Source organism: Loxodonta africana, chromosome 7 (assembly GCF_030014295.1).
Source record: "Loxodonta africana isolate mLoxAfr1 chromosome 7, mLoxAfr1.hap2, whole genome shotgun sequence".
In the NCBI taxonomy this organism is placed as follows: Eukaryota; Metazoa; Chordata; class Mammalia; order Proboscidea; family Elephantidae; genus Loxodonta; species Loxodonta africana.
In genome coordinates this window covers 80,747,534-80,817,041 of record NC_087348.1, presented here as the reverse complement: position 1 = coordinate 80,817,041, position 69,508 = coordinate 80,747,534, and the positions used below count along the sequence as shown (strand labels likewise).

At 37.7% G+C, this 69,508-nt stretch overlaps 2 protein-coding genes and 2 pseudogenes across 3 annotated transcripts; all 4 read left to right on the top strand.

Annotated features, from left to right (window-relative positions):
- The first annotated feature begins 8,916 nt into the window (after nucleotides 1-8,916).
- LOC100655132 (olfactory receptor 52N2-like) lies at nucleotides 8,917-13,285 on the top strand (annotated as a pseudogene).
- Nucleotides 13,286-26,598: 13,313 nt separating this feature from the next.
- LOC135231991 (olfactory receptor 52N2-like) lies at nucleotides 26,599-28,634 on the top strand. Its single transcript, XM_064289235.1, has one exon. The coding sequence runs from the start codon at nucleotides 27,361-27,363 to the stop codon at nucleotides 28,318-28,320; it is 960 nt and encodes a 319-aa protein (XP_064145305.1). The 5' UTR covers nucleotides 26,599-27,360; the 3' UTR covers nucleotides 28,321-28,634.
- Nucleotides 28,635-34,768: 6,134 nt separating this feature from the next.
- Nucleotides 34,769-41,310, top strand: LOC135231990 (olfactory receptor 52N2-like). Of its 2 annotated transcripts, XM_064289234.1 has the most exons (2): nucleotides 34,769-34,791; nucleotides 40,086-41,310. In XM_064289234.1, exons 1-2 carry the CDS (start codon nucleotides 34,769-34,771, stop codon nucleotides 41,017-41,019), a joined length of 957 nt encoding a protein of 318 aa, XP_064145304.1. In that variant the 3' UTR covers nucleotides 41,020-41,310. The 2 variants fall into 2 exon arrangements, with proteins under 2 accessions (XP_064145304.1, XP_064145303.1); XM_064289233.1 differs by lacking the exon at nucleotides 34,769-34,791 and having other exon boundaries at nucleotides 40,063-41,310.
- Nucleotides 41,311-49,529: 8,219 nt separating this feature from the next.
- On the top strand, nucleotides 49,530-50,627 carry LOC135231989 (olfactory receptor 52E8-like; annotated as a pseudogene).
- The last annotated feature ends 18,881 nt before the right edge of the window (nucleotides 50,628-69,508 follow it).

Below are 69,508 nucleotides of genomic sequence, written 5' to 3'. Positions count from 1 at the left end.
AAGCAAGTGTGTTTGATTAATATAGTCTTTTTTTTTTTTGTACTTTAGGTGAAAGTTTTATAGAACAGTTCATACACAAATTGTTTTTGACATTGGTTGCCAACCCCACAATGTATCAACACTCTCCCCTCATTCTTCCAGGATTCCCTGTTTCCATTTGGCCTGTTTTTCTGTGCCTTCCTGCCTTCTTGTCTTTGACTTCAGGCTGGTTTGCCGATTAATCTCATATGCATGATTGAACTATGAAGCACGTTCCTCATGTGTGTTATTTTTGGCCCTTTAGGCCGGCCTAGTTTTTGACTGAATGATGAACCTCAGGAGTGACTTCAGTACTGAATTAAAAGGGTGTCCGGGGACTAAACTCTCAGGGTTTCCCCAGGCTCTGTCAGACCAGCACGCCTGGTCTTTTGTGTGTGTGTGTGTGTGCGTGTGCGTGTGAATTTGAATTTTGTTCTACAATGTTCTCCTGCTCTGTCCAGGGCCCTCTATTGTGATCCCTGCAAGAGTAGTCAATAGTGGGAACCAGACACCATCGGGTTGTTCTGGGTTCAGTCTGTTGGAGACTGTGGCAGTTTGGCCCATTAGTCCTTTTTCCCTTGTGTCTTTGGTTTTCTTCATTCTCCTTTGCTCCAGCCAGGGTGGGACTAGTAGATGTATTTTAGATGACAGCTTGGAAGCTTTTAAGACCCCAGATGATACTCATCACAGTTGGTTGTAGACAATGTTATGCCAACCGAGCAAGATGTCTTCTGAGACCATGGTCCCCAGCCCTCAACCCAGTAGCTCCATACCTTAGAACATTTGGATGTGTCTGAGAAGCTTCTGTGACTCTGCTCTGGTCAAGTTGTGCTGACTTCTCTGTATTGTGTACTGTCTTACCCTTTACCAAAGTTACCACTTGTTCACTATCTAGTGAGTATTTTTCCCTCCCTACCTGCCCCCCTCCCATAACCATCAACAATTTTATCTTTCTGTGTGGAAACATTTTCATGTGTAGTGGTATTATACAGTATTTTTCCTTTTCTGATTGACTCATTTCACTCAGCATAATGCTTTCCTGATTTATCCATTTTGTGAGATGTTTCACAGATTCATCATTGTGCTTTATCATTGCCTAGTATTCCATCGTGTGTATATACCATACTTTGTTTATCCATTTATCTGTTCATGGGCACTTAGGTTGTTTCCATCCTTTTGCTCTTGTGAATAATGCTGCACTGAACATGGGTGTGCATATTTACATTTGTGTGACAGCCTTTATTTCTCTAGGACACATTCCTAGGAGTGGAATTGCTCAGTCATATGGTATTTCTTTTCTAGTTTTTTAAGGACGTTCCATATCGTTTTCCAAAATTGTTTTAACATTTTATATTCCCACCAGCAGTGCATAAGAGTTCCAATGTTCCTGCAACCTCCGCAACATTTGTTATTTTCTGTTTCTTTGATTCGTGCCAGCCTTGTTGGGGTGAGATGACATCTCACCATAGTTTTGATTTGCATTTCTCTAATTGCTAGTGATCAGGAGCACTTCCTTATGTGTCTGTTAGCTGCCTGAATGTCATCTTTGATGAAGTGCCTGTTCATATGTTTTGCCCATTTTTTAATTGGGATTATCTGTCTTTTTGTTGTAGAGGTGTTGGATTTTTACATAGATTTTAGAGATAAGAACTTTGTCAGTCATGTCATAGACAAAAATTTTTTCCTCGTCTGTAGGTTCTCTATTTACTCTTTTGAAGAAGTCTTTTGATGAGCATAAGTGCTTAATTTTTAGACAAACCCATTTATATTGCTTATCTTCTGGTGTTTCTGTATAATTAATTATGATATGTATCTTGTTTCTGGAATATATACGGGCCCTAGTGTTGACCTTATTATTTTCTTCCATGATTTTTGTAGTTTCTGGTTTTATATTTAGGTCTTTGATCCATTTTGTATTAGTTTTTGTGTATGGCATGAGGTAAGGGCCCTGCTTCATTTTTTTGGAAATGAACATCTGGTTTTTCCAACAGCATTTGTTAAAAAGACTGTCTTTTCCCTATTTAATGGACTTTGCACCATTGTCAAAGATCAGGTGGCCATAGGTAGATGAGTTTATATCTGGGTTCTCAATTCTGTTCCATTGGCCAATATATCTGTCATTGTATCAGCACTAGGCTGTTTTGACTACCATAGCTGTATAGTAGGTTCTGAGGTCAGGTTTCGAGAAGCTATTCTTCTTCAATAATGCTTTACTTATCCAGGGCCTTCTTCCTTTTCATAAAAAGTTAATGATTAGTTTTTCCGTCTCCTTGAAGAATGCTGTTGGTATTTGGATTGGAATTGCTTTGTGTTTGTAGATTGCTTGGGGTAGAATTGACATTTTCACAATGTTGAGTCTACTTATCCATGATCACGATTTGTTCTTCCGTTTATGTAGATCTCTTTTTATTTACTTACTATAGTTTTTAATTAGAAACACAAAGATGCAAAAAAAAAACTTCAGGCAAGTATATTGCCATTCAAATTTTCATAACTTAGGGAAATTTCTAGCATAGCCTAGGTCTTGGAGCACATATCTTCTCTTTGCAAGTTTACTATTTATTTTATTTAGATATTACTTTACCCAATGCTATTACCTGGGTTTTTCATTTATGTATGTAGCTGTCTGCTCTCAAGTGAGATTTCTCATTATTGATGATTCTCACCTTTCCTGTGGTGTAGAGCTTGTTTTGTTTTGTGTGGTGTGCTTTGGCAAGTGGATTGGCTCACCACAAGAAAAAAATCCAGATTTTCTGGGTTCCTGCTCACTGTAGCTGCCTGTTCTAGGAGAAAGATGGGCTACTGCACCAGATTTCTCCTTACTGTTTTCACTTTCCCATAGACTGCATTCACTTCCACCAACTACCTACTGCTAACAGTTGTAGTAGAGTCATTCTTATGGTAACCCCTAAATATCATGGAGGAGTACCTGGGGGCACAAACGGTTAAGTGCTTGACAACTTACTGGAAGGTTAGCAGTTCAAACCCACTGAAAGATGTCTCAAAAGAAAGACCTGGAAATTTGCTCCTGAAAGGTCACAGCCTTGAAAGCCCATTGGAGCACACTTCTGGAGCCAACAAACTAGTGAGTGTTAGTAATTCTGGTCACAATGTTTTCTGTTTCCTTCCAAGAAATCTTTTCATATTGGGACAGTTTCATTTCATCCTTCCATGTTTCTTGGCAGAAGAATGAACAAATCTGTTTTGGAAGATGTACAGCCAGAAGGTTCCTTAGAAGGGAGGATGGGGAGATTTTGTCTCAAGTACTTTGGACATGTTATCAGGAGGGACCAGTCCTTGGAGAAGGGCATCATGCTTGGTAAAGTAGACGGTCAGTGAAAAAGAGGAAGATCCTCAACAAGATGGATTGACGCAGTGGCTACAACAACGGGCTCAAGCATAGCAACGATTGTGAGGATGCTGCAGGATTAGGCATTACTTCACTGTGTTGTGCGTAGTGTCGCTATGCGTTAGAACTGACTCAATGACACCTGACAACAACGATGTTTCCTGACATTTGATTAGGAGCTAGTAAAGTAATGTCACTTAAAGAACGTTAGATTTCTTCTGAGACAGAGGTGAGCAGGAAGGGATAAACAAGGCATTTAATACTGCATTATTTCACATGAACAATAAAACCCTGCTTTATTACACAAAATATATTTGAATGAATTTCCATGGTAGAAGATTCTGAAACTGTTTATTCTTAATATTTTTCAGAAAGCTTTGAAACCCATTCATGCCATGTGGATAATGCTAGGTCAAAAGTTATAAAGCTGGAATTGAAGTCCTCTGGGAAGTTAGATATAATCCCATGTTTATAATTCAGTAGATGCCTCTTCCCTACAGGGAAAAGATTTTAAAGTTTGAGGTTTATATCTATATTTTCCTCCTGCTCAAATATAATCTAAACATGGACAAAACTAAAATTGAACTCCTCTCCTAACAGAGACCTATGAGACATTTGTCTGTGAAGCCCCAAACAATTTTTTCTCCTTTTGCTTGGAAACTACCCAGAGAACCGGGTAATTGTTGTTATTTAAGGTAACTAACGCATTGCAATTGTCTCTGGCTAAGATCAGTCATGAACGTGGTGATATCTGGCAACACGGTGAGTTTGGATGATATAGAAGGAAAAAGAAAGGGAAAAAAAATTTCATAAGATGAATAAGCAATCCTGCTACTAAATAGGGAGGATTTGAATCAACATGGTTGAATAAGGAACACTCTGAATAATCTTGCTTTTTAGACTTCTGAAACCAAAGAGAATTTCAAACTGCCTTTAGGAAAGGGAAAAATAAGTGGGAAAAATTAAACATTGTTTAGGCACTGGAAGGAGCCTTGGTGGCACAGTGGTTAACTGCTTGGCTGGTAACCAACAGGTTGGTGGTTCAAACCCACCATTCACTCCATGGAACAAAGATGTAGCAGTCTACTTCAGTAAAGATTACATCCTTGGAGATCCTATGGGGCAGTTCTACTCTATTTTATAGGGTTACTATGAGTTTTTTTTTTTTTTTTTGAGTTGGAATTGACTTGATGGCAATGGGTTTTAGCCACTGGAGGAAGGAGACTCCATGATGTTAACGTGACAACAGGGACCAAAGAGATAATTTTACAGACAAGCACTTTGCTGTACAATATTAGAGTAAATGTTTCTACTCTCCATAGATGGAGAATGTTTCCTTAGAAAGTAGTAAGATCTCTGTTGCTGAAAATTAATTAGTGAAAGAATTCGAAGGAATTCCAGTGTAGCCCTACTTCCTGACAAGAAAGCTCATGACACATGCCATTCTCCCATTGCTTGGATACATCTGATGACAGTAATCTCATTATCTTACTAGGAATTTCTAACTGCATGAATAGATTCAATATTACTTGAAACTGAATCTACTTTTCTGTAACTTTTTGTCTTCATCATATACTTGCCCTTAGGGCATGCAAAATGACACAAGAGGCAATTGCTTACATCTACTCCATATATTCTGCTGGTTCGTGCTGTTGAGTCAATTCTGACTCATAGTGACTACATATGACCGAGTAGAGCTGTTCCATATGGTTTCCTAGGCTGTAATCTTTATGGAAGCGGATTGCCACATCTCTCCTAAGAAGCTGCTGGTGGGTTGGAACTGCTGACCCTTCTGTTAGCAGCCGAGCGCTTAACCACTGTGTTACCAGGGCTCCCCATATACTCTAGCCAATTGTATAATCTACAAGTTCATTCAAAGCTATATTTAAGCCCCAGATGTCATAAAATCATGTTTTCCTTCTTCCAGATGCACTCTTAGTTTTTAATATGTACATTAACTTATTAACATATTTATGAACAAACAGAACAAAAAAAATGGTCTGAAATGTATTCACCTCTTTAATCATTCATTCATTCTACACATTTTTATTGTGCCAGTAACTACTTTATGTGCAAGAAATACACCAGTGAAGAAAATAGACAAAAATCACTGTGCATATAAATTTTACATTCATAGGGAACAACAGACAATACTAATTGCTGTGGAGTAAAGAAAAACTGGAAAGTAAGATGTGTAATGTCAATATTGGCAAGAGTGGTGCACTTTTAAATTTGGAGGCAAAGAAAAACTTCACTTTTATCTTGACACTGAATAGAGAGACCTGAAGTCATCAAAACACGCATCATCGTAATGCCTGGGGATACACTTACCAGACAATGAAGTACAAAGGCTAGTGCAAAGGCCCTAAGTTGTACACATGCTTGTTGAGTTTGAGAAACCTCGGGTAGGTATGGATAGGCTAAGACAGTCAGAGTTAAAGTAGCGGGACACATAATCAGAGATAAAAAAGCGTCCTAATCATATAAGGTTTTGCCAACAATAATAAGGACTTTGGTTTTTGCTCTGAGATGAAAGAACACTAGAGGTTTTGAGGAACGGCTAGACATGTTTTTAATTAAATTACATGTATTTTATTAGCAAAATAATGAAAATAAAAGCTACCAAAATTAATTGTGATAGTATTATATATGTTGATTATTACATTCCAGGCTGTGCCGAAAATTTCCATGGTTTACTCAAGTTAATGGTTAAAGTATTTTAGAGCGAAGCAAATTGAAGTTTAGAGCTACTGCGCTCACAGGGCTGGTAATTGACCAAGAATTTAACCTCAGCGTGTTTCATTCCAAATAAAACACAAAACTAACCCATTGCTGTCAAGTCAATTCCAACTTATAGAGACACCCGAATTTTTATTCCTTATTCCAGGTGAAAAGAATGCTGTCTGCTCAAAATTTCTGTATCTGGAATTACAACATTTCCCTTCTCCCTGAGGTACAGCTAGTTCAGCACAAAAGTTTCCCCCACTGAAATCTATGGAAAGGAGGGAGGTATTTCCTTAGGAGGTTGTTAGAGGGGATACAGCATGTGCTGTGTTCCTGTGTCCTTTCTGTCTTTGTCTCTTTTTCTTGCCCTGATTCTCTTATGTCCTCTGAGTAGAGAAAATGATAGCTTTATGAGCAGCATCACATCTTAGGAGAGGAAGAGGCTGGCCTTCCCAAAATACCACATAAATCTGTGCTCTGTGGAACCTCACAAACATATTCTATTTGGTTAACGCATCATCATAAAGAGCTCCTGATTAAAAGGGGAGGGGGAAAGAAAGAAAGAGAGATAGAGAGAATGAAAGAGACAGAGAGAGAAAGAAAGAAAAGAAAGAAAGAAAATTATCATTTTAGAAACCGTAAAAATAAGACTACCAAGACTGGATATGGCATAGATGCAAGGCTCTTTTCAGAGGTAAAATAAACTTACAATCATGGTCATGTTGTTGAATGAAAGTAAGTCAATTATTTAGCCCAAGATGTTCTACAAAACAATAATGAAGAAATAATGGAAAGGAAAAAGAAAATTGTGTCAGCAAAATGTTTACTAAATACCTAAAAAAGAGGAAAAGACGAGAGCCGATGATTTTTTAAAGCAATTTTTGGCATGAAAAAGGGCAAAACTCAAGATAAAATGCAGGCCAATGGTATTCAACCTTTGGCTATCAAGCAGAGGCAAAGTTGGCACTTTTCAGAACCTCTCCATGCTTCAACTAGAAGTATTTGCTTTTGTCTTTTTTATACATTGAGAATGTTTATACGACGTCATTTTAAAAATCTTTTGTGATTAAAACCAATGGTTAAAAAATAACACCTATAGAAAACTCTAGGATAAACCCTTTCAAAAAAGAGAAAATAGAAGCACCAAAATGAAAACTGCAGTACAGACTGCTTATGGCTTATATTAAAATATAACAGAAGGTGATTTATAATAATTTGTGAAAACGTAATAAAATGTACAGTGCTTTGGGAAAATGAATAACTCAAGTTAATAGTCTAAAACCAGCAATAACTAAGGAAGAAATTTAAAAAACATAAAGTAAAGAAGAATTTTCTACAAAAATAAATATAAGTCCCTAGAGTCTTATGATTTTAATCAGGAAAGATTTTTCAATTTAGATCTGTGTTCCAAAACATAGAAGAAGGGTGGAAAGCTAACAGTTCTCAAAAAACAAACCAAGAAATTAATAAGGGTTGCATCTTTTCCAATATAATTTGTCATAGTCATTTGGGGGCTAGAAATAATACACCAAAAGAAAACATAAAATATAATTATAGATTTTGTACTGATCCACATAGAAATTTGATAAGAATCATTAGAAAGCATGAGAATTAATTAAGAGTTTAACAATGTTATTGGTTAAATGTAAATACTACAAAAATTTTTCGTGTTTACCAGCAATGAACAATTCGAGATTGAATGCAAATGCACTAGCAACACTTTATAAGTTGTATCTTAGTATATAACTATCTGGTCTTCTGTTTTTGATAGTTCTGATGTGAAAAATCTAGACTTGCCAGGTTTTAGACTTGTAGGTAGATTAGGCTGAGTCCCATAATATATTTGTGTAATACGTAGGTGCTCAAATACTTCATTGACTCTAGTCCATTGGGCACATATAAAAAACTTCTTGGAAGAAGGAAAATTATATGCGTGCGGTGGGAGGGGAGAAGAGAATCACTATTATTTAAACAGGGTTGATAATTTGGAAATTGTTGAGGGGGAAAAAAGCAAGTATTAGTCACTGGGCTGGGAATAAGAGCAGGTGCATATAGACAAAAGAAACTGGGTGGCACATGCTGTTTGTCAACAGCTATTAACCTGAAGTTTGGTGGTTTCAACTCACTTTAGAGGCTCTGAGGAAGAAAGGCCTGGGGAACTGCTTCACCAAAAATTAAAACCAAGAAAACCCTACGAAGCAGTTCTACTTTGTATCACATGATTACATACGTCAGAATGGACTCAATAGCAATGGGTTTGTTGGGGTTTTTTTTGTTGTTGTTTTTAGACGTTGCCTTTTTTTTTTTTTTTTTGCTTGTTTTTTGTTCTTTTTTTAGACATACATGTAGACAGAGTTCACAGTATAAAATCAAGCCAGGCTAAGGCTTTGTTACTATGCTTTCATTCTGTTAGATCCTTCGGTGGCACAAACAGCTTGTGCTCATCTGCTGACCCAGGGGGTTGAGGGTTCAAACCCACCCAGCAGTGCCACTGAAGAAACGCCGGAAAACCTGCTTTCATAAAGACCACAGTCAGGAAAACACTATGAAGCAATTCTAACCTGTAACATGTGGGGCCAGCGTGAGTTGGAATTGGCTGCATGGTAATTGGTTTTTTTATTCTCTTGATTCGGTAACAGGATCAGGACACTCAGTAGAATCAAAGAATATTAGTCTGGATACAAAGAGATGAATTTTGTTCTTAAATCCGTTATTTATATTGTGCAAAATACTTGTTCATCTTTTGTCTCTGGCTGAAAATAACAAAGTTGCTCTCTTCTTCTATAAAACAGTGCAGAGAGTAGTGTGCCCTCCAGTTGATCACCATGCATGGAGCCAACACCTCCAGTATGACACCAAAGTACTTCATTCTCAATGGAATTCCTGGGCTGGAAGCTGCACACATCTGGATCTCCCTGCCATTCTGCTTCATGTACATCATTGCTGTAGTGGGAAACTGTGGGCTCATCTACCTCATCAGCCATGAGGAGCCCCTGCATCGGCCCATGTATTACTTTCTAGCCCTGTTGTCCTTTACAGATGTTAGTGGGTGCACTTCCTTTGTCCCCAATATGTTATGCATCTTTTGGTTCAGTCTCAAAGAGATTGACTTTAATGCTTGCCTTGTACAGATGTTTTTCATACATATGCTGACAGGCATGGAGTCTGGGGTGCTTATGCTCATGGCTCTGGACAGCTATGTGGCCATTTGCTACCCTCTACGCTATTCCACCATCCTCACCCACACTGTAACTATCAAGGTTGGGCTTGCCACCTTCATGTGAAGTGTGTTGCTCATGATCCCATTCACTCTTCTGATTAAGCGTCTTCCCTACTGCAAGGGCAACCTTATCCATCACACTTACTGTGACCATATGTCCGTGGCCAAATTATCCTGTGGCAATGTTAAGATTAATGCTATCTATGGTCTCATAGCTGCCATATTGATTGGGGGATTTGACATGTTCTGTATCTCTCTGTCTTACATCATGATCATTCGTGCTGTACTGAATCTGTCATCTGCAGATGCTCGCCACAAAGCCTTCAGCACCTGTACATCACACATATGTGCTATTGTCATTACCTATGTTCCAGCTTTCTTTAACTTCTTCACTCACCGCTTTGGGGGAGGCACCATACCTCACCACATCCACATCTTTATTGCCGGCCTCTATCTATTGCTGCCTCCCACCTTGAATCCAGTTGTCTATGGAGTGAAGACAAAGCAGATCCGTGAAGGAGTGATCAAACTGTTCTTTAGAGAGAAAGATATTTTGGCTGTGAGATAAATATATGATATAGAATTCTGCATTTAGCATGAAGATGAAGAAAAAAGTTATAAATGAAGACAGCAAATGCAAAATTCAACAAAAATGATCTCTCTACAGAATAAAATATCTGAATTTTCTGCCATTAAATGCACTAAATAATCTCAGTAATTTTAATCTAAGACCTCTGATTTGATAGAAAAAACATGAAATAGAGAAGAAAAAGTACACTTTTCACACATAAATTAACTTTAGTGAGAATTTGTGGAACAAACACACAGGATGAAATAGGATATTCGACTTCAAGTAAAACTCTTGGTGATTAATGCACTTTGGTCTAGGTACTGTGGGTAAGTATATAGGAAAGGATAAAGAATGTCAGATAGCCTAGAAAGGTTCCAGAAAGTTGTTGAAAGGTCATAAGTAAATTGTTCTATTCACTGCAAGGAAGCATGAAACTCTTCCAAAGAGTGCCTGTGCTAAATTTCAGGATGTTAGGACATCCTTCCTATTCCATATTTATATATGGCTTGTATCCCCGTTGAGCCCCACTGCCATCAAGTCAACTCCAACTCATAACGACCCTGTATAACTTTACTGAAAAAAATCCCCTTGCCTGAACATTTATCTCTGATATCCTGGTGCCTCACTATTTCAACTCATAGGGCTATACCAGTGTGTACAGAAATGAAACTTGAGTAGGTAGGGCACGGGTCAATGGAGTTCAACACAATCTGGAAAGTACTCCTTGGAATTAATATGAGGCAGAATTTTCAAAAAGAGTGGGTACCATCTGCCAGCTGTTTGAGGACAGCATATATAAGTAGTTGAAAGGAGACTAAAGAAAATCTATGTAACTTGCCAAGCAAGAATGTTTTGACTTCACTGCTTTACCTATATTTTTTTGTAGAGGGGTGATGGAGAAAGGAGTAGCTGATTTAGATTTCTGGAACTAGCTGAGGAATAAGAAAAGGGAGGTGGAATGACAAATGTGGTATTCAGAAATAGTAAGGTTGAATGGAAAATCAGAAAGAAAAAGAGCCTAGCCCGAGAGGTAACTGGAGTAATAAATAGAATGGGAACAGGAACAGGATGCAAATAGATGCACAGAGAGAGAGATTAATTATATTCGTAAAAGTTAAATCTCTCATCTTTTAATGTAAAGGGTATATTTTGATATTATGTATATAGGGTGAGATGACCGTGAAATATATTAATCAATTACGTATTTTTACAGTGTAATTTTCACATATTTAGAAGCAAAATCTGACATTTTAAAAAATTCTACCATTATAAAAGTGCCCACATCTGACATAAATTGTGAGGTGCTGAGTAGCTTGCCATTAATAAATTTATTATATCTTGGGATTATGTTTTTGGTTTTGGAAATTTTGTTCATCAGAGTATTTTCATTGCAACCATACCAAAAGAGTATCAAAGTGATTAAGGAATTACTTTTCCTAAAATGTCATTTATTAAACATTTAGAATTTGTCAGGAACTATAATGTTTTATATATTTTATTTCATTGAAATTTTACATCAAAACTATGGGATAAGTTTAATTATCTCCATTTTATAGAAGAGGAATATGAGCTATATGAACAGCAAACCCAAAAAACCAAACCAAACCCAGTGCCGTCGAGTCGATTCTGAGTCATAGCAACTCTGTAGGACAGAGTAGAACTGCCTCATAGAGTTTCCAAGGAGCACCTGGTGGATTCGAACTGCCAACCCTTTGGTTAGCAGCCATAGCACTTAACCACTACGCCACCAGGGTTTCCATATGAACAGTAAGACTAGGTAAATCTCAGAACACTAAGATTGAATATTAATAAAAAATAGCAATATGTAATTAGGTGGGAATTGGGGGCAGCAGGTGTAACAACAGTGTCTACTGAGAGTTATGTTTTATGTTTTACTGAACTAGCAATGTTTAGGCAAAATTAAAAGTGGAATCTTATCTCTCTTTTTCCCTGATTTCTGCTTCTCAGTATCAATAAATGAAAAATTTAACTTTCCTTGTGTGAAAAAGCACCATAGATGTGGATTATCTCTAAAGAAAGCTTAAAGCTAATTTGAAAGCTGTTTTAGAGAAAAACTGAAAAATGAACAATACCCCACAAGGATGGCTTAATTATTTTGTGGAATGACTAAAGATGAGAAGTTTGAATTTAAGACTTTTATATCTGGCATATATTTGAAGAACAATCAGTAGTTGGAAAATATGGCCTTGGTGATAAAAACAAAGCTGGAGATCACGTGATAGAATTTTGCAAGACCAACGGCTTTTTGCAAATACCTTTTTTCAACAACATGAACAGCGACTATACATGTTGATCTCACCAGATGGAATACACAGGAACCAAATCGACTACCTTTGTGGAACGAGACTATGGAAAGCTCAATATCATCAGTCAGAACAATGTCAACGGCCACTCGTGGAACAGATCATCAATTTCTCATACGAAAGTTCAAGTTGAAGCTGAAGAAACTAGAATCAGTCCATTAGAGTAAAAGTATGACCCTGAGTGTATCCTACCTGAATTTAGAGACCATCTCAAGAATAGATTTGAACCTTTGAACACTAAAGACTGAAGATCAGACATGTGGGATGACATCAAGGACATCATACATGAAGAAAGCAAAAGATCATTGAAAAGACAAGAATGAAAGAAAAGACCAAAAGGGATGTCAGAAGAGAATCTGAAACTTACTCTTGAATGTCAAGTAGTTAAATCAAATGGGAGAAACGATGACTTAAAAGAGCTGAACAGAAGATTTCGAAAGGCAGCTCTAGCAGACAGTTAAGTATTATAATGACATGTCCAAAGAGCTGGAATTAGAAAACCAAAAGGGAAGAACACACTTGGCATTTCTCAAGCTGAAAGAACTGAAGAAAAAATTCAAGCCCTGAGCTCCAATAGTGAAGTAATCAATGTGCAAAATACTGGAAGATGCAGGAAGCATCAAAAGAAGATGGAAGGAATACACAGAGTCACTGTACTAAAAAGAATTGGCAGACATTAAGTCATTTAAAGAGGTAGCATATGATCAAGAACTGATGGTACTGAAGGAAGAAGTCCAAGCTGCTCTGAAGACACTGGTGAAAAACAAGGCTCCAGGAATTGATGGACTACCAACTGAGATGTTTCAATAAAGGGATAAAGCGCTGGAAGTGCTCACTTGATATGACAAGATATTTGGAAGAGAGCTACTTGGCCAACTGACTGGAAGAGATCATATTTATGCCTATTCCCAAGAAAGGTGATCCAAGGACATGTAGAAATTATTGGGAAATATCATTAATATCACATGAAAGTAAATTTTTTCTGAAGATCATTCAAAAGTGATTGCAGCAGTACACCGACAGGGAACTGCCAGAAATTGAAGCCAGATTCAGAAGAACACGTGGATTAAGGGATATCATTGCTGATGTTAGATGAATACTGGCTGAAAGTAGAGAATACCAGGAAGATGTTTACCTGTGTTTTATTGACTATGCAAAGGCATTTGACTGTGTGGATCATAACAAATTATGGATAACATTGTAAAGAACGGGAATTCCGGAACACTCAATTGTACTCATGAGGAAACTATGCATAGATCAAGAGAAGTAGTTCAAACAGAGCGAGAGAATACAACAGGGTTTAAAGTCAGGAAAGGTGTGTGTCAGGGTTGTGTCCTTTCACAATATTTATTCAGTCACGATGCTGAGCAAATAATCTGAGAAGCTAGATTATACGAAGAAGAACAAGACATCAGGATTGGAAGAAGACTCATTAACAACCCGTATTATGCAGGTGACACAACTTTGCTTGCTGAAAATGAAGAGGACTTGAAGCACTTACTGATGAAGATCAAAGACTATAGCCTTCAGCATGGATTACAGCTCAACATAAAGAACAAATCAGCCACATGAGGATAAATGGAGAAAAGATTGAAGTCATCAAGTATTTCATTTTACTTGAATCCACAATCAACAACCGTGGAAGCAGCCATCAGGAAATCAAATGATGCATTGCATTGGGCAAATCTGCTGAAGAGGATCCCCTTTAAAGTGTTAAAAAGCAAAGATGACACTTTAAGGACTAAGGTGGGCCTGACCCAAGCCATGGTGTTTTCAATTGCCTCATATGCATGTGAAAGCTGGACAATGAATAAGGAAGAATGAAGAAGAGCTGATGCCATTGAGTTGTGTTGGTGCAAAATATTGAATATACCAGGGACTGCCAAAAGAAAGAACAAATCTGTCTTGGAAGAAGTACAGCCAGAATGCTCCTTAGAAGTGAGGATCACCAGACTTCATCTCACATACTTTGGACATGTTATCAGGAGGGACCAGTCCCTGGAGAAGGACATCATGCTTGGTAAAGTGGAGGGTCAGTGAAAAAGAGAAAGACCCTCAAAGAGATGGATTGACACGATGGCTGCACCAGTGCGGTCAAGCATAACAATGATAATGACCATGACACAGGACTGGCCAGTGTTTCATTCTGCGGTACATAGGGTCGCTATGAATCTGAATCAACTGGACAGCACCTAACAACAACAACGCATTTGACATAAGAAGTCACAGGTATTTTACTGAAGAGAAAAGATGTTTGATATTGGTCTGTGTTAAAAATTTTTATAGAGACAAGAGTTTAAATAGCTCCCCTGGGTCAAGAACTGAACAAAAATTAGTCCCAAGGCCATTACAAGAAACGAGAACTATTTGAAGAACTGAAACTAGACAAGTTTTTCATATCAGCATGAGTTAGCCAGTTAGCCATATTATCAGTAGGAGCTGGCAACATTCATCCACCCAAGACAAGTCAGTTTAGCATTCAGTGAACAACTTCCACAAAACAAAAGGAAAATTAGATGTTAGTAACCAATCAAAGCAAAGAGCAAGACACTTATCTAAGCTTTTAAAGGGCATTGTAATAGCATAAACTCAAGCCTGTCATTATTTTCAGTTTGGTTGCACCCTGTTGGAAACAGTTCCTCACTCAATACATCCTGTTAACTTTAATTGATTCATTGATCAAATTTTTCTTTTTGACATCTGCGATTTCCCCCTGATTCCTTTGGAATGATTAATCTCTGCAGAAACCAGAAAATTGAGCAGGCAGTTTGCATCCATAAAGACTACAGCTTTGGAAACCCTATGGGGCAGTTCTACTTTGTACAGATGATGGTATCTATGAGAAAGAAGAAATAATAATTTTAAGGGAAGGAAAAGGGGAGATGTTGGGGGAGGGGTAAAATTATTCTTCTCTTCTTATTACTTCAAGTATAGGGACTTCATTTAGATTAACATCCTTAGCTGCTCATCCTAACCCTTGTTCCACTGAATAGGAGAGATGTTTCTTATCTTCAGTTGGAACACTGCCCCTCGCACCAGTCAATCTCCCTGTCTGAACAAACCACACATTCTGATCTTCCCACATTCATGCCATTAGAGGCCAGCACCTCGTGGAGAGGCTTGCATTTGTCTACGAAAGAAACAGGTAAAGCTTTATTCTCCCAGATGTATGTCATAAAATTGTTGATATTTTGCATCAACTTCCTTCCTTCTGCATGTCTCAGCTCTGAACTGCAGAAGAAAGGATAGGTGTATTATGAAGAGGCCCTCAAAACTCCCCACAAGTATTAAGGTAAAACAAGGAAAAGATAGATAAATGAATGAGATAAGGGAGAGAGAAAAAGCAAGAACACAGTTGCATAATTAATTGACATAAGTACAGTGAACTTGTATCATAGTACAAATTACAACTGTCAGAAAAGGCTTTCAGAGGAATTTAGTACTTAAGCTGATATTGAAAGATGAGTTGGTGTTATTTAGGTAGAAGAAAGATGGAAGACAAAAATTATTTTAGGGAGAGGAAATGGCCTGTACTGAGGACTGGAGGAAGAACATGCTACATTAAGGTACGGAGAACCAGTTCTTGCTGGGTTTATATGTCATTTTTCAACTCTATTGTAGAAATACCATTTTTACTATAGTACAGAAAATTGAAAAAATAGTGTTTCAAAGTAGACAATGGGAAAATATGGGTAAACATGTGGAATATACATCAAGTTAAACCTTGGCCTCATATCATATACTTCTGATATACATGGTTAAATAAAACAATGAAATTCATGAAAACCGAAAATTAAAAAAAAAAAAACTCAAGAATGGGTCAAGTTCTGTCAATGCTGATCTTAATACAAACATTTATAAGCAAAAGTGATAAATTATAGGGTCCCACCAAGACCTACTGCACCCCATCACCTCTCTTTCTAAAAAGTTACCTAAACGATTCTGATGCAGTTGAAGATAACTCGTTAGGGGCCATGGACCCCAAGTTAAGAACCCCCGATCTATATTTAATCAACAGTTCATGCCAATTTTCATTTTCCGAAATTTTTATATCTAAAAGGAAAGGGTTTATGCAGAGAGACACATATTTTTGGAATACAGTTGCACTGATTTAGTTATTATCAAAATAATTTTATATGCATTCTATTGTGTTTTTTAAACAAAGTCAAGCTTCTATATTCAAATGAAAGTAGCCTTTCCAACTAGTCACTTTGAACACAACTGGATTATTGCCAGTAGGCCAGAATCTATGAGAAATTTTTAAGTAATTATAAGGTCAGTGACCATGAAGAAACTCCTACTCAGTATTAATGGGAAGACATACACACTTTAAGGGGGCAGGGAAGGAGTAGGGTGTACTCCTTTCTAGTAACATTAATAATGCTAAAAAACTAAAGGATAACAAAAAAAGTGATATATACTTTAGAAAATACTTATATGGGAAACTCCTGGAAGTATACAAGCCAGAACTTATTCTTTAATAACATTTACCTCTGAGGAGTGAGGTGAGAAGTCAGTGTATAGGGTGCTAAAACTTTATTTTCTACTTTATATCATTTCCCACATAAGGGTTTAAGTATCAAAAGATTTTGCTTTGTGTTTTATTTTTCAATAAAAAGGAAGAAAGATAATACCAACTCTGTACCATAAAATAAAATCTAAAGTATAATACTAACTTGAAAAAATGTTTGCAAACTGTGACTGAAAATGGGCTCAAATATTTAGTATTAAAAAGTGCCTTGAAATTCAGTAAAATAAACAGTAAAACCCCCACCGAAAATGGGCAAGGAGGTGAATGAATAATCACAGGATGAGAAAATAATTGACCAAAAACATTAAAAAAAATTGTGATTATGAAATCACTACTAACGAAGTTAATGCGAATTCAAGACCAAACACCAGAAGACAGTATGAGGTGACGAGTACATACAGTAATGAGGACTTACAGAGCGACAGTCCACTCCCTGATGGAGGTAAAATTCAGAACAAATGTTCTGGAGATGATTTGTCCCAGGATTTATCAATATAACTAAAATTGCCCATGCCTTTTGACCCCATAAACTTTGATCCTACTTCCAGTTATCTGAAGAGAGGAAATAAACAGAATGGATAAGGATATTAATGAAAAAAAATTTTTGATAGAAAAAATAATAAATAATTCAAATATTCAATAATGAAATGCTTCATTAAATTTAGTACAGCAATAGCATGGAAGGGCTCTCTGGGTGGTATAGTTAATGTGTTTTGCTGCTAATATAAAGGTGGGAGGTTCAAGCCCATCCACAGAAGCCTTGGAAGAAAGGTCTGGCAATCTACTTCTGAAAAATCAGCTGCTGAAAACCCTATGGAGCAAAGTTTTACTCTGACACATATGGGTGGACATGAGTCAGAGTCAACTTGATGGCAGCTGGTCAGTAAATATAATGGTATGAAAAAATATTCACAAAATAATATTAGGGAGAGAATGTAATAGTGAACAAAACCCCATACAGTCTGAAATTTGTTTAAAAAAACCCCAAAATATTATACATAATAGCTATAAAATCACTACAGGAAATGCTCAACACTTTTTACTATAACGATTCCTCTGTGTTGGGATTGAGAGTGATTTACCAACTCTTTGTTACACGTTCCTGCAGTTTTCAGATTTTCCTCACTGAGACCTATTTCTTTCATAATTAGAGGAAAAACATTTAAAAAATGCTTGTTGGCTTGGTGGCTATGTTGGGAAAATGCATTAAATGTTGATGCATTTTTTCTTTCTATACTTCAAAGCCTCTAAATACCGATCTGTTACTCAAAGTTCATTCCATTTCTAACAGATTCCTCTGAAACTTCTAATTGAAAAAACCTCAATAAGCCTGGGGCCATCTTGCTGGCAATTCCCCAAGGAAAATGAAAACCCTATGTAAGGAGACATCAACCCAGGTTTTGAAGAACCCCCAAAGATTCTCAGCCATGCATAGGGATTTAATTGTGCCTAGCACAGAGGTGAGTTTAGGCAAGTTCAAAATAATACCTATCTTAGGAAAATGCAAATTGCTCGCTAAGAATACAACAGCTTAAAATATGGGGACAGTTAACAAGAGGCAATGTTAGCAAAAGGCAACATAGTTCTCGTTTCCTTCTACTTCTTCCCACTCATTTCATCATGGCACATACACAAAAGACTGGGGACCCTGTATATTTTGATTCTCAATTTGTCTGGTGTAGGACTATGAAATAATTATTTCTCCACGTGGTGACATTTCTGGAGAGAGATTGTGAGACTTCCATTATGGGAAGGGATCATTTATTTGAGATAGTTCGGCTTAGGAACCAGAGACCATCAAACTCTAAAACTTGTAGTTCCTTTGTATGTCCTCCCTTCCATGGCAGCTTCTGTGAACTCTGGGCGGTAGGATCAGCCATATCTCCAGAAGCAATTTCCAGAACGTTTAGGTTGCAGGAATATATTCCATGTGTCTTTATAGCCATGGGATCCATGCTATCGCACTGCAAGTGTCTATTTAGTTCTGGATGGCAGGGGTGTTTGGCATTAACTCTGTCCTGCATGGGCCATTTCAGAGGTTAAGGACCATTTTCTCATTAATTTTTTATTGTGGTAAGTACATAGGGAACAAAACATTTTCCTTTTCACAAACCTTCACATGTACAGTTCAGTCCCATTAAATATGTTCATCCTATCATTTTCTTTTTTCATGTAACAGAAATACTTTAACCACTAGGAACCTTCAATTTTCCTCATAACACATGAGTCTTATCACTCAAATCACATGGGTAGAGGATCACTTTATTCTCACCTGTCCTTATTAGGAGCTTAACTTCCAGTTTTAACAGAGCTAAAAATTAGCACTTTTGTCCTACCTTAAATTTGACACTGCATATGAAATTTGCCAATAATTACTCACATAACTTGCTCAAGATCATACATTGTTGATGCTCATTAACATATATGGGAATGAATAGATGTTTGAATTAGTAAACCTGTGGTATATTTGGTGTGTTTGCTACTCCTGAATCCGTAAATGCCTTAAAATACCACTCAACCCTTTCTGCCGCCTCAACAAGAAAGAGCATGCAAAGACGTGATAGTATCTATTGTAGTGATAGCTTGTCCATTTAGAACAGAAGAGATATTATCTAAATTAAATAAGAAAAGGCAGTCAGTGTTCCTTAGGACTCCAAGAACTTTCTGGCTATAATTCTGGTATTGAGGATGGGTTGTTGTTAGTTGCCACTGAATCTGTTCTGACTCATGGCAACCTCACATATAACAGATAATGTTGACAGATTTTATCTGTGACATCTTTATGGGCATTGATATGTTTGAATCCGTTGAAGATGGATAGAGAACTTAAAAAAAAAAAAGCAAGGTAGGGAAACCAGAAGGAAATGATGCTGTATCTGACAAAATAAAAAAATTTAATAGAATCTTTACTAAGATGTCATAAAACTTGCTAATGATGTAGAAATGTAATTTTTTTTCTTCTTTTCAAGAATGTCCTATGCATGATATAAGATAAACAGAGTTTGAGTACTAAAAATACCAAATCTTTATTAAATCAAACATGCATTACTTTCAGTTATTTTACTGAGCATCGAGAATGTATGATCTTTGTGTCTGTGTGGATGTTTGGGTGGTATTACACAATTTGTCCTTTCTGTGATTGCCGTATTTCACTTGACACGATGCCCTCCAGATTCATCTATGTTGTAAGATGTTTCACAGATTCATCATTGCCCTTTATCTCTGAGTAGTATGTCATTGTGTGTATGTACCATAGTTTGTTTATCCATTCATCTATTGATGGGCCAGGTTGTTTCCATCTTTTTGCTATTGTGAATACTGCTGCAATGAACATGGGTATGCATATGTTTATTCATGTTATGGCTCTTATTTCTCTAGAATATATTCCTAGGTGTGGGATTGCTGGATCATATGGTGTGTCTATTTCTAGCTTTTTAAGGAAGTACCATATCATTTTCCACAGTGATTGTACCATTTTACATTCTCACCAGTACTGCATAAATTCCCAATCTTCCTGCAATCTCTTCAATATTTGTTATTTTTTTTTTATTCGTGCCAGTAATGTTGGGGTGTGATGGTATCTCACAGTGGTTTTGATTTGCATTTCTCTAATTGCTAATTGTTAGAGGTCTTGAGTATTTCCTCATGTGGCTGTTAGCCACCTGAATGTCTTCTTTGGTAAAATATCTGTTCATATGCTTTGCCCGTTTTTAAGTTGGTTTGTCTTTTGGTTGTTCAGGTGTTGAAGTATTTTATAGATTTTAAAGATTAGACTCTTGTCAGATATGTCATAGCCAAATTTGTTTTCACGGTCTATAGGTTCTTTTTTTTACTCTTTTGGTGAATCTTTTGATGAGCATAAGTGTTTAATTTTGGGGACCTCCCAGTTATTTAGTTTCCCTTCTGGTGTTTGTGCATTGTTAAAAAAAAAAAAATTAGTTATGGCTTATATACTGTTTATGCCATGTACTAAGGCCCTAGCATTGTCCCTATTTTTTCTTCCATGATCTATATCATTTTAGATTTTATATTCAGGTCTTTGATACATATTGAGTTTGTTTTTGCATACGATGTGAGGTAAGGATCTTGTTTCATTTTTTTACAGATGGACATCCAGCACCATTTGTTAAACAGACTGTCTTTTGCCCATTTAACAGACTTTGGGCCTTTGTCATATATCAACTGCCCATAGATGGATGGGTTTAGGTCTGGGTTCTCAGTTCCGTTCCCTTTGTGGATATGTCTGTTGTTGTACCAGTACCAGACTGTTTTGACAACTGTGGCTGTAAAATAGGTTCTAAGATCAGGTGCTGTGAGGCCTCCTACTTTGTTTTTCTTCTTCAATAATACTTTATTCATCTGGGACCTCTTCCCTTTCCATGCAAGTTGATTTTTTTCTCCATTTCGTTAAAGAAGGCCATTAATATTTGGACCAGGATTGCATTGTATCTGTAAATTGCTTCGGGTAGAATTGACATTTTTCACAATGTTGAGTCTTCCTATCCACGAGCATGGCATGTTTTTCCACTTATGTAGGTCTCTTTTGGTTTCTTGCAGCAGTGTTTTGTAGTTTTGTTTGTATAGGTCTTTTATGTCTCTTGTTAGATTTATTCCTAAGTACTTTATTTCTTGGGGGGTCTACTGTAAATGGTACTGATTTGCTGATTTCCTTTTTACAGTTCTTATTGTCGTTGTAGAGGAATCCTACTGATTTTTTGTATGTTAGTATTATATCCTTCTAATTGCTGAAATCTTCTATTAGTTCCAGTAGCTTTCCTGTGGATGCTTTGGGGTTTTCTGTGTATAAGATCATGTCTGCAAATGCAGATAGTTTAACCTCTTCATTAGCAATTTGGATGCTCTTTATTTCTTTTTCTTGCCTTATCTAAGACTTATAGCACAAGGTTGAATAAGAGTAGTGGTAGAGGGCGTCCTTGTCTGGTACCTGTTCTCAAGGGAAATGTTTTCAGTCTCTCTCCATTGAGAATGATGTTAGCTATTGGTTTCGTATAAAAAAAAAAAAATGGTTTTGTATAAATGCCATTAATTCTGTCAAGGGATTTCCTGTCTATTCCTAGTTTGCTGGGAGTTTTTATCAGGAATGGGTGTTGGACTTTTTCAAATGCCTTTTCTGTGTTGAGATGGTCGTGTGATTCTTTTGTTTTATCTATGTGGTGGATTACACTGATTGATTTGGTAGTCTTGAACTATCCCTGCATACTCAATTGGTCAGAATGTATTAATCTTTGATATGCTGTTGAATTCTACTGGCTAGAATTTTGCTGAAAATTTTTGTATCTATGTTCAGGAGGGATATTGGTCTGTAGTTACATTTTTTGGGGGTGTCTTTTCCTGGTTTTGGTGACAGGGTTATGGTGGCTTCAAAGAATGAACTTGGGAGTATTTCTTCCTTTTCTATGCTCTGAAATAGTTTGAGTAGCATTGGTGTAAGCTCTTATCTGAAAGATTGATAGAATTCTCCCGTGAAGCCATCTGGACCAGAGCTTTTTTGTTGTTGGTGTTGGGAGTTTTTTATTTCCTCTTAAATCTCATTATTTGTTATGGGTCTGTTTAGTTTTTCCACCTCAGTTTATATTAGTTTAGGTAGGTAGTGTGTTTCTAGAAACTTTTTCATTTCCGCTAGGTTTTCATGTTTGTTAGAGTACAATCTTTCATAATATTCTGTTATGATCCTTTTTATCTCAGTTGGATCTGTTGTGATATCACCCATCTCATTTCTTATTCATGTTATTTGCTTCTTCTCCAGTTTTTCTTTTTCATTGGTCAATGGTTTGTTGATTTTTTTTGTTTTCAAAGAACCAACCTTTGGTCTTGTTGATTCAACTGTTTTTCTGATCTCTATTTCATTTATTTCTGCTCAATAGTCTTTATTTTGTCCTTTCTTCTGGTGGTCGTGGGCATCTTTCACTGTTCTCTTTGTATTTGTTCGAGTTGTAGGATTAATGTTTTGATTTTGGCCCTTTCTTTTTTTTTTGATGTGTACATTTACTGCTACAAATTGACCTTTAAGGACTGCTTTTGCTGCCCCGTATGTTTTGGTAAGACGTGTATGCATTCTTATTTGATTCTGTGAATTTCTTTACTCCATCCTTGATTTCTTTTATTACCCAGTAGTTTTTAAGCAAGGTGTTGTTTAGTTTCCATGTATTTGCATTTTTTCTCTGCTATTTCTGTTATTGAGTTCTACTTTTATCGTATTATGATCAGAGAAGATACTTTGCATTATTTCAGTGTTTTGGATTTTGTTAAGGCTTGCTTTGTGGCCTAAAATGTGGTCTATTCTGGAGACTGTTCCGTGTATGTTGGAAATAAATGTATACTTTGCTGTTGTTGGGTGGGGTGTTCTGTATATGTCTATGAGGCTGTGTTGGTTGATTGTGGCATTTAGATCTTCTGTATCTTTATTGAGTTTCTTTCTAGATATTCTTTCCTTCACTGAAAGTGATGTGTTGAAGTCTCCTACTATTATTGTGGAGCTGTCTATTTCTCTTTTCAATGCTGTTAGAGTATGTTTTATGTATTTTGGAGTCCTGTCATTGGATGCATATATATTTATCATGGTTATGTCCTCCTGTGGTATTGACCCTTTAATTATTATATGGTGTCCTTCCATATTCTTTTTAGTGTATTTTGCATTAAAGTCTATTTTACTGGAGATTAATATTGCCACTCCTCTTTTTTGGTTATTGTTTGCTTGGTATATAATTTTTCCATCCTTTGGGTTTCAGTTTTTTTATGTCTCTGTGTCTAAAGTGTGTCTTCTGTAGATAGCATATACATACATCAAGATTTTTTATCGATTCTCCTACTCTCTGTCTCTTTACTGGTACATTTAGGCCATTTATATTCAGTGTAATTTTTGATAGGTATGAGTTTACTGCTGTCATTTGTGTGTGTGTGTGTGTGTGGTGTTAACAGTTTTTTTGTTCTGCTTACTCTTCTGTACTGAGTTCTTTTTGTTTATGTATTTTCTTTTCATCTCTTTCATTATCCTTGATTTTGTGTTTGCCGAATGTTTATCTTTTTTCCTTTTTTTGGTGGGTAGGTTTATTAGGTTTCTTTGTGGTTACCTTAAAATTTACATTTATTTTTCTAAGTTGAAGACAGGCTTTTATTTGTTCGGTATCAACTTGACTTTCTCTCCATACAGAAGCTCTATCTGTACACCATTTATTCCCTCTTTTTTGTTGTGACATTTTCATTTACATATTGACATCTCTAGTTCCCTATTTTCAGTCTTTTAGCTTTGTTTTGTTTCTGTGAATTCCCTATCTGGGTTGCTATCTGCTTGATCTGTCATGTGTCCTAGTCTTGGATTTTTGTTTGATGTTCACTGTTTGTCCAGAGTACTCCCTTTAATATTTCTTTTAATTTTGGTTTTTACATATTTTTAAAATTTCTGCTCATCTGGAAATCACCTAATTTCATCATCATATCTGATTTTTTGACTGTAAGATTCCCCCCCCCCCATAAGGGTTTTATATATGTCATCCAATTGCCATCTTGCCTGTATGGTTTCTGCTGAGTAATCATAGCTGAGTCTTTTTGGTTCTCCTTTGTAGGTGACTTTTTGTTTATCCCTAGCTGCTCCTAGATTTTTTGCCTTTGATTTTGACTAGTTTGATTATGACATGTCTTGGTGACTTTCTTTTGGAGTCTACCCTGCATGGAGTTTGTTGAGCTTCTTGGATAGATATCTTCTCATTTTTCCTGATATTAAGGAAGTTTTCTGCCAGCAAATCTTCAACAACTCTCTTTGTGTTTTCCATTATCCTCCCCTGTTCTGGAACTCTAATCACATGTAGGTTTTTCCTCTTGATAGTATCCCACATAATTCTTAGGATTTCTTCATTCTTTTTCTGATTTTTCCTCAGGAAGATTGGTGTCAAGGGATTTATCTTCAATCTCACTAATTTTGACTTCCATTGTCTCAATTTTGCCCCTATGACCTTCTATTGAGTTGTCTAATTCTGAAATTTTATTGTTTGGATTTCTAGTTGTTGCTTTCAATTGGTTCTAGTAGCCTATTTATTCTGTCATTTTTTTCTTGTATTGTTTTCCTGAATTCTTCTATTGCTTTGTCTATGTGTTTCTGGGTTTTATCTTTGTTGTCCCTGATTGCCTTCTTGAACTCTTGGAAGGTTCTGTATAGCTTTTCTAGTTCTTTATCAGGAAACTCTACTGCCTTATCTTTCTCTGGAAAGTTTTCTGATTCTTTATTTTGGCCACTGGCTAGAACCATCTTGTCCTGCTTCTTTATGTGATTTGATATTGACTGTTGTCTCCAAGGCATCAAGAAGTTATTGCATTTATTTACTTTATTTTTGTTTATTTCATCCTGGATTGTTGTTTTGTTTCGATATGTCCAAGTAGGCTCGGTGTGTTTGCTACTCTGGTTGTTAATCTGGCCACATTGAAGCTCTCACTTCCTGTCTCCAGGTTTGGGGAGCAATTACTAGGTGTGTGAGCCCAGGACTCTGTTCACTGTTCTTATGGGGCTGCTGAGGATGTAGGTGGTGCTGTTGGTGAGATGATGTATGTGTCCTGCTGATCACCTGGCTGTGGGTTCTGGGGGTATTCTCCCTGGCCATTCATTGGTTGCTGTGTACACTCTCCCACTTGCTGAATGGTTGTGATAAAGAAGCCTGGGTCATTGCTCAACAAGTGCATGGTGTGGAGGCTCTCAACCTGGGTGGGCAGGGCTATGTGGGGGTGTTTGGAGCAGATACAGGTCTCTGGTTGCAGTCTGGTATAATGTGGAGGTGAGACCCTGTACTGTTGGCTGCCTCCATGTGCCTGGAACAAGTCATGCTCCTGTCTGCTAGAGCACAAAGAGGGGTTAGTGCAGCTAGTCCTTGGACACCCAGTGCTATTGGTTGGAGGGATTGGGGAGCACCACTGGTTCCTAGGCCCCCACTGTGGACAACTGGATGGACTGAGTGGTGACACTGCCCCCTAGGCCCATGGTGTGGGTGAGCAAGTTCCCTTCTTTGGGGACAGGGTGGTGTCAAATGCCACCGATCTGCAGCTTCTACTTGGCTGCTGCAGGTGAAAATGAGTTTAAACTGGAATTCCTGCCCACTTTGTCCTAAGGGTATGCTGTTCCAGGTCGGCAAGCAAAGCACTGGTACAGGTGATCAGCAGAGGTGAAGGACACTGCAAGTCTGTGAGCCCTTGCACCAGTGGCAGAGCTAAAGGGCAGGCATCTCAGACCAGGATGAGAGCTACAGGCTTAGGGAATGGGGCAGTGTCAAATGTCAAAGATCAGAAGCTCCTACTTGGCTGCTGATGGTGAAAATGGGCTTCAGCTGGAAACTCTGCCTGCCTAGTGCCAGTGTGGGTGTGCTGTGTGCAGAAATGGCCAGCAAGGCACTGGCAGGTGTGATCAGAATGGTGGAGGGTGCTTCAAGCCCATGGACCCCTGTGCCAGTGTCTGGGTGAAGGGGTATGCACCTCAAGACCAGGGCTGTGAGTTCCTGACTTAGGGGATGTGGAGGTGTTCAATGCCACTGAACTGAGCTGGAGGGAGAGGGAGGTGAATGAGAGAGAGAGAGAGCTCCTTAGCCTGTGGAGCTCTGTTGGAGGTGTGGGGCTGTGGTACACATGATGGGTTGGCAGCATGCACTTAATTTTCATAGGTCTGGAATCATTCCTGTTTGATTCTGGAGTTGAGTGTTGAGTTGCTCCTTGCTTAGCTGCACCAGGTGGGGTGGGTTTCTGCTTGGGATGCTACTGCTTGTGTCAATATGTCTGCACTGTACAGGTTTGGCCAGCAGGACGGTGGTGATTCAGCAACCTGTAATTCTCCATTTCTGCTGTTTTTGAATTGCCTCTCCTTCCACCTATCACTCAGTCCAATTCTTCAGATTTGTCTTTGTTGCTTAGAGTTTCTAGATTGTCATATGTATGCAATTCTCATTTTTTATTTTTACGTTCTTTGTTGTAAGGGGGACTACAGGAAGCATTAGACTATTCCACCATCTTGGCCCTGCCTCGTAGAATATATGCTCTTGAGCAAGTTATATGAGATATTATTGTCATAGTTTATATGAAACATAAACTTTCTTCATAATCTTTAAAGCAGTACAAAAGTATTAATTTGTGGGTTGCCACTTAAACTGCTGATAATGAGTGGTCATATTCTGGCAATGCTCTAATCATATTCATGTGATTTTAGTGACAAGACTTGGGTACAAATATCTGGGGAAAATCTAAGAGGAGAGAGTAGGATTGGCTTATTGGAAGGAAGAAGAAAATTGCAGCCCCAGGCATGTCTTGTTATTGGGATGTGGTGAGTATAAGAGGAATGCTGGGTAGAGGTGTGAAAAGTGAGGATAGTTACTTAGACAAAGTATAAAAGGAGACAACCAGTAGTGTAAAACTCTACTGCTTACTTAATTTTAGAGATTATAGATCAAAGACTCACTTGCTAGAGCTGGAAAAAATCTTAATATCAAAATAAGATGAAAGTACATGACATTTATGAATCTTAATGTCTAAACCAATCCCTTTTACCTGGACTCTACTCTTATCTCTCTCTTTCCCTTCTATGCAGAAAAAAATTGCTGTTAAAGAATGTAAAATGCCCTTTTATCGGTCATTATGTCTGGTGCCAACAGCTCCAGCCTGACCCCAGGGTTCTTTATCTTGAATGGCATCCCTGGACTGGAAACTGCACACATCTGGATCTCCCTGCCATTCTGCTTCATGTACATCATCGCTGTGGTGGGGAACTGTGGGCTCATCTACCTCATCAGCCATGAAGAGGCTCTGCACAGGCCCAGGTACTATTTTTTGGTCCTGCTATCCTTTACTGATGTTACTTCATGCACTACCACTGTACCCAATATGCTCTGCATATTCTGGTTCAACCTCAAGGAGATTGACTTTAACACCTGCTTGGCCCAGATGTTTTTTGTGCACATGTTGACTGGGATGGAGTCTGGGGTGCTCATGCTCATGGCACTGGACCGCTACTTAGCCATCTGCTACCCCTTGCGTTATGCCACCATCCTCACCAACCCTGTCATCGCCAAGGCTGGTCTTGCCACCTTTTTGAGAAGCGTGATATTCATTATGCCGTTCACCTTCCTCACCAAGCGCCTGCAATACTGCCAAGGCAACTTCATTCCTCACACTTACTGTGACCACATGTCTGTGGCCAAAGTGTCCTGTGGCAATTACAAGGCCAATGCTATTTATGGTCTCTTGGCAGCTCTCCTGATTGGGGGCTTTGATATGTGTTGTATCTCAGTGTCTTACACGATGATCCTGAAGACGGTGGTAAGTTTGTCATCAGCAGATGCTGGTCACAAGGCCTTCAGCACCTGTACCTCCCACATATGTGCTATTGTCATCACATATGTTCCAGCCTTATTCACTATTTTTACTCACCGTTTTGGGGGACAAAACATTCCCCACCATGTCCATATCATTATTGCTAATCTCTATTTGATGTTGCCTCCTACCCTGAACCCCATTGTTTATGGAGTCAAGACCAAGCAGATCCAGGAAGGAGTTATGAAATTATTTTTTAGGGAGGAAAATGTCTTGATGAAATAAATTGATGATTTAATACCAAAATACAAGGGAAGACAAAGAATACTTTAGAGAAAACTTGTGAGTGTAAAATTAAACCAAAGATGTCTCATTCCAGAAAGCAAGATTTATTGAATATTTTATATTAACTGGATTTTTTTAGTGGCACCCTATCAATGATAAGAAACAATTAAATAAAAGATATGCCACCTGTATTAGAGGAGTTCTCTCTTAAAAAGAATTCCACATTAGTGTAATTTCTAGGTTGTTAGGAAGCAATTGTATTGCTTAGGCTGCTAATATATTTTGCATGTCAAACAAATCTCAAACGGGATGTACATTAGAAAGAAAGTTAAGGATATCCTGATCCTTTGAAGACGTATTCTTGGAGTTAAGTAATAATAAATTAAGGCATCTCAGAGTCTGTGTAAAAAGGTCTTTAAAAGTCATTTGTTTTAGCGACTCCATTTACCACCACTATTCCCTTTGCTGCACAATTTTGTGCACCTTGTTTTAGTTACGTCTAAGTTTCATTGACTTTTCAAAATCAAGAATTATATTCATATATTTACATCAGTGTGATATAAATGAAGAATAGTGGTAAATAGAGTAATGAAAAATTTTTAACAAATAATTACTCAAAGTTAATTCTGAGAAAATTTTTTTAAGGAGATATGGAATAAGTCTTATAAATATTTGCTAAGTGGTGGTAAAAAATAGAAGACATTCACCAGCAAAATCTATGAACATTTTGGTTTGGCTGGCTTTACAGAATTAACCAATTGCTATCCCACTCTGGGCAGGTGTAAGGAAAGTATATATTCAGTAAGAGAAGATGACTGAGGAATAAAAACTCAGTGTCATGGGCAGAGAAAGAGGAAAAAAAGGTGATGAACGTATTACCATGGAGTCAATTCCTGCATAGGAACCCTATAGGACAGAGTCGAACTTCCCCGTAGGGTTTCCAAGGCTGTACTCTTTATGGAGGCAGACTGTCGTATCTTTCTCCTACAGATCAGTTGGTGGGTTTCCAAAGCCCACCTTTCAGTTAGCAGTCCAACATTTAACTACTGTTCCACAAGGTTCCAAAAAGTGATAGGAATGGTGGATATATGAGGGAGGATGAGCTGTAGCAGAAGAGAAAGAACAGTTTACTATGCAAAGCTTTGCACCCTTGCAGTGATTTTAGTAGGAACAGGTCTTCTGTTTCTTGCCAAGGTAGCTGAAGTTCTGCATTAGATGCTTTATAAAGTAAAGCCTTTCAGAGGACTTATTATCAGTGAGTAGTCCCTCTCCGTCTTAAAAAAAAAAAAAAAAAACACTTACTTATGGGTGGAATTTGCTCTTTCTCCAGGCAGAGACTACACGTTTCCTTTCCTCCACCTGGAATGTCCAATCATTCACCACTCTTTCTTCTTCATCTTAAAATCTTTCTTATCCTTTAGTTGTTAGTTTAAAAGTCGTTCATCTCCCTTGTATTTTTACTTCAGATTATTGTCCATCACAATTCATGTAATGCCTGACTCCTATCTCTTCTGAGAGCAGGAAATTATATTTTTTTGTCTTTTGTTTTGTTCTACTCTAATTCCAATGCCCACAATAGTACCTGGGACTTAGTAGCTATACAATATGTGTTTGACACATGAATGAATGGGTGAATAATCTGCTTTTGTGCTTAGTCAATAGGATCCTTAAAATTATTTCAGAAAAAAAATGCTAGACACAGTTAACAAAATTTCTCAACCACACCCCCAAATGCTAAGACAGTCTTATTTATTTCATTGTCCATTAAATCTTAGTTCAATTGTAGAGAAGAGATATTCTGTCCAAAAATCCATCTTTTGCTGTTAAGTAAGTGAAATGTTTATTTTTAAATTTCATATTCCTTATTATACTTCTTTTACACTCAAATCTACTCCAACCTTTTGACCATAATTAATCAGTGCAGTAAAATAATACTTTCTACAATAGCTAAAATAAAATAGGATATCTTACCAGCTTTGGCAAATTTAGAAACAGAACAACTGGGTAGTCACTGGTAAAAATGTAATTCATATATACTGAAATGAATTAGCCTGTATTTTCAAAGTAAGGCAGCCTCATATCACTCTCAAAGGTGTCAACTTTTAATCCCCGCTACAAAGGTTCGGAGAAGGACATCATGCTTGGTAAAGTAGATGGTCAGCGAAAAAGAGGAAGACCCTCAATGAGATGGATTGACACAGTGGCTGCAGCAATGGGCTCAAGCATAACAAGGATGGTAAGGATGGTGCAGAACTGGGCAGTGTTTCGTTCTATGGTACATAGGGTCGCTGAGTCGGAACCAGCTTGACGGCACCAAACAACAACAGCACAAAGCTTCAGTTCTCAAATTTACCATTTCTTAGCCATATGACCATTGGCATATTATTTAACCTTTTTGTCCCTCTGGTTCCTAATCTATAAATCAGAGAAGATAATGGTATTTCTCTCATAAGGTGGTTGTGAGAATTACGTGAGTAATCCATCTAAAGTTTTTAAAACAATGCCTGGCACATACCGGAACCCCCCCCCCAAAAAAAACTAACAACAACTAGGTACTGTTATTCTGTAAACACAAACTAGAGTTGTGAGTTGTCTAAGCCTCACCAGGAAACCCTGAGGTCCTAGTGGTTAAGAGCTTTGGCTGCTAAGAAAAATCCACCAGGCGCTCCTTGAAATCTCTATGGGACAGTTCTTCTCTGTCCTATAGGGTAGCTATGAGTCGGCAGCAATGGTTTTTTGTTTGTTTTTTTTTAAGGCTCATCAAATAATTGCCAGAAATTACTGTATAGAACTGACTGCCCATTTTTTTGACAGACAACTTTGGGTTTACTATCATATGCCAACATTCAAGTCTTCTGTTACATTCCTCATATTGCATCTTTCCCATTCTTACACTCCAGTCAAACACCAGATGTGTGCTGAACGTCCCAATATCGTTACACCCTGAGCTACAGTACAGAGATTTTAGCAGCGCTGTGGAGGATAATCGTCTCCAAACTATGTGCTGCTCTTTCTTTCCTGAGCCCAGAATCAACTCGATTATATGCAGAATATAGCATATCTTATAGCAATCACAATCTTATAGCAATATTTGAAATTAAAGCCATTTAGAAAGTAAAAGGCCAGAGCTGACGAATAAGCAAAACAGTTCTACCTTTACTGGTAAACTCTTGTGCAGCTATCTGAGTTTAACTGTTCCTTCTTCTAAGCCCTTCTTCCCATTCCCTGCCAAATGCAAACTCTCTCCCTCTCATGATAACAAAAATGTAAAATCTCTATCAATTGGTTTGAAAAGTTTTTTAAAACAGAAGTGAAACAACTTGGGGAAGTGCATGCTGAGGTGTTTTTACATAATAGCAATAATATTTTCTTTTTCAAGCACAGTGGAAAATTCCTTCCTATAATTTGACTCCAAAGAGTTGTTGACGGCTCAGAGCTAATTTACATTATCCCCAAGTCAGGCACAAGCATTGACCTTGTCCTCTGTAACCAGGCCCTGTTCCCATGCAGCAAAACATGAAGCAGCTAAGAAGCTACCTTTGGATCTCTGCTGGGTCCCTGTGTAGCCTGAATACTCTGTGCACACTGATTTCCGTGCCCTGTATTTTTCTATAGGATTAAGTAAATCTCATTCTGGATTAAAACCTACTGAATTTTGTGAATTTTTTCGCTAATTCAAACTTCATACCACTGTTGACAGTTATAAAATCTACATTTATAACTACTTAAGTACATCATTGAAAGACATTAGAAAAGTATGCAATTTTTTCTACTAGAAAGGTTGAAGACTGATATATAATGCAGAGCTTTCCGAAATTATGTTGTGATAAAAGTGCTAGCATAACTTAGAGTATCATTTTCTGGTTGCTACTGAGTTGATTTTGACTCCTGGTGACCCCTGTAGGTTGGGCTAGAACTGTGCTGCATAGGATTTTCAATGACTGATCATTTGAAAGCATATTGCCCGGCCTTTCTTCCAAGGTGCTTCTGAGGGGATTCCAACCACCAACCTTTCAGTTAGTGGTTGAGTGCTTATCTGTTTGCTCCACCCAGGGACTCCAAGTTATTATTAGGTCCTGCTCAACCGGTGATTTAGGGCTTTCAATCAGAATGTCAGCTTGAATACATATGTGTATAAAAACCCTACACTAAACACACAGAAACTCTGGTTAACTGTATTTTTGAAACTATAGAGAGCAAAACTAAAAGCAAGAATAGAATCTTGAGATTCTGGGAATAAAAGAGAGAAATCACAGAGGAAAGCAGGAGATGAGAACTCACTGAAGACCCTACTTAATCATATGCTTTCAACATTGGGAATTTATGTGAAATGCTGAGGCATAACATGAAACCTAGAATCTGGACTTATTGCATAGTTTTTGAATGAGAATGAAAATGCTTATGTCCATCAGCTCAAAGACACAGATAAAATTATTCTATTATGATGATTTAAGGAAAGACCAATGTAACACATCTTGCAAAACCAAAAACCAAACAAACAAAACCAAATGCTAAACTCATTGCCGTTGAGTCAATTCTGGCTCATGATGGCCTCATGTGTCACAAAGTAGAACCACACCATAAGGTTTTCTTGGCTGTAATCTTTAGAGAGGAAACCTTGGTTGCATAGTGGTTGAACTAACTTTTCTAACCAAAAGGTCAGCAGTTCAAATATACCACGTGCTCCTTGGAAACCCTATGGGGCAGTTCTACTCTGTCCTGTAGGATTGCTATGAGTTGGAATCAACTCAATGGCAATGGGTGAGGTAAGGTAATCTTTAGGCAACTCCCTGGGTGGTGCAAAGAGTTAAATTTTCAACTACTAGCCATAAGGTTGGCAGTTGAAACCCCCTAAAATTGCCTCAGAAAACAGTCCTGGTGATCTGATTCTAAAAAATCACAGCCTTGAAAAGCTTATGCGTTCTACTCTGGGTCAACTTGGTTCCAGTAACTAACAAAAACAGCACTGCGTCATTAACATAACAAGACAAAAGTTCTTGTTTCCAGACAGGGTCATCATATTCACAGGCACAGGGGTAAAGACTTCAAGATGTGTTTTTAGGGTACACAATTCAACCCATAACAAATAGTAGGTACACCATTAAGATTACAAAATATTTTCTGAATGTTTCAGCTGTTTTTCTCATTTTGGGTGGTACCACCTCAACAAGTGAAGATTCCCAAGCCTTACTCCATCCATGTCATTAAGGTCAACTTTACTTTGAGGAGGCAGTGCTTCCACTGCTGTATTTTGAGTGTCTTCCAACCCAAGGGGCTTATTTTCTGGCACTGTACCAAACAATGTTCCACTGCAATTCACAACGTTTTCACTGGCCAATTTTCTTCTTTGGAAGTAAATTGCCAGGTGCTTATTCCTAGTCTGTCTTAGTCTGGAAGCTCTGTTGAAACCTGTCTACCATAGGTGACCCTGCTGGTATTTGAAATACCTGTGTCATAGCTTCCAGCAACACAGCAACACACAAGCCACCACAGTATGACAAACTGACAGACAAGTGGAAGTAACAAATAGTATGTATATCATTAAGATTATAAGATGCTTTCTAAATGTTTATACCAATTTTTTAATATAGAAACTAAGAAAAGTTTTAGAAAAATAGACATTCTCAACTTCTGTGTCTTTTTAGGACCATTTTGGTACTGAAGTCTTCAGCGTATATTTTATATATTATCTCCCGAAATAAGTTGCTTTTTCATTGTAATGAAAAGCTATAATATACATTACTTTGATTCTTGTGTATGTTAGAAGTCAGGAATCAAAATTTGTTTCTCTCATATGATATCCAGTTGACACAACACCACTAACTGAAATAAATGGTATTTCTTCACTGAATAACAGTGCCACTTTTGCATATTTTCAATGGATTTATTTCTGGTCACTCCATCCTGTTCCATGTGTCTATTTTCTTCCAGAGTTATACTGTCTTTATTACTATAATTTTATAATGAATGTTAATATTATAAAGTTATAAAATTTTATTTGTCCTTTTCAAAAAACACCACCAAAATATGTGGAATAAAACACATAAATAAGAGAAGCATTATTTTTATCCATAAAAAAGAATGGCTAAATTGTGGTAGTCTCCTGCAATTGTCTGGCCTATAGCCATGATCGTTTGTTTGTTTGCATTGCTCTAAAAGTATTGCATAGGCTATCGCTGGCGTGTTGCGTTTCCAAATAAATTATAGTATCAGCTTTTCATTTTTAAAAACCAAAATAATAATTTCTGGGAATTTGGTTGTCATTTCATTGAATTTAGAAATCGTTTTGGTATAAAATTATCTCTGTACTGTGTTTAGTCTTCCAGTCCCTGAACGTAGAAAGTTTTAAGGTTTACAGTGGAGACTTTCACATCTTTGGTTAAATTAATTCCTAGGTATTTGAAATAGTTGCAAAGGACAGCATTTTTAAATCTTCGTTTTCTAGTGTATGTTGTTGTTAAGTGCCATCGAGTTGGTTCAGGCTCAGAGAAACCCTGTGTACGACAAAAGGAAACACTGCCTGGTCCTCAGCCATCCACACAATCGTTGTTATGCTTGAGCCTGTTATTGCAGCCACTGTGTCCGTCCATCTCATTGAGGGTCTTCCTCCTTTTTGCTGACCCTCCATTTTACCAAGCATTATGTCCCTCTCCGGGGACTGATCCTTCCTGATAAAATGTCCTTTTATAAAAGTAAGATATAGTCTCACTTTCCTCACTTCTAAGGAGCATCCTGGTTGTACTTCTTCCAAGACAGATTTGTTCATTTTTTTGGCAGTCCATAGTATATTCAGTATTCTTCACTGACACCGTAATTCAATGGCATCAGTTCTTCTTCAGTCTTCCTTATTCATAACCAAGTGTTCACATGTATATGAGGCAATTGAAAATGCCATGGCTTGGGTCAGGCACACCTTAGTCTTCAAAGTGACGTCTTTGTTCTTTAACACTTTAAAGAGGTCTTTGGAGGCAGATTTGCCCAGTGCAATGCATCCTTTGATTTCTTGCCCGCTGCTTCCCTGGGTATTGTTTGTGGATCCAAGTAAAACGAAATCCTTGACAACTTCAGTCTTTTCTCTGTTTACCCTGATGTTGCTCATTGGTCCAGTTGTGAGGATTTTTGTTTTCTTTATGTTGAGGTGTAATCCATACTGAAAGCTGTGTCATCTTTGATCTTCATTAGTAAGTCCTTCAAGTCCTCTTCAATTTTAGCAAGCAAGGTTGTATCATCTGCATATCCCAGGATGTTTATGAGTCTTCCTCCAATCCTAATGCCTCGTTTTTCTTCTTATAGTCCAATATCCCAGGTTATTAATGAGTCTTCCTCCAATCTTAGTGCCCTGTTCTTCATATAGTCCAGCTTCTCAGATTATTTGTTCAGTGCAGATTGAACAAGTACAGTGAAAGGATACAACTGTGATGTACGCCTTTCCTGACTTTAAACCAGACAGTATCCCCTTGTTCTATAAGAATGACTGCCTCTTGATCTATGTACAGTTTCCTCATGAGCATGTTTTTCTGTATAGTTGTCCATAATTACAGTTTTAATTAGTTATGTTCAATTCTTAACATTTTTAGCTTCATTTCATTAGATGGGGCTTCAGAACAATGCTGAATAAAATAGTTGAATCTTAGGTTTGTTCTGATCTCAGAAAGTATGTTTTTAATATTTTACTTAGTATAATGCTTATTGTATGTTTTTAGATACCATTTATTAGGCCAGTACTTTTTCTTGTGGCCGTTATTGAGATAAACTTTACATACAATAAAATGCACAGCTTTCAAGTACCCAGTTTAATAAGTTTTGACAATCACCTGTCTATTTAATGCCCTATAAAACCAGATAAAGAATATTTCCATCACTACATAAACTCTCCAAGTGCTGCTGTGAGTCATTGCCCTTCCCAGAGGCTATCACTTTCTCATGTCTATCACCTTAGATTAGTGTTGCCTATTTTTGGACTTCCTATAAATGGAATCATATAATACGTGTGTTTTGTGTCTAGGCTCTTTGGCTAATGTAGTATTTTTGATATTCATTTTCATCATTGCATGTATAATAGTTTGTTTCTTATTACTCATGAGCCGTAAACCATTGAATGAATACACCACACATCCTTGTTCCATTCTTTGTTTTATTGGTAGTGAGGTTGTATGAGCATTCGTGTACAAGTCTTTGTGTGGACAAATGTTTTCATTTATCTTCATTAAAAATCTAGTAATAGAATTGGTGGGTCACAGGTGTGGAGCATGTATAACTTAATAAGAAACTCTTCTGCAAGATGGTCAGGCCATTTTACACTCCCATCAACAACGTGTTAGAATTACAGTTTCTGGGGTGTTTTGTGATGCACTCTCAGTGACTAGTTTAAGAGCTCTTTTAACATTTGTTCTAAGTTTAGGAGAAATGCTTCGAAGTTCACCATCTGAAATAACAAAAAGTATTTTGATTTTTTTCTAGTTCTTTCAGGATCAGCCTTCATAGTAAAATATTAAGGAGGGAATAGCAGGTAACAAAATATTGGTAAAAATCTATGCAAAGCAGTTTTGCCATCATCTCCAAACTACAAATAAACACATAAGTGTTTGCATGCACGTGTGTGTGGTTTATCCATTCATTTAACCAATAAACTCAGGACTAACCATAAGCCAAATTCTCACTCTCTGTTCTGAGAGAAAGATTTCATATATTGTCATCTATGGTGACATTGGTATTGTGGATGTTTTCACAGATTTTAATGTTTTTTTGAACTTTCTGATTACATATTTAGACAATTATTTTATAAATCAGTATAAAGGAAAAAACAAGTAATTTTTTATGACTATCAGACCTCTTGGTTAGAATCCACACTTGGGAGAAGATATTTAACCTTAATATCTTAGTATTTTTCTCAAAAGGCCCAAAGGATCTTTTTCCTCTAACCAGAGCCCTCTGGGATATCCAACTGTGGGGACCCAAACAGCTATAAATACTCAAGTCTGGAGAATGCTGAAAGGGTGCAGAAATGCTAGGTACAGTTGAGACTCAATTGTTGTAGAACTCTTGGTACTACAGAGTCTCAGTCATGCATAGAAGTCTGGTCTTTGCTGATACTGAGGTAAGGGTGAGCAATTCCCAAAGACTCTTACTTTCTTAAAATGCAAAGCTTTTCTTACAAGAAACACAAGAGCTTGGGATGTAGTTGATGGGAAGTTCAGTATTTCACTTCTTAACTCCAGCCAGAAAAGAGGTCCATTTGTTTGAGGACTAAGAAGGGAAGCAGAGTTTCCTTAATAGTGAAATAAATTTAAAACTACCTCATACTTCACTGGAGATGAAGGAGTCCAGGCAAGAGTGGGTTCAATGAGAGGATTACGAAATTTTTGCCTTAATTAAGGGAGACATATAATCAATCAGAGCTGCTTCCAGTACGAATGTTCTTTGTGGGGAAGTGGAAATTAAGCCAACATTAGACTTCAATTCTAAAAAAAAAAAGTTACCAGAAGGAACTATAGAAATCCTTCCATACAACGCCCCTGTTATTGTTATTGTTGTGTGCTCTGGCTTTGATTCCAACTCATATCAATCCTGTATGACAGAGAGTAGAACTGACTCACAGGGTTTCCTAGACTGTAATCTTTATAGGAGCAGATCACCAGCTCTTTTCTCCTCTGAAGCATATAGGTGGGTTCGAATTGCTAACCTTTTATGTAACAGTTGAGCACTTAACCATTGCATCACCAGGGCTCCTTATAAGTTCCCTACCAAGTGCCTGCACCATCTGTCTGAGCACTTCCAGGAACAGGGATTTGGCTGTCTTCACAGATGGCTGTTGCTATGTGGAAGGCTCCTTTATACAAAACTAAAGATGACTTTCTTTAAATGTATACGTTTGTCTTATTTTCTTCCTCAGATACTATTTAGGAATAAGTTTTCTCTCTACCTCTTGAAGATTAGATACTTTCTGTCTCATTGTGACTTGCTTAAGCTATTTATGCAACTATTCCTAGGGGTTGAGGTCAGTGAATAAGGACAACAGATGCAGATTGAGCATGTGGATTTGAAGTCAAACAAACATGGATTTAAATGTTGGCTCTTGCTTCTATCAATTTTTAATTTTTGTGGCCTTAGGTATTTTATTAAGTCTTCCTGGGCTTCCATTTCCTCAACTATAAAATGAGGAATATAATTTACCCATGATATTACCATAAACTTGAATACATAAATCAACCCCCAGTGTAATATTAGCTTCATAAATGGAGAAAATTTTGTCTGTTTTGCTCACTAATGTATCCCTAGAAACTGAAATGGTACCTAACATAGGAAGAACCACTAATAAATATCTGTGAAGTAAATAATATATTATAATAGATAACATAGAGTGATTGCTTAATAGATGGCAGGCGTCACTTAGGGGAATTACTTCTCATTTAACCATTCTAGCACCTCCAGGTGGTACGCAGTATTATTACTCCCGACTTTAAAGGTAATGAAAATTGTATCAAGAAAGTTTGTTACTTGCACAAGCTCATCCAGCTAAATTAGCATTAGAAACAAGATTTGACCCTTGCAGTCTGGCTGCCCGGTAAAACTGCTATTTTTTAGCATATATGCTTAGTCATCTAGTTTTTCTTCTTTTGAATACAATAAGGAAAGTTTATAAATAGCTCACCCAGTAGCAGAATATATTTGCATCCTTGAGGATCCTCTGGAAGGAAGGGTGTAGAGAGAATTTTTTTACTGAGCAGGTGGAAGAAAAAACTGGTTCTAAGTTTGTTTCTGATTTAATGAATGTGCATTGATTGTTTATTCACCTAGCATCAATCTTAGATGATCCTGCGAGTTTTCTGTAGTGGGTGACCAGTGTTAGTTTTACGAGCTAGTTGGGCAGAACCAATATAATTCCTACTCCTCCCGATATCCTCAAATTCTGGTCTCTTCCTTCCAGTTTTGTGGTTTGGGAGCCCTCTGGCTACCTTAGAAGGAAAAAAGCATTGGAAATGGCATCCCATAGAGAACAGTTCTCTGTGCAAAAGTCAAAATGCTTAATAACCTACAGTTGGTAGGAGGCTTGGAAGGATTTAGCAGGATGAGACTTCCCTGAATTTCATTCCAGAATTAAGGGACTTTTACCATTTTTTCTCTCTAAAACATTAGAACATTATCTTAACCTTATAGGAGTCCTAGTAAGTAGCATTTACATTCTAAAGTTCACTTCACACTCTCTCAATATGATTTTTTTCCCACCCAAAAGTACACAATAAAACTTGAGTGAGAGCATTGCTGAGTAGCTCCATTTGAAATTACCCAAACGACCCCAGATAAATATGATGTACTGGAATGCTTTACCTTGAAACAGGGAATGATAGCAACAGCAAACAACCACAGCAATTATTTCTGGTATTTACCAAGTACTCACTGGCTACTATGCGCAGTTTTAGCACTTTATGTACATTATCTTACTGAATAATTTGGACAACTTACTGAGGATAAAAAATAATTTTCCTCACATTAGATTGAGGAAATTGAGGAATAAGAGGTTAAATAACTTGCCAATATCACAAGCTAGGTAAGAAGTGGTAGACTATACAGCTGGCCAATCTGACTCCAATGACTTAGTCACTACTCCTCATTTTAAATGTCTTATGAAAACCACTTTCTCATATTTGGTTTCCAAGCTTTCTACTCATCTTTGAATTATTTTCCTGTCTAGAGATCCACCACTTTTAAAGAATGCAATATGCTCTCCTCCTGTCAGCTATTATGTCTGGGGCCGACAGCTCCAGCCTGACCCCAGGGTTCTTTTTCTTGAATGGTGTCCCTGGACTGGAAGCTGCACACATCTGGATCTCCCTGCCATTTTGCTTCATGTACATCATCGCTGTGGTGGGGAACTGTGGGCTCATCTACCTCATCAGCCATGAGGAGGCTCTGCACAGGCCCAGGTACTATTTTTTGGTCCTGCTATCCTTTACTGATGTTACTTCATGCACTACCACTGTAGCCAATATGCTCTGCATATTCTGGTTCAACCTCAGGGAGATTGACTTTAATGCCTGCCTAGTCCAGATGTTTTTTGTGCACATGTTGACTGGGATGGAGTCTGGGGTGCTCATGCTCATGGCACTGGACCGCTATATGGCCATCTGTTACCCCTTGAATTATACCAGCATCCTCACCAACCGTGTCATCGTCAAGGCTGGTCTTGCCACCTTTCTGAGGAGTGTGATGCTCACCATGCCATTTACCTTCCTCACCAAGCACCTGCCCTACTGCCAGGGTAACTTCATTCCTCACACTTACTGTGACCACATGTCTGTGGCCAAAGTGTCCTGTGGAAGTTTCAAGGTTAATGCTATTTATGGTTTGATGGTCTCTCTCCTAATCGGTGTATTTGATATCTGCTGTATCTCAGTGTCTTACACAATGATCTTGCAGGCTGTAATGAGCTTGTCATCAGCAGATGCTCGTCACAAAGCCTTCAGCACCTGTACATCTCATATCTGTGCCATTGTCATCACGTATGTCCCTGCCTTTTTTACTTTTTTCACCCACCGCTTTGGGGGGCACCTTATCCCCCACCACGTACACATCATTGTGGCCAACCTTTATCTGCTACTGCCCCCTACAATGAACCCAATCGTTTATGGAGTAAAGACCAAGCAGATTCGGGAAGGTGTGATCAAATTTTTACTTGGAGACAAAATTGTCTTTACCTAAGATAAATGAATAATAAAATACATTTATTTCTTAGGGGAAAAAAAAGAAAAGTTAAGAAGAAATTTGTAAAAGGTGTGGAAGAAATGGTATTAAAACCAATTGTTCTTACACATAGATTTTCTGAAGGCTTCGAAAGTATGATTCAAAACCTTCGCAGGCATTTCTCTCATGAAATGTTTCTTGTCATCAAAAATCTGATAGAGACAAGAACATAGAATAAAAAAGTAACATACCTATTCCTTCTATAACTTATGTTTTACATTAGAGCTTTTAGATTCACATGTCTAGTGAGACAAGACAGGAAAGATAATAAGGAAACCTGGCGTGGCATTGATGTATATGTTCACTGTGTAAGAAGAGGAGGCTGTGGTGACATGGAGCAAGCATATCCTTTCCGTAAAGGACAGATTCTATTCAGATCAAGCATGTTCTTGCCCTAGGGTAGTGTGGGCCCAGTATTGCAATATCGTCCAGTATTTTTCAGGCAATTATATTTAGATGTTTTATGAAATCTCCCAATTTTTATCGTTGGCTAGATGTCTCCAAAAATATGGTTCATACAAGACATGTCTGAGAGTTCTGTTTTTCCATATCATCAGTTTTTGACCTCTATTTAAAATGGACCCAAAAAACATAATTGTCATGTTATCAGCCAAACCAGCAAAAACATTAAGTTACAACTGTATGTCATAATCCATTCATTTATTCACCCATTTATTTACCCATTCATTCTTTCTTTTCCGGGCACTTATTTAAGTCTTATTATTAGCCTCGCTAGAGTTAACCTCTGGAAAGATGCTGAGGTTGAATTCATGACAAAGAAAGATAATTTCATAGAAATGTATACATAGCCTGCTATACTGAACATGAGGAGCTTACTAGGCTAAAAAGTCAAACCCATGGTAAATCTTTTAGCCTTTAATTTTCACTGACAACTGTGTTATGTAGCTTTAAGACTGCCCCAGTGGAAAACCTTTTTCTACCCTGCCTGATGTGCAAAGAAGTTTCTAAAAATATGTTTTTTTCTGAACTCTCCTCATTCACCCAAGCTGCTCTGTTTTTCCTTGTTGCCAAGCTGGGACTACAGAATCTTGCTTCACCAGCCTCTGCAACCCATCTCCCTTTCCAGTGCAAGGAATTGTTGTTTTCTCTTCTCATGTTGTTGCTAAATTTTTTCCGTGATTCTTTTCCAATCTCCCTATTTATGGGCATATTCTCTCCTGGTCTACCTGTACTATTTTTTGATCTTTAGCAAATTTTGTAAGCCTTCCTCTTGTTATTTGACTTGTGACTACCAATGCTTCTGCTGTTTGCGATTAGAGATGCTTTGCACTTTTTGTATGGATATATTTCACATCTCTATTTCTTATTTTTGTAGCTATTTTTTTTTTTGTGACTCAAAACCTTCAATGGTATTTAAATCAGATATCTAAGGCATAATTTCAAGGTTTAGAATTTTAAAAGTAATAAATACTTGTTTTAAAAGTCATCAAAATGTATAGATTCAAATGAAAATATTATTACATGCTACCCCTTCTACATTACAGGAGTCATTGATTGACCCTTCCAAATACATTCAGTGACTATGCTCCTGTGAAGGGTCTCTAGGTGGTGCAAAGGCTTTGCTCTCAACTGCTAGCTGAAAGGTTAGTGGTTAGAACCCATCCAGAGGTACTGTGGAAGAAAAGGCCTGGCAATCTGATTATGTTAAGATTACAGCCAGGAAAAGCCCATGGAACAGTCTTACTCTGCAACACATAGCTCTGCCCTGAGCCCCAATCCACTCAACAACAACTAACGACATTAATAAATGCTTCTGTGAATAAATTATTCATAGCCAAGTCAAAGCACTCCCTCCAATGGTGTGGTACATTTCATACATTCTTGACTACATATATTTTTGAAAACATTAAACTAGTATCTCCCTCCTGCATCTATTTCCCCTTGTTCCAGATCATTCTCTTCAACATATAATATTCCTGCAATCAAACCCAAACCTGTTGCTGTCCAATCAATTCTGACTCATAATGACCCTATAGGATAGAGTAGAACTGCCCCATAGGGTTTCCAAGGACTGGCTGGTGGATTTGAACTGCTGACCATTTGGTTAGCAGGCATAGCCCTCAACCACTGCACCACCAGGACACCTTTGCTGCAATAAAAAAAAAAAAAAAATAGCTCCTATTAAAATAAAAACAACAAAAGAAACAATAATAAAATCTAAATCTCACTTCCTCCTCCAGATTGACATATAACTCTGTTTCCTTTTGACAAAATTTCACAAAAAGATTTTCACTACTTAAAATCTGTACTTACTCTCCACTCATTTTTTCTGAGCCCACTCTACTCAGGCTCTCATCCCACACTTCTCCAAAACATCTAAGTCACTGTCACCTCCAAGCTATTGAAGATGGTCAAATTGCATTTTTTATCCAATGGCAGCATTCGATGGAGTTAATTTCTTCATCCTTACTAAATAATTATTTTCATTTAGATGCTGAGGTCTTTTAAAACTCCTACCTCACTGGCCACTATTGATCATCATGTTTTGCATTTTTCTACTCCTCTCTTTGTTTTTTGAGTACCCCGTGCTCAAAGGACTTCTCTTCTGTATATACCTGCCTGCTCCTTATGTGATTTCATCCAATCCCATCACCTTAAATATCATCTGTAACTCTTTCATATCTCCAGCATGCAGCCTTCCTCAGAACTCACGACTTGCATGTAGAGCTACTTACTCCACGGGTCTATTTATCTGTTGATTTAACTCTTGGCATATTTAAAATTAACTCCTGTTTTCCACAAAACTGCTCTTTGTGTTGTTCCTCATCTCAGTAAAATGTAACTCCAAATTTCTTGTTGACAGGTCAAAATCGTGGAGTCGTTTTTGATTTTTTTTGTTTGTTTCTCATACTCACAATCATTCAACAAATTGTGTTAGCTCTATCTTCAGTATATACAGATTCTGACCAGTTCTCAACACCTCCACCATGGCCATTACAGGCTATCAGAACTTGTTATTGCAATACCTTCTAACTGGTCTTGCTTCCCCACCTTTTCTTGCAAAGCAGCTAAAATGATTCTTTTAAAGTATGAGTCAGATATGTCGCTCTTCAGCCCCAATTGCTCCAATGCTTTCTCATTTTATTTAGAATGAAAGGAAAATCCTTACCATGTGCCACAGGATCTAAACCCTGGTTTTCTCTCTGATATTATCTACTACTGCTCTCCCTTTTCCTTACTCTATCAAGTCACTTGGATGTGAATTTTATTTTTCAAACATGACAAGTATGTTCTTTCTTTGGTAATTTTCATTAGGCATTCCCATCTGTCTACCTGAAATGGACTTCTCTTTATCTCTTCCTCGACAGTTTCTTTCAAGGCTTTACTCAAAATACCACTTATTACGGAGATCTTCCCTGAGTCTACAGCTTTCAATAACAATTAATAACTACAAGTCCTATTCCTCTCATCCAGTTTATTTTCTTCATAATTAATGCCATTGAACTGCACATGTGATTTTTCTTAAATCGGTACAGATATTAACTTTTTAAAAAGAGTTAAAATATCATTGTAGTTCATAATGTAATATATTAATTATCTGTGGTTGAGCAAAAAATTACTCCAGAGACCATGGTCTCAGGGAACAACTAGCTCAATTGGCATAACATAGTTTATAAAGAAAATGTTCTACATCCTACTTTGGTGAGTAGTGTCTGGGGTCTTAAAATCTTGTGAGTGGCCATCTAAGATATTCCACAGGTCTCACCCTGTTGAGAGCAAGGGAGAATGAAAACCAAAAACACAAGGGAAAGATTAGTTCAAAGGACTAATGGACCACAACTACCACAGCCTCCACCAGACTGAGTCCAGTACAACTAGATGGTACCTGGCTACCACCTCTGATTGCTTTGACAGGGATCACAATAAAGGATCCTGGATAGAGATAGAGAAAAATGTAGAACAAAATTCTAACTCAAAAAAAGACCAGACTTACTGGCCTCATAGAGACTGGTCTGGCCAGAGTGTGTGGCCCCTGGATACCCTTTTAACTCAGTAATGAAGTAACTTCTGAGGTTTACCCTTCAGCCAAAGATTGGACAGACCCATAAAACAAAATGAGACTAAAGGGGCACACCAGCCGAGGGACAAGGACTAGAAGGCAGGAGGGGTCAGGACAGCTGGCAATTGGGAACCCAATATCTAGAAAGGAGAGTGTTGACATGTCGTGGGGTTGGTAACCAATTTCACAAACACAATACTTGTACTAATTGTTTATTCAGAAGTTAGTTTGTTCTGTAAACCTTCATCTAAAATACAATTAAAAAAAAATACCTGGAATTTAACAGCTTAAAACAGCAAACATTTATTGGCATGCACAGACAAAGTCTAGGCCTGAATAAGGAGGCTGGTCAACAAATGTTCATAGTGACTTATATTTTTTTCCATTGGTGGGTCTTGCATAAACAGGAAGAGTATCCCATAGTTGTTGTTAATGGCCTTAGAAGGAGTTGGCCAGGAGGGAATAAATTCCACTGAAGACACTCTTGAAATGGGGTTGGAGCTTAAAGGGAGGCTAAATCAGCACCTCAATGTTAAAGAAGGAGATAGACTCCATTATGCATACGGCTCAACTGGTACTGTAGAAGAAAATATAATTTAAAATTTCAAATGCACAGGAAAGACCCTTGATGAAATGTACCCATATCTGTGTCATACTGTCTTAGTTGTATAGTGCTTCTCTAACAGAAATACCACAAGTGGGTGGCTTTAACAAACAGAAATTTATTTTCTCACAGGTAGGAGGCTAGAAGTCCTAATTCAGGATCCCAGCTCTAGGGGAAGGCTTTCTCTCTCTGTCAGCTTTGGAACAAGGTCCTTGTCTCTTTTGAGCTTCTGTTCCTCAGTGGTCTTCTTATAGTTTAGCATCTATCTTCCCCCATCTGTCCTTGTTTGCTTGGTTGCTTGCTCAATCTGCTCTTTTATATCTCAAAAGAGATTTATCTAAGACATACTCTGCACTAATACTGCCTCATTAACACAATAAAGAGAACCTAGTCATACTGGCTTTCTTCCCAAATGGGGTTATAAACACAGATATGGGGGTTAGGACTGACAACACATATTTTGGGGGGACTCATTTTAATTCACAACATATAGCAATGTGGAACAAATAAGTGAATTCCCTGACTCTCATTCTGAGCTGGGAAGGATCACTTTTAGCTGGCACACTATTGCTAGGATGATATTCGACCTTGTTAAGTGGGAGTGAAGGGGGGAGGCTTAAATTGTAGGGTACATGTGACACCTGATTGTGACCTCCCAGCCTTCCCTCCCTCATCATAAAGTTAATAAGTTCAAGGTGGACCAAGCAAGATCACTGAACTAACGGAGGGGGGGGGGGTTCCCTGATTAAGGGAACAAATGTGATGAGATTTATTGTATTCCAAACCTATTTTTATGAGACAAAACACTGGGATGCAGAGACTCTCCCCATAATTGTTGAAGAGTTTGACGCTCATGTACTGATCACTTAATATCTTACATAAATACGATATTAAGGAAGATGGGGACAATGAGGATTCCACAATTGTACTCCTTCCTCCCTATGAGATTAGGATAGCCAAGTAGTTACTCCGCAGGCATAAGCCAAGGGACCCCTGGCACCCTGAAGTCATCTGATGACTTGTATGCCAAGTCAGAGATTTTGAATTCCAATTGTAGTCATCCTTGCATACCAATTTGAGCATTAGAAAGATAATTCTTTACTGTTAGGATATTAAAAAAAAAAAAAAAATTTTTTTTTTTTTAATAAATATTAAATTCATGCTTTATATCTTCCACAGATACTGGGAACAAGAGAGCACTGGAAAAGCTGACACAAAGACAAATTTTATGTGCCTAGCACCTGCTTTCATTGAAAGTTTAAATGACCAACTTGCCTAATGATACACACACCCTGACTAAAACTATCCCTTCTATATTTTACCATGGAAGTGTCCACCATTCCATTCTTAAGCACCCACTAGTGTCATCTCTAATGATGTCCATGATATGGCTCTTAGGCTTATGAGCTTCAAAGGTCTGGGTTCCTGTTGGAGGCCACTCCTTGGGATAATGGTGAGACTGATAAATAAGGGTTAACCTTTAAGATTTCCTGCAGGTTGGACACTTAGAGAAGTAGTTGGTTTCCTACAGAATACCATCAAAACTGGCTATAGATAAGTAATAAGTCCAATCAACACTGGAAGAATGCTGAGAAAGTGGACCATGATACCAGTTGTTCATATCACATATGTTAGTAAATGGTTAAGTTCTCTGCTATTTCTTCCCTTTGTTGTATTCTCCTACTTCTCACTGGCTTCTCAAGTTTCTATATTATATTTAATAACCTGTGTCAACTACATATGGAAGGATTTCCAGCCTCTTTATACCAATCACTCTGTTGCGCTGCTTTGGTATACCTGCTCATCTGTGGTGTTCTCTAGACCACAAAAACCTAATCTATGTTGGTCTGAACAAAAAGTACATGAGAAGAAATATCTGAGCTCTGAATATTGACACGGTAGAGTAGGGCTGTTTCTGCCAGGTCACATTGCTGTTGGATCTTAGAAGAGAGGATACTAGACTCTCTGTATGGTTTCAGAATGCAGTACATAGTAGAGACTGGAAAATCTGCTACTTCTCCAGTCTCTGTGAATTTGTACTAATTAGCAGGTTCTAGAAGCCTCAACATGTGTGATATCTGGCCATTCCCCCTTATTTAACCCAGAGTGGTAATGTCTTGGAGTCCTGAAACTCACTGCTATTCAGCACTGCTTACATATGCCATTAATCTTATACTCGTTATTTTATATTCATTTTTTCTCTAGACTATATCACACGATTCCAATTATACTCTCTTGCTTCTCTTGTTATTACTCAAGGCCAACATCTTCTTGAGAGCTTGATTCTATTGGGCAAAATTGAAGCTCAGGGGTAGGTCTGTGGGGATGATCAGAAGAGGTTAGTGGAAGATGGTAGCCATAGATCCATCCCATAGTTCAGAATATAGTCACAGGAGGATTAACAATTTTCTTCCAGGAAGAGGAATCTTCCAGACCCTAGAGATTAATGGTCCTGTGGGAGCTGGGCTGGAGGTGGAAAGCCTGCTGCAGTACAAGTATAAACTTTCCTTTGTAGGGCTGACAAATAGAATGAAGTCAGAAGGGGAGATGTTGCAGTAGTCTGATCATGACTAAGTCTAGCGATACTGTTCAAGACTGGGCTCTGGAATGGAGGCACCAGAAATGAATGATAGGAGATCTGAGACATTGTGACATATCCAGACACCCCTAGAATAAAGCTGGAGCTGAAATGTGCAGAAGAGTTTTAGACCATGTAGCAGAAGCATAAGGTAGGTGTTTGAATGTTTTTGATAGAGATAAAGTCTCCTGTTGTGTTGCTTCTTAATTTCAGGTGTATTAAAATCACAGATCAAAGAGGGTATTTACTACAGTGTACGTTTTTTCCTAGGGAGAATTTTTAAAGTAAATGTCTATGGAAATTTCAATCAATACCTCTACAAAGCCTTTGGAAATGAGTAATTCCCTGATTTGTCTACCTTACCCAAGTCTCTCTTAGTCTAGGTGCTCAGGGCACCTCCTGAGCAGAGAGCTGCAACTTACCATACCAGCCAATTAGTAGGAAAGAAGGAGAAAATAACATAAGGACGAAGAGTTCCATAGCTTCCTGTACTCCTTCTCACGATCCTGCTTCCTGATTCCCCAGAGAGAGGGTGACTGACTTCTCTAAAGCCCTGTTCCATAGCCTTAATAAATCTACTACCATTGAGTCAATTCTGACTCGTAGCAACCCCATAGGGTTTCCTAGGCTGTAAATTTCTACAGAGGCAGACTGCCACATTCTTCTCCTCTGGAGTAGCTGAGTTTCAAACCTGACTTTTCAGTTAGCAGTCGATCACTTTAACCACTGCACCACAAGGGCTTCTTACTAGAGAATAGCAATTGTCACTACTTTCAGTTCATGTTGGAATGAAAGAGTATTCTTTCAAGAATGTAAACCTAAGTGTCATTCTATATCTTAAACATATTTAATTTTCATTATTAAGTTTAAAACAAATCATCTCCATGCTGCATTCATGTTTCTGCTTAAATATCATTTTGTTAGAAACGAATTCCCTCATGACCATATTTAAAATGGCACCGATTTCAGAATCATTATCCAATTGTCATGATTTATTTTACTTCAAAGCACAAAGAATATATATAAATGTATATATGTATACTTTTTTTGTTTATTTAGTTTGTCTCACCCCAAAATAATATCATGAAATTAAATCAGAAACTTTACCTGATTTATTTGACGTACTTTAGAAGAACTAAATTAATATTTTTGAATGTTTGAATAAATCTATCACTCAAATACTGACATATAACCTTCTTCACGATTTCTTGCTGATTGCTGCTATAAATTTATTGTACTTTCTTTATTTGATGTCATTTGAATTTTTAAATTGTTTGTTAACCTGTTTGTTGTCTCTCAGATTCCAAAAGAACAGAGAGAGGATGTCCCGCTCAAATGATACCGAATTCCACCCCTCGTCTTTCCTCCTGCTGGGTGTTCCAGGTCTTGAAGAGATGCACATTTGGATCGGGTTCCCTTTTTGCTCTGTATATTTGGTTGCCCTTGTGGGGAACATCACTATCTTGTTTGTAATCCAGACTGAAAGCAGCCTTCATCAGCCCATGTTTTATTTTTTGGCCATGTTAGCCTCCACTGATCTGGGCCTGTCCACATCCACTATCCCCAAGATGCTGGGCATCTTCTGGTTTAAGTGAGAGAGATTAGCTTTGGGAGCTGTGTCACACAGATGTTCTTCATTCATATGCTGACTGCTATGGAGACTGTTGTGTTGGTTGCTATGGCCTTCGATCGCTATGTAGCCATCTGCAACCCTCTCCGGTACAGCCTGATTCTCACGAGCAGAACCATTGGTCTCCTCCTGGTGGTGGTATTTGGTGTCGATTTCCTTTTGGTTATCCCCTTGGTGTTTCTCATCTTGAGGCTTCCCTTCTGTGGACACCATATAATCCCCCACACATACTGTGAGCACATGGGAATCGCTCGGCTGGCCTGTGCCAACATAAAGGTAAACATGATATTTGGATTAATTCTTATATCACTGGTGCTTGTCGATGTGATTCTGATTGTCATCTCCTATGTGAGAATACTCCGGCTGTCTTCTGCCTTCCTTCTCGAGATGCCAGACTCAAGGCACTTAATACGTGTGGCTCCCACATCTGTGCAATCCTAGTCTTCTTCACACCAGCTTTTTTTTCCTTCATGACCCACCGGTTTGGCAGGAATGTTCCCGGATACATTCACATCCTTCTGGCCAATTTGTATGTTGTTGTTCCACCTGCCCTTAATCCTGTGATCTACGGGGTCAGGACTAAGCAAATTCGGATTTCAAGCACCTTTTGGAAAAAAGACTAACATAAACCTTCTCAAAAATATGCATTTCAACCAAGGGAAAACAAGTTGTGTTTCTCCAGTACAGACTCTTGGCAACAGCAAAAAAGACCCTGACCTTAGTATTATGCCATTCATAATTTCTTCAGACACCCACTACAAAGCACATAATGTAATTAATGTCAGAAAAATCACTGTGAACATTTCTAGAATTCCAAAGGTCTGGGGTAACTTATTTACAAGGTTTTTATTACTATTATTATTCTGTTTAACCTCTACAGAGCAAAGTCTGGTAGAAAGGATTACGTGGAACAAAATGCTTCTTTTCCTTTGCAGATTGTTGACTCTGTTGGCCACATTTTTAAATTGATATATATCCCTGCATCAAAGAGTACAGGTCTTGTGACAGATTCTTTCATTCGTTTCTTAATTGCTTACTTATTCTTATCCATACATTTTTTATTAATACTTTATTACATGCCAGAAACTGATAGGTCCTAAAGATATAAGAAGGAGAGAAGAATTTGGAGAAATTTCCCCATGATGATGTAGCACTGTATGGAGTGTTTCTAGGCTCATCATATCTACGCAGATCTTCCCATAAGTGAATTTGTTTGTCTGTAGATGTGTGTGTGTGTGTGGAGAGAGAGGCTGAAAAATTCATAGAAACATCAATAACACAGGGAACTTAAAGTGCTGAAGACACCCCCAAATGGGTGAATTACTGTATGTGTCAATCACATTCTCAAAGGCCAACTGTAAAGTTCTAGCATTGCTCTCAGGCTCACATACTACTTCTCTGTTCACTCATTCACCATATATTAAACATCTTGTAATGTCCAGCCTTTTCTCAACTTGCTCTTCTTCCTTGTGACTTATCAGATGAAAGTCAACATCATATCCACTTTGTTATATTTTTTTAATCAATGGTATATATTTAGTTAGTGTTTACCTCATGGTATCTTGTTACTCACAGTGTAGGTGCTTAATAATTGATTATTTTTCCTTTCTTAAAATTCAAATATAGGACATATAGAGAAGTAAAAGAAGCTTGCATATACCACTTAATAAACTTACAAATGTATAAGCCCATGCAATACCAGCAAGCAGGATCCTGCATGTTGGAACACCTTTTTTGAAATTTTCTAATTTTATTTTTCACAGTGGCTGGGACTGGCTCATGAGGTCAGTGCTAACTTAAACTTGAAAGCAGGGTGCTCTGAGCCCAGGCAGAGACTTGCTTGGTCCTTGTCCCTGTCTGTTCCCTTTAGAATTCTCCTTGGGATGCTCCCCACCCCTCTACCTTGCATTCATGTGGTTGAACAGATACCCCAAAGAGCTCTAGGACTTGCATTTATGGAGTTATCCAGGGAGTTATCCAGGGCCTTTTGGCTGGTCCCAATTCTAGGATAGTAGCCTGAAAAGCTGAGTGCTCCACTGGCTAGTACAGTATTTATTTCATGGACTTGTTAAAGATAAAGATTGAGCTGTCAGATAGTGCTGGCATACTGATTTTGCGTGACTAAAATTTATATAGACAAAGATCCCACAAAGAATATTTGCCTGGGGACCTGCACACCTTATGGACGGCCCTGAACCTATGTAATCATCACCCAGACAAAATATGTGGCACTACAAAAGAAGAGTTGATGTGTTTGAATTGTGGTGTTGGTGAAGAATATTGAATATACCATGGACTGCCAAAAGAACGAACAAATCTGTCTTAGAAGAAGTACAACCAGAATGCCCCTTAGAAGCAAGGATGGCAAGACTGCGTCTTGCACACTTTGGACATGTTGTCAGGGGGGATGAGTCCCTGGAGAAGGACATCATGCTTGGCAGAGTACAGGGTCAGCAGAAAAGAGGAAGACCCTCAATGAGGTGCATTGACACAGTGGCTGCAACAATGAGCTCAAGCATAACAACGATTGTAAGGATGGCCCAGGACTGGGCAGTGTTTCGTCCTGTTGTGCATAGGGTCACTATGAGTCGGAACTGACTCGACGGCACCTAACAACAACAACACCAACAATCCAGAAGAGCCCTCCATGCCTCTAAGATCAATACCTCCCCAAATTCATCACTTTCCTGATTTTATTACTGTAGATTAGTTAGTTTGTGTGTTTCATATAAATTAAATTATGTAATATGTACCTTTTGTGACTGATTTCTTTCACTCGAAATTAACACCTTTGAGAATTACTCATGTGGTTGTATAAGGAGCAGTTTGTTACTTTTTTTTTGCCCAGTGTTTCATTGTATAGATATACTAAATTTGATTATCTGTTCTGGATGAGAATTTAGGTTTTATCCAATATTTGGCTATTATGAATAAAGCTGTTGTAAATATTCTTGTACATGTCATCTGGAAGACATTTGTAGTCAGTCATAACCCTTAAGGACAAAATTGCTGGGTGATAGCAAGGGTGCATTTTAAAGCTTTACTAGAAAGTGCCAAACAGTTTTCCAGAACTATATACTTTTCTCCATTTCTACCAGTTACATACAAGCATTCCAATTGCTGTACAACCTCACTAGCACTATCAGTTCTGTGTATATGTTGTGTGTGTTTGCTTGTGTTGGGATGTGTGTGTTTGATTATTTGTTTCCATTATGGCTGGAATGTCATGCTAGCTTGCTGTGGTTTTAATATGTAGTTCCCTGATACTAATGATGTTGTGAACCTATCAGCCACGTGGATGTCATCTTTAGTAGAGCACAAATTTCTTCAAAATTGTGTTATCTGTCTTTTTTTTTTTTTTTTACCAAGCTGTAAAAGTTATTTTGTAGTCTGTGTATGAGTCCTTTCTCAGATACATGGCTTGCAAATATCATCTTCCACAATGTGGATTGCATTTTCGCTCTTTTAATGGTGCCTTCTAATGAATTCAAGCTCCTACTTTTAATGAAATCCATTTTATTAATATTTCTCATTAAAGTTAATATTCTTTGTGTCCTATTGAAGAAATCTATGCCTAACACAATAGCATGAAAACATTCTCCTATATTACCGTCAACGTTTTTTTATTATTTCATTTTCTTTATTTGGGTCTCTGTTCTACTCAGAATTGATTTTTTTGTCTGATATGAAATAGGGTAAACTTTCATATGTGAACATTCAATTGATCTAGTGCCATTTATTGCATGACACCTTTTTGTAAATCAAATATTGGTATATAAGTAGTCTGTTTCTAGATTCACTCTTCTGTTCCACTCATTTCTTTTTCTATCCATATGCCAATACTATGCCATCCTAATTAGCATAGCTTTATAATAATGAATATTGATATCTGGTAGGGCCTACAAATCATATCCAAGAGTTAATACAACATATAGATGAAGATTCCAGATCTATGATGCATGACCAAATCTATCAAAGCAGCAAAAGAAGAGATCAATGGAGAGAAATGAGAAATCATTCTGGATGTTTATGGACATGTGTGAACAGATCCACTGAAGGAGCATGAAAGAGAATGAGAAAGAGGAGACTGGGGCAAGAGAAAGACTGGACAGCAGTCTAAATGCCTTGCTGTCTGATCAAGGGTCTAATTCTTGGAGCTCTTTAAGGCAGGAATTTGGTTCCCAATTCTGTTTCATGGCCTCAGGATTCAGCGATGGAGGGACCTCACCTCCTCTCTGCCAGAAGTCCAAACAAATTACTTACAGTTTATATGAGATGATAAATCAGTGGCTTGATCCACCATTTCATCATCTTACCAAAACCAATTGCCTTCAGCATTTATCGATATCCAGTTCTTATAGATCTGTGCTGGAGACCAACTCCATTTCTTGGAGGACACCCTGAAGGGATCAGTCAAATTGACACTACCTTCGTACCCATAATACATTTGAGAAGGTTTCTCAAGCTTCCATTAGGAACTTATTTTAGAATCTATGATACAACAAATCTGTCCTTCAATGCCTTCAAAATTTTCAATCTGAACCACACATTTTGTTGACCCTTTACCATCCACTCACTCATCCATACATCCATTTGTCATTGCTAAATGTGCCAGACAATGTTCCAGGCACTGAATAAACAGTTCTCCTACACTTGTTGGCTGCTTGCTGTGGACCAGGTTCAGCGCTAGGTGCTGAAATTCCCGTGCTCGGTGACTCTCAAATGTCTTCTTAAGGATACTAAGTTACCTGTTTGAACCTGGATGCCTTTATTTTATCATGTTTATTAGCAAAAACTAGACATAGCTTAGAAGCCTGGATTTGGGGGAAAAATCAACAATATTATTATAAGTCAATAAAATGTAAAAATAAACAACTGTTGAAAGGAATGAAGGAATATGCCTTAAATAGCTCTAGAAGGAAATAAAAGCAGCAAGTGTCAGAGCTGGTCTTTGAGGAGAAGAACCAGAGAAACTGAAGTCAGTGGGATGAGGTTTTTTTTGTTTTAAATCTCTATACTCTCCCATGAAATTTTTTAAGTGGTGCACAAATTCTTTTCAAACATAGTTAAAAATATTTATAGTAGTTGTTTTTGTCTCCTCTCATTAAGTAGGACAAGTGCCATTTTTATTTATTTGGAATCGTTTTATTTTTTGTTTGTTTTATTCAGATGGTACTACAAAAAGGAGACAACCAAGTAAATATATATGGTAAAATTCCAACCTATAGGCCCAACTTCTAAGTAAAGATTCATATTAATGACCTAGAATAGGACATTGTGGCTCTCCAAACACCTAGAAAAATACTACTTTACATACTAAATATAAACTTCCAAGTCATATTCAGTGGATAAATGTATATTTAAATATCTTTAGATTATAATATTCCGCATACCCATTTAGAATATTTTAGGAATTATAGTTAATGATCTAACAAAGTGACACTTATTTTTACTTAAATGAGATTATTGATTTGCTTTAGTACTCACTTCTTTTGCACCATCTTGCCGTCTGCTTTTAGTTCATTTCTTGAGAAGTTGTATCAGATAACACATGTAGTATATTGAAGGATGCATTGCGTATTAAAAGATGTTTTCTCTTGTGTTATTGCGTTAAAAATCTGGGACCTAGAATTTTCTGTAAGTATAGATTTTTCTTCCTAGCATTTAATGTTTAATGTTGGAAAGTAGAACGTTTGAGGGCCACTTAATATTTTTAGACATGGAAAAAATCATGAAGGACAAACAGTAAACACCATCATCCTACCACATAATGTAGAATTAAACATGACTCTGTTGTCCACACTCAGCTTCAGAATGGTTATTTGGGAAGTAATTTGTGGGTCCTATTATTCTTCATAGGGTTGTAAGTGCTGGGATATGTATAAATGTAGAATATTTATTAAAAAACAAAAAACGACCTACTGCTATCGAGTCGACTTCCACTCATAGTGACCCCATGGGTTTCTAAGACTGTACATCTCTACGGAAGCAGACTGCCACATCTTCCTCCTGGGAGCAGCTGCTAGTTTTGGACCGCCAACTTTTAGTTAGCAGTCGGTTGCTTTAACCACTGTACCACCAGGGCTCCTTAGAATACTTATAATATATTTTATATATGTTGTGGCAGAGAGACCTTTGGTTGTTCTCCATGTTAACACCTTGCAACATCTCTTTCTCTTGATTGTAGGTGGGACCAGTGACTTCCCTCTAACAGTAGAATATGGCAAAGGTGATAAAATGTCACTTCCATAATTATTCTATGAGATATGTATGTATGTGTTAAATGTCCTTGCCTAGACATATTTAAGTTTTTAATAAGTAAGCTAATAATAGCATTATTACTAATACTACCATGTATTGTGTATATTGTGTGTGTATATATGTTTCTGTGTGCATGTGTGTGACTGTGCATGTATCTCTGTGTGTTAAAACATATATATAACATGTCCCTGGTTGGCACAAATGATTTGTGTTCAGCTGATAAGCAAAAGGTTCACAGTCTTAACTCACCCATCAGCACAACAGAAGAAAATGCATAGTGAGCCACTTCCATAAAGAGTTACAGCAAAAAATAGAAAAACCTATGAAGCAAGTCTACTTTGTAACACATCAGAATCAACTCTATGACACAAGACAGCAACAACATGTATATAACATTTTATATATATGTACATATGTATAACATTATATATGACATATATACATATACACACACACACATACATATACTATTAGCACTTGGTAGCATGCACTAGAGATCCTCCCTGCTGGCTTGAAGTAAATAGTCACATTAAGGAATTCAATGACAAGAAAATGTAGATGGAACTATGGTAGGTCTCTAGGACCTGGGAGGGGCCTCCAGTCTACAACTTGTAAATATCTGGGGTACTAATTAATACAGACAAAAGTAAATGAGTTCTGACAACAATCAGAATGAGCATGGAAGCAGATTCTTCCCCAGTCAAGCCTCCAGATGAAAATGCAGCCCATGTGATACATTGTTTACAGCCTTTGAGTTCCTGAGCAGAAGACATAGTTAAGATGTACATGAAATCCTGACCCATACGAACTCTGAGATAATAAATCTTGCTGTTTCAGTCCAGTAAGTTGTCACAATGAAATATATAACTAATATCTCACTATAAATGATATAAAAAAGAAACGGTCCATTTCTTAAGAAAAAAATATTTAGCTACATCTCAAATGATGTGGCTGATACTTTCAAATAACTCCAGAAAAGGACAGGGCATAAAATAATAAAGAAAGCATTGTGGCAAAAACGTCATAATTATTGAAATAATATAATGATATAAAAAGGGTTTTTCACAGTTGGGAATGATTTATAAAATTAACATTTATGTAAGAGAGGTGTTCTTAACATCTCTACTAATAGGATAAAGTAGCTTGTGGCCCCACCAATTGTCAGTTTGTTGTACTATGGTGGCTTGCATGTTGCTGTGATGCTGGAAGCTATGCGACCAGTATTTCAAATACCAGTACTACCTTGAGTATATCCCACCTGAATTTAGAGACCATCTCAAGAACAAATTTGATGCATTGAGCCTAATGATTGATGGCCATGGAATGACACCAAAGACATCATGCATGAAGAAAGCAAAAGGTCATTAAAAAGACAGAAAAGAAAAAAGACCAAAATGGATGTCAGCAGGGACTCTGAAACATGCTCTTGAATGCAGCTTAGCTAAAGCAAACAGAAGAAATGATGAAATAAAAGAGCTGAACAGAAGATTTCAAAGGGTGGCTCGAGAAGACCAAGAGAAGTATTATAATGAAATGTCCAAAGACCTGGAGTTAGAAAATCAGAAGGGAAGACCACTCTTGGAATTTCTCAAGTTGAAAGAAGTGAAGAGAACAATCAAGCCTCGAGCTGCAATATTGAAGGATTCTATGGACAAAATATTGAATAATGCAGGAAGAATCAAAAGAATATGGAAGGAATGCACAGAGCCACTATATCAAAAAAGAATTAGTCAGTGTTCAACATTTTCAGGAGGTAACAAGAACAGATGGTACTGAAGGAAGAAGTCCAAGATGCATTGAAGGCATTGGTAAGAAATTAAGGATCCAGGAATTCACAGAATACCAATTGTGATGTTTCAACAAATGGATGCAACACTGGAAGTGCTCCCTTGTTTTATACCAAGAAATTTGGAAGGCAGCTACCTGGGTAATGAGCTAGAAGAGTTCTATATTTGTGTCCTTCTGAAAGAAAGGTGGTCAAGCGGACTGTGGAAATTATTGAACAGTATAATTAACATCACATAGAAGTAAAATTATGCTGAAGATAATTAAAAAATCGTTGCAACAGTACATCCACAGGAAACTGCCAGAAATTCAAGCAAGATTCAGAAGAGGACATGGAACAACAAATATCATTTTGGATGTCAGATGGATCTTGGCTGAAAGCAGAGAATACCAGAAAGATGTTTACCTTTGTTTTATTGACTCTGCAAAGGCATTCAACCCTGTAGATCATAACAAATTATGGATAACATTGAGAATGGGAATCCCAGAACACTTAATTGTGCTCATGTGGAACCTGTACATAGACCAAAAGGCAGTTGTCTGAACACAAGGGGATATAGCATGGTTTAAAATCAGGAAAGGTGTGTGTCAGTGTTGAATTCTTTCACCATACTTTTTCAATCTACATGCTGAGCAAATAATTCGAGAAGGTGGACCATAAGAAGAAGAATGCACCATCAGGATTGGCAGAAGACTCATTAACATCCTGTGATACATAAATGACACAAGTTTCCTCGCTGAGAGCAAAGAAGACTTGAAGCACTTACTGTTGAAGATCAAAGACTACAGACTTAAGTATGGATTACACCATCACATAAAGAAAGCAAAAATCCTCACAACTGGACTAATGAGCAACAACGCTATAAATGGAGAAAAGAGTGATGTTGTCAAGTATTTCATTTTACTTCGGGCCACAGTCAACACCCATGGAAGAAGCTGTCAAGAAATCAAACAATGGAGAGGAAGGGAGAAAACCCTAAGAATCTCATTATTTCCACTCCTGCAGCTATTATTATTATTATTATTTTTTAGCTATTGTGAAGGAGTACTCATGCTGAGATGACCATGTGCCAAGGGTACAGCAGACTGCATGGAGAAGAGCTGTCCTTGAGAGTTTCCCAGACTTTCGTAATTTAAGAATAATATACCAGGAGACAAAGTCAACATGGCATAATAGACAGAAGCACCACACCATCTCTCTACAGAGAAGGCCCTAAAAACAGTAAAATAGTTACAATCGACAATCCTGGGACCCTAAGCAGCAAATGAGGGAATAAAGAATTCAACCAAGCACCAAATGGAACAGGAGACTGACAGAGAAAAGACAGCTGCAGAATGGAGGTCCCCTGCCAGCTGGCACAGCATGGCCACACCATCTTGGACCTCTCAGCCATCAAGAGCGGTAGACAGGGAATAGGGGGAGGCAACCTCACGGAGCTCTCAGCAGGAGACAGAGCACCCGTTAACCAGGTATACACACATTCCCAGCTCCCACCCTTCTTCCTTCTGCACAGCCTCCAATGCTTTGCGGTGTGCCAAGGGTGGCTCATCCAGAGAGACGTTGGCTCCTTGCTGCTTGGATTTGCCCTGTACCCACCAGCCAGTTCCTTCAGTGCCATTTTGTTACTGTTGTTTGGCTTCTTTTTTGTTTTCTCTCTCTCGCTCACCTCCTTCCTTTCCTTTCTCTCATCTAACTGGCGCTGTGTGCCATCTCCACCACTTTTTGACAGGCTGTGCCTTCTTCCCCATCTGTGTTACCATGCTGGTGGACTCCCTCAGGGCATTTTCTTTTTCTTGGTTTCTTGACTCTCTCTAACTTCCTTCCTTTCCTTTTGCCATGTGCTGTCTCCACCACTTTTCGAAGGACTGTGCCACACCACTGGGCTAGGGAACCTCCAGCACTTGGTTTACTCAGTCTCCACTGCCACACCAGTGGGCACTCTGAAGGCATTTTTTTTTCATGGTTTCTTATCTCTCTCTACCTTTCTTCCCTTCTTTTGTCCCAACAATCTGTTCGTATGTGCTGTCTCTGCTAGGCTGTGCCACACTGCTAGGCTGGGGAGCTGCAGGCACCTGGCTTCACAAGTCCCTGCTGCCACACCAGTGGGCTCCCTCAGGACATTTATGTATGTGTGTGTGTATATATATACATCTTTCTTAGTTTCTTGTCTCTCTCTACCTTCCTTACTTTCCCTTCTCCCAACCAACAGGCCACATGTGCCATCCCCACTACTTTGTGGCAGGCTGTGCCACACCACTTGGCTGGAAAACCTCTAGTACACAGCTGCTCCGGTTCACGCCAACATTCCGGTGAGCTCCCATAGGGCATTTATTTATTTACTTTTCCTCCTAGTTTGTTATACCTTCTTTCCTTTCCTTTCTTCTGAATACCTGGCCTCGTGTGCCATCTCTGCCACTTTTTTTTTCAATCGTGCCTTAAGCGAAAGTTTAAAATTTAACAAAACACATATTGTTATGTGACCGTAGTTGCTCTCCCCACAATGTGACGGCACACTGCATCTTTCCACCCTGTATTTTCCGTGTCCATTCAGTCAGGTCCTGTCCTCCTCTGCCTTCTCTTCTCGCCTCCAGACAGGAGCTGCCCACGTAGCCTCATGTGCCACTAACGACCCACCCCTATCCTTTTTGCTCTGCTGGCCCTGTCCTGCTCCACCATATAAGAGCGATCACTCCTGCCCACCTGGACAAAGCTATCAGAAGTATCGTGCCTACTGACGAGCAAGCAACAAAGAGTGCCCAGCCCACCTGCCCAGACATAACCAAATAAAAGGGAAAAAAAAGCAGGAATGAGCAAACATATCTACAGTCAATAAAACAAGAAAATAATTCCTGAATGTCTCAAAGACAGCAGAGAGCATCAAAGCAAATTAAAAAAAAGAAGAAAGAAAAAGGACAGGGTAACTCTAGAAAGTGCCTAAAATAAAACACCAGATGACCTTCCAGTAGAAGAAGAGATACTGGAACTTCCTGATAGGGAACTCAAAACTCATATTGAGCACTCTCCAAGAGATAAAGGAAAACACAGACAAAAATTAAGAAAAAATAGACAAAATCATGGAAAATACAGACAAAATCATGGAAAAGACAGGCAAAACAATAAAAGAATTCAAGAAAATAATACAGGAACAAAACATCAAAATAAACAAACAACTAGAAATCATACGAAAACAGCAATTACAAAACCAAAAGATAACAAGATTTCTGAAATGGACACTGTCATAGATGATATAGGAGCAATCTAAAACAATGGAAGACAGGATCAGTGAAACTGAAGACAAATCCTTGTAAACTACTTTGAGGAAAAATCAGAAAAATGATAAAACTCTGAAAACAATGTGGGGTACAATCAAAAGCAAAAGTTTGCATGTGATTGGAGTTTGAGAACAGGGAAAGAGAACAGAAAACTTAGAGAGGATCATTGAAGATTTACTGACAGAAAATTTCCTTCATATCATGAAAGACAAAAAGCTGAACTTCCAAGAAGCTGAACGAACCAAATATAGGAGAGGCCCCAATAGAAAATCACCAAGACATATCATAATCACATTTGTCAAATCAAAGACAAAGAAAGAATCCTGAGAGCAGTTTGAGAAAGACAAAAAGCCACATACAGAGGGGAAGTGTGATGGTTAAGATTGTGTGTCACCTTGGCTGTGCAGTGATTCTCAGCGTTTATATGTGATCACTCCCATGACTGCATCTGCGGTGAGTAGCCAATCAGTTGAAAGGGAGTTTCCCTGGGGTGTGGCCTGTATCCAAATATAATCAGATGTTCTGGCTTTTTTGCTCACTCTGGATCCTGCACTGCCTCCTGTTTTTCTGACATACGGCTTTTGGGACTTGAGCTATCAGTTCATCTGTAGATCTTGGAATTCACTGATCTTCACAGCCTGAGAGCTGAAGCCCTGCTGTCTGACCTGCCAATCCTGAGTTTGCAAGCCCCTGCAGCTACATGAACAGAGAGAAGCCTCTATCCTGATACACATACTTGGGACATTTCAGCCTCTACAATCACGTGAGCCTTTTCCTTGACAGAAATCTTTCTCTATATATACATTTATATGCTTTACTTCTCTAGAGAGCCCAGCCTAAGATACAAAGTAATAAGATCAAGCTCCGATTATTCTGCAGAAACCATGCAGGCAAGAAGGCAAAGAAATTACATATATATAGCCTTGAAAGAAAAAAAAAAATGCCAAACAAGAATAATATACTCTCTCTCAAATACCATAGCAAAATTAAGACATTTCCAGGTAAACGGAAATTAAGAGAATATGTAAAAACCAAATGAAACTTACCTGAATTTTTAAGGGAGCTCTGTGGTTAAAGAACCACCCAACATCACATGTTTTCTAGATATCAACCTAGGTAATGAACTCTCAAGGACAAAATAAAACTAAAATTTTACAATAGGGAAACAAAAAGGGCAACGTGTAAATGACAACAAAGTCAGAAAAATAAAAGACGGAAAAGACAGTGTAGGTCTACAACTTTCAAATGGAAAGGAAGTCAAGGTGATATCAAGCAATAAATGACGGGCTCAAACTTTGGAAGACAGGGGTAAATTTCAAGGTAACCACAAAGAAAGTTAATAAACCTACCCATCAAAATAAAGAAAAACATAAAGTCTCAGTAAACACAAAATCTACAAAAATGAAAGAAATGGAAAAAAAAACCCACAAAAAAAGGAAATTCAGCACAGGAGAGTAAGAAGAACAAAGACAACATCAGAGCCACAAAAAAAAAAAAAGAACTACAAAATGACAGCAATAAACTCACATCTATCAGTAATCACACGGAATGTAAATGGATTAAATGCACCCATGAAGCAACAGAAAGTGACAGAATGGATAAAAAAAAAAAAAGGATCCATCAATATGGTGTCTACTAGAGACAAACGTTACAAACAAAGGCATAAATATATTAAAAATCAAAGGGTGTAAAAAAATATACCAAACAAACAGCAACCAAAAAAGAGCAGGAGTGGAAAAGTAATCTCAGACAAAATGTACTTTAAAACAAAATCCACATGAAAGACAAAGAAAGACATTATATGATGATTAAAGGGACAGCTCACCATGAAGACATAACCATAATATCTACACGTCAAATAACAGAGCTCCAAAATACATAAAACAAACTCTAACAGCACTGAAAAGAGAAATTGACAGTTCCATAATAATAGTAGGAGACTTCAACACACCACTCTCCATAAAGGGCAGAACATCTAGAAAGAAGCTCAACGAAGATACAGAAGATCAAAAGGCCACAGTCAATCAACTTGACCTCGTAGACATCTATAGAACAATCCACTCAACAGCAGCAAAGTACTTATTCTTTTCCAATGCACTTGGACCGTTTTTCGGAATAGACCACGTCTTAGACCACAAAGCAACCCTCATCAAAATCTAAGACACTGAGAGAATATAAAGTATCTTCTCTGATCACAATGCCATAAAAGTAGGAATTAATAACAGGAAGAGCAAGGAGAAAAAAAAATCAAATACATGGAAACTGAATAACATCTTGCTTAAAAACCACTGGGTAACAGAAGAAATCAAAGATGGAATAAAAAAATTCCTAAAATCAAATGAGAATTAAAACACATACCAAAACCTATGGGACATAGCAAAGGCAGTGCTCAGAGGTCAACTTATAGCAATAGATGCGCACATCGAAAGGAAGAAAAGGACAAAGTCAAAACATTAGCTACACAACCGGCACAAACAGAAGCCCATAGCCACCAAAAGAAAGGAAATAATAAATATCAGAGCAGAAATAAATGAAACAGAGAACAGAAAAGCAATAGAAGGAATCAACAAAATCAAAAGTTGGCTCTTTGAAAATGTCAACAAAATCAACAAACCCTTGGCCAAACTGACAAAAGAAAAACTGGAGAGGATGCACATAACCCAAATAAGAAATGAAATGAGGGACATTATAACAGACCCAACTGAAATAAAAAGGATCATAACAGAGTATTATGAAAAACTATACTACAACAATTTGAAAACCTAGAGGCAATGGATAAATTTCTAGAAACACACTACCTACCCAAACTAACACAAACTGAAGTTGAAAATGAAAAGATCCATAACAAGAGAAGAGATTGAAAAGGTAATTAAAAAAAAAAAAAACTCCCTAGAAAAAAAGCGCCCTGACCCAGATGCCTTTGCTGAAAAATTTTACCAAACATTTAAAGAAGAGCTTACACCAGTACTATTCAAAATATTTCAGGATATGGAAAATGAAGGGATAATTCCAAATTTGTTCTATGAAGCGAGCATAATCCTGATACCAAAGCCAGGCAAAGGCACTACAAAAAAAGAAAAGAATCACATGGTCATATCAATCAATGCAAAAAAGGCCTTTGACAAAGTACAACCCGCATTCCTGGTAAAAACTCTCAATGAAATAAATATAGAAGGGAAATTCCTCAACATAATAAAGGGCATCTATAAAAAAAAAAAAAAAAAAATTTTTTTTTTTTTTTTTTATACAGCCAACATCATTCCAACATCATTCTTAATGGTAAGAGACTGAAAACATTCCCCTTGAGAATTGTCTTTTATCACTACTCCTGTTTAACATTGCCGTGGAAATCCTAGCTAGAGCAATAAGGCAAAATAAAAGAAATAAAGAGCATCCAAACTGATAAGGAAGAAGCAAAACTCCCTATTTATGGATAATATGATATTATACATAGAAAACCCAAAAGACTCCATGAGAAAATTACTGAACTAATAGAAAGATTCAGCAGCATAGTAAGATACAAGATAAACATATATAAATCAACTGAATTCCTATAAGCTAATAAACAGAACTAAAAAAAGGAAATCGGGAAAACAATATCATTTATAATAGTCCCTAAAAAAAATAAAATACTTAGGAATAAATCTAACCAGGGACATAAAAGTCCTATACAAAGATAGCCACAAAACACTACTGCAAGAGACATACATAAATGGAAAAATATATCATCCTCATGGATAGGTAGACTCAACATTGTGAAAGTGTCAATTCTACTCAAAGTAATCTACAAATGCAATACAATCTCAATCCAAATATCAACAGCATTCTTTAAAGACATGGAAGGACTAACCCTTAACTGTGTATGGAAAGTGAAGAAAACATGGGTAAGTAAAGCACCATTGAAGAAGAATAAAGTAGGAGGACACTCACTACCTGACCTCAGATGATACTATACAGCCACTGTAGTCAAAACAGCTTGTTACTGGTACAACGAAAGACACATTGGTCAATGGGACAAATTTAGAACCCTGATGTAAATCCATTCATCTATGGTCACCTGATCTTTAAAAAAGGCCCAAAATCCACCAAATGAGGAAAAGACTGTCTTTTTAACATAATACTGGCAAAACTGGATGTCCATCTGTAAAAGAATGAAACAAGACTCATACCTCACACCATACACAAAAACTGACTCAAAATGGATCAATGACCTAAATATAAGCCAAAACCAACAAAGATCATGGAAGAAAAGAATAGGGTCAATGTTAGAGGTCCTAACACATGGCATAAATAGGATGTAAATCATAACTAGCAACACACAAACACCAGAATTAAGCTAGATAACTGAGATCTTACAAAAAATTAAATACTTATGCTTCACCAAAAGAGTAAAAAGAGAACCTGCAGACTGGAAAAGAACAGGCATTTCACCAAAGGAAACATTCAGGTGGCTAACAGACACATGAGGAAACACTTGAGATCACTAGACATTGGAGAAATGCAAATCAAAACCACAGTGAGATACGATCTCACCCCAACATTACTGGCAAGAATCAAGAAACAAAGACAATAACAGATGTTGAAGAGCCTGCTGGGAGATTGGAACTCTTATGCACTGCTGGTGGGAATATAAAATGGTACAATCATTCTGGAAAACGACATGGCACCTCCTTAAAAAGCTAGAAATAGAAATACCATATGATCCAGCAAACCCACTCCTGGGAATGTATGCTAGAGAAATAAGAGTCATCACAGGAACAGAAATATGCACACCCATATTCATTGCAGCATTATTCCCAATACCAAAGAGATGGAAAAAAACCTAAGTGCCCATAAGTAGATGAATGGCTAAGCAAACTATGGTACAAATACACAATGGAATACTAGGAAATGATAAAGAACAATGACGAATCTGTGAAACATCTCATAAAATGGATGAATCTGGAGGGCTTATGCTGAGTGAAATAAGTCAATCGCAAGACAACACATATTGTATGAGGCCACTATTATGAAAATTTCTCCACACAGAAAGAAACAATCTTTGATGGTTATGAGGGAGGGAACGAGTGAGGAGGGAAAAACACTAAGTAGACAATAGTTAAGTGGTAACTATGGTGAAGGGTGAGACAGTATATAATATTGGGAAGCCAGCACAACTTGTCCAAGTCAAGGTCATGGAAGCTCCGTAGACATATCCAAACTTCCTGGGGGACCAAATTACTGGGCTGAAGGCTAGAGATCATGGTCTTGGGTAACATCTAGCTGAAGTGGCATAACATATTTTATAAAGAAAATGTTCTACATCCTACTTTGGTGAGTAGTGTCTGGGTCTTAAAAGCTCGTGAGTGGCCATCTAAGAAACTCCACCGGTATCATCCTGCCTGGAGAAAAAGAGAATGAAGAAACCAAAGACACAAGAGAAAGATTAGTACAAAAGACTAATGGACAACTACCACAGCCTCCACAAGACTGAGTCCAGCACAACTAGATGGTACGCAGCTACTGCCACCGACTGCTCTGACAGGGATCATAATAGAAGGTCCCAAGCAGAGATGAAGAAAAACATAGAACAAAATTCTAACTTACCAAAAAAAAAAAAAAAAAAGACATACTCGTCTGACAGAGACTGGAGAAACCCCAAGAGTTTGGGCCCCAGAGATCCTTTTAACTCAGTACTGAAGTCACGCCTGAGGTTTACCTTTCAGGCAAAGACTACACAGGTCGATAAAACAAAATGAGACTAAATGGGCACACCAGCACAGAGGCAAGGACAAGAAGGCAGGAGGGGACAGAAAAGCTGGTAACGGGAACCCAATGTTGAGAAGGGGAGAATGTTGATATGTCGTGGGAGTGGCAACCAATGTCACAAAACAATATGTGTATTAATTGTTTAATGATAAACTAATTTGCTCTGTAAACAGTTATCTAAAATACAATTTTTTTTCATTGCTAAGAAAAAAAACAATACACCAAATTGTACTTAATAGATAAATAACCACAAGAGTGTCTATTTAAGAAATAAACTCATATCTAAGTCAAAAAGGAAAGAATACTGTACTGCATTGGGAAAATCTGCTGCAAAAGACCTCTTTAAAATGTTAAAAAGCAAAAATGTCACCTTGAGGGCTAAGGTGTGCCTGACCCAAGCCATGAAATTTTCAATCCTCTCATATGCATGTGAATGCTGGACAATGAGTAAAGAAGAATGAAGGAGAATTGATGCCTTTGAATTGCGGTGTTGGTGAAGAATAGTGACTATACCATGGACTGCCAGAAGAGCTAACAAAGCAGTCTTGGAAAAAGTACAGCCAGAATGCTCCTTAGAAGCAAGGATGGTGAGACTTCATCTCACATACTTTGGACATATTATCAGGAGGGACTAGTCCCTGTAGGAGGACATCACGCTTGGTAAAGTAGAGGGTCAGTGAAAAACAGGAAGACACTCAACAAGGTGGATAGACATAGTGGCTGCAACAATGGGCTCAAACATAGCAACGATTGTGAGGATGTTGCAAAACCGATCAGTACTTTGTTTCCTTGTACATAGGGTCACTATGAGTTGGAACCGACTCAGTTTGTGGCACACCTACAGGTCCATAGGAAATAGCAAGAAAATTTGAATAAAATGTAAAGTAACTATTTTGATGCATCTCAAAGTTGCTGAATCAACAAAGACTTGAAGAGCAATATTTCACCATACAGGGACATTTTGCATGGTGAATTGGCCTTCTAAAACTCTTTGTCACCTGATGGTATTGCTCATTTGAGACTTCAACAAAATAGTTAGAATCCAAGTTTTGCCTGAGCACATGGCTGCTACAACAAGAAGACAAATAAACCAGATACCAACAGAGTTTTCAATCTTATGGGTCAAGATACTGTTGAAAATAGGAAAACAGTAAATATGACTGTTTTTCCATTCTTTCTTCCATCTCGGTTCTTTTCTACTTTGTACTGTGTGGGACACGAGAGTATAACAGTAAGCAAAAACCCTCTAAAAATCAGTAGATAGTTCTCAGCAATCTGGAAGTACTAAAGGGACAAGCATTAGAGTTATGAATGTGCCAGCGAGAGAATCCTAAAGATCACAACTGTGTTTTAGTTGAAAGTTTTGGAATACTAAACACTAGTCATGGGAAGACACCAGAGGTAAACAAATTCTTTCAAAACTGAAACCAAGACTTGAGTTTTCATCAATTCTAATTCCATAAATGTGATCAGTTTCCACTATATCTGATTAGCAGAGAAAAATGTAAAATTGTAAAACCTCTATGTAGGAAGAATTCTAAAATTTGAATAAACAAATTCAACCAAAAATAACCAGACATGCCAGCAAATAGCCAAAGCTGTACTTATGTCAACCTGGTGACAAAGCAGTTAATCTTAGCTATAATTTTTTTTTTTTTTTTTTTTTTATACTCATGGGAACACTGGTGGCACAGTGGTTAAGTGTTCAGCTGCTAACTAAAAGGTCGGTAGTTCAGATCCACTAGGCGCTCCTTGGAAACTCTATGGGTAGTTCTACTCTGTCCTATAGAGTCACTATGAGTTGGACTCAACTCAACAGCAATGGGTTTTTTGGTTTTATATACTCAAAGAAATATGTACATATTACCAATAATAAAATACACATCTTTAAAGTGCACAATTTGATGAGTTTGGTAAAAAAAAAAAAAAAGAGTTTGGTACATATGTATAATTCTGAAACTATCTCCATAATCAAGATAATGAACATTTTTACCCCAAAATAAGTTCCTTAATGACTCTTTGTAACCTCTCCCTCCCTCAACCCTGACCACAGGCAACCATTAATATTCTTTCTGACTTTGAATATCCATGTACAAGTCTGCGTATGAAGAAGTGTTTTTCATTTCTTTTGGGTAAATACCTAGAACTGCATAGATTGGGTCATATGGTAACCCATCATTCCTTTTTGGTGAAATGTCTATTCAATTCCTTTGCACATTTTTTCTTTAAATTGGGTTATTCGTGTTTTTGTTGTTGTCAAAGTTTTACATATGTTTTGGTTGTAAGTGCTTTTATTTTTGTGAAGTCCGTTTTATAAATGTTTTTTATATGGTTCATGCTTTTTTCATTCTATCTAAAAAATATCCCCTCCAAGTTTACAATAAGCATCTCCTATGTTTTCTTTGAGAGATTTTATAGTTTTAAATTTTACATTTAGGACCCTGACCCAAAATTTTGAATTATTTCTTCTGCTGCTTATTTATTTATTTGCTGCAAATTATTTATTTGGTATGGTATGAAGTAGGACCCCTGGTGGCACAACTGTTA

Coding starts and splice junctions, on each gene's coding strand:
- LOC135231990 (XM_064289234.1), top strand. CDS start 34,769: ATGTTGTTGTTAAGTGCCATCGA. Junction 34,792..40,085: donor TTGTTGTTAAGTGCCATCGA/GTTGGTTCAGGC, acceptor CGACAGCTCCAG/CCTGACCCCAGGGTTCTTTT.
- LOC135231991 (XM_064289235.1), top strand. CDS start 27,361: ATGTCTGGTGCCAACAGCTCCAGCCTGACCCCAGGGTTCTTTATCTTG.